A 72,089-nucleotide genomic window follows, 5' to 3' on the forward strand; every position below is an offset into this window, starting at 1 on the left:
CATTCAAATGATCTTCACCATCCCACACATCAAGTTCATTTTATCTCCAAAATGTGATTCTGTTCCTCCTACGTCTTTCCGTATATTTTGATGTAACTGTAACCCATATACTTTTATGTGTTTCCTGGATTATGTCAACAGTCTCTTAAAAGTCCCCTGTCTTGTTTTGTTTTTCAAATTTTGTCTCCTTTAATCCATTTAAAAAAATAAATGTTTTAATTTGTAATAATGTTAGATTTACAGCAAATTTGTGAGGATAGTCAGGAGATCCCAAATTGGGATCATTTGTCCCAATTATTGACATGTTATATTTAGTATGTTACATTTGTCAAAATTAGTGAACCAATATTGAAACATTGGTATTAACTGAAGTCCACATATTATTTGAATTTCCTTATTTTTCACCTAATAATCTTTTTCTATTCCCAGATCTTACACAGGATGTCATATTGCATTTAATGCAGGCTCTTCTTGGCTGTGACAGTTCCTCAGACGTGTTTTTGGTGACCTTGACAGTTGTGAGGAATATTGGTCAGGTATTTTGTAGAATTCCCTTCAATTAGGATTATCTAGCATTTTTCTCATATATATACACTGGGATTATATGTTTCGGATATGGGACCACAGAAGTACTGTGCCATTCTCATCACATGATGTCAAGGGTACATGCTTTCAAAATGACTAATTAATTTGCAATCTAGAATTTATCTTTTTATTTGTAAAACTGTCTTCATATCATCACATATATCATATGTAAAGAAAGTATAGCCTCAAATATGTTATAAATATGCTTATAAAGTATTTTGTACACAAGTTGAAGTCACTTGCTGAATTTTGAAATTTCTAATTGCTATATGTTTCTTTTTTTGCACATTGTTAACATGTAACTGTTCACCTAATTGAAAAGCACTTAAAGACTTTGATGATCTTAGGCTTTCCTTCAAGGAAAAGTTAATTTAATTCTTTACTTGGTCCTAAGGACACAGAGTTGGACACGACTGAAGCGACTTAGCAGCAGCAGCAGCAGTAGCAAGGAACAATGGACCAGCAATGGACCAAAAATCAATGAGTTTAGACTTTGTTTTCTAAGTTTACAGAATAAACATAAGAAAAAATATCATAATTGAAATGAAATTCAATTTCCATTCCTAATATTTGCACATACGTAAAGTATCTGGCATGCTGCGATTCATGGGGTCTCAAAGAGTTGGACACAACTGAGCAACTGAACTGAACTGAAAGTATCTAAATTTGTATCAGAAGCAAGCACAATAAAAATCCTGTGTATGTTGTGGCTGGGACACACAACAACAACAAAAATCTGTCCTAAACTTTTATGATTTTTAACTTTGTTTTATGTAGGAAAGAGTATATGAGGAAACTGATGCTTCTTTCTTCCTTCACTCTCATTTCCTTGTTTTGTCCTTCCTACCTGCTTGTCTACCTTACTGCCTCTCTTCTGTCAAGAAAACCATTGATACTGCACATTTTGGATGAGTTTTGAAGCCTAAATATTCAATTCTAACTTGATGCAAGTTGTTCTTTGTGTTTCATTGTATATATTTCTTTTTTCTGTCTCTCTCTTTTTATTTGTTTGGAGAAGTGATATTGAGTATAAAAATGTTTTTAAAAATTGAAGAAAGTAGTTGACGGAATTTATCTGATTCTCTGGCCTTCCTCTGAGTACCACATTAAGAAAATTTTAAAATGTCAAAACTAAAAAGACTTCCTATGAATTCAGCACAAATGTAGAATTCCCTTGACTTATTGAAAATGGATCATTTCTTTATTAAAGAAAACATTAGAATCCTTTCCCAATCAAGATAAGTGTTTGAGGCTATGGCCTTCGGTATCTAAATTCAAGAGGCTTATAAGTATGTGTCTATGTGAAATTTAAGCATATTGAAACTTGAAATACAGAGTTATTAATTATGCCTAAGAGAAAATAGAAAACACTGTGAAAAATTGTGCATAAAGCATCAGTCAGCAATTTATACAGCATCAAAATAAAAAAAAAAAAACTTCTCACAACCTCAGACTTAGGGTTATTTTGCTAGTGTCCACATAACTCACAATATTTCAGAATACTAGATTCCAACTGTCTCTTTCTTAACCTCTGCTTACAATAAATATCATAAAATTACACATGTACATATATTATTTCAAAGTAATTGAATCCTTCTCTTTCTACTCCTCTCTCTCTCTTGCTCTGTGTATTCATTGAGCATTCTTCATATTTTTAATGTTTTTATGACCTATTTTTTTATTTTCATTTAAATTTGAAAAGCTAGGCTATAACTTGGCCAGGGAATCAGGGAGCAAAGGCATCAATGTCAGAAGAATACTATAGGATATGGCAAAGACATGATGTGAAACAGAGTGAATCCAATAGAACTTCTGTAATAATGTAGACTTTCAGTCTACATAGGCTTTTGACTTCAGGGTATGGAAGTAGCCAAAGCAATGATGCAGGAACATCACCTGCTGTTCAGCTGTGGGTTGAAGAGCAAACATAAAATGATCTCTTTAGGTTATATAAAGAGAAATGCCTTAATGATGCTTGAAGAACACTTATCTACATCTTAAAGCCAAGGGTATTTTTGTTATAATTTATAATTTGAAGTGATATGTCATTTCTAATAATTTTTAACAATAAAAATGATGCTGAAAAATTCATCAAGAGTTTTATTTAACATATAATGTGCTATACTCAGTTGCTCAGTTGTGTCCGACTCTTTGCGACCCATGGACTGTAGCCCACCAGGCTCCTCTGTCTGAGGAATTTTCCAGGCAAGAATACTGGAGTGGGTTGCCATTTGCTGCTCCAGGGGATCTTCCCAATCCGGAGATCGAACCTACATCTCTGTTGTCTCCTGCATCTCCTGCATTGGCATGCAGATTCTTTACCTCTAGCACCACCTGGCAAGCCCATATGACATATAACATTTAGTAATAAATCTTCATTGAGTCTTGAGGAAAATAAGCCACACTGTGCATGCTTGTGATACTATGCATATTTTCTAACAATCTCTTGCCCTGCACTGTTACTATTACCTCACTTCATCTTCAGAATACTGTATTTTAATGTCATCATTTCAAGAATATTTTGCAGATGAAAGATCTTTATATAACTCAAAGGGTTAAAGAACAGCAAAAGACCACACAATTAGAAAGTGATTAAGCTAGTGTGCAAAACAATTCTCATTAAAATGCAACTGTGGAATTGGTGATTATTAATTTAATATACACTAAAAACATCTAAATTTTAATGGGACATTTTATTAAAGCAATTTTTCAGCAATAGATTAACAGGTAATGCCTGCTAAAGGGTACAAAATAATTCTGACTTTTAAAGTGATGACATAGTATGCCATTTTCATAGTGAAAAGTAGGAAATAAATTTAAAATATATTTTGTAGGCATGCATCCACCTTTAGGGATACATTTTTAATTTTCAAGTTTTAGCCAAGACTGACATTTAAGTAGTGTGATTTCCTATATTTTAGATAAGCTAGGCTGTAGCACAATAAACAGTAGTTTAGAAGGAAAATTGACAATCTTAAATCCATATTCTATCCAGAGATTAGGTGTCAACTGTCCTTGCAAATATTGGAACAGAGTGAAATAAAATCAAGCAACAATGAAAACAAAAAAAAAAAGATAATGTTGTCATCCATCTGAAGAATACTGTTGACCAAGTAATTGAAAAAGATGTATGGAAAGTTTAAAAAAAAAGAAGTAGAAAGGTACAAAGCTAGGCAATATTGCAGAAAAACAGATGGTAGCTCTTGCTGATTTTTGAATTACAAAATTACACCAGACATCACTTCTACACAGACCTTGACTTCCATTTGGCATGAGCTCTGCATCCTCATCTTTTGCAGGCAGAAGATAGAAGTATACAGAAGTACATCTTTTTTACAAAATGCTTTCATGCAATTGTACTGTGAATGGTAGAATTCACAGGTTCAGAAAATTGACCAAGCACTGTTACAGCTTATTACAATCCAGAATTTAATGGAGGCATTCTTGCCTCTTGGTATCTACTTAAGCTTCACTGACCTGAAGAGTTCTTTAAGCTACTGTGGGAGTGAAAACCCAGATTTATGCAAACACATCCAGTACATGGGCTGATATTTTCATTGCCTCCTGGGTCTCCTGAGTTGCTGGTTCCATCCACCATTATACAAGTCATTGACCTGAACTTTAAATCTCCGCTCCATTTCCAATTTCAACAAAAAATAAAAATCACTCAAAGAAAGAATTTGGCTATTATAAACAGTGCCGCGATGAACATTGGGGTACATGTGTCTCTTTCCCTTCTGGTTTCCTTAGTGTATATGCCCAGCAGTGGGATTGCTGGATCATAAAGCAGTTCTATTTCCAGTTTTTTAGGGAATCTCCACACTGTTCTCCATAGTGGCTGTACTAGTTTGCATTCCCACCAACAGTGTAAGAGGGTTCCCTTTTCTCCACACCCTCTCCAGCATTTATTGCTTGTAGACTTTTGTATCGCAGTCATTCTGACTGGCGTGAAATAGCCAGGACAGGGAAGCAACCTAGATGCCCATCAGCAGATGAATGGATAAGAAAGCTGTGGTACATATACACAATGGAGTATTACTCAGACATTAAAAAGAATACATTTGAATCAGTTCTAATGAGGTGGATGAAACTGGAGCCTATTATACAGAGTGAAGTAAGCCAGAAAGAAAAACACCAATACAGTATACTAACACATATATATGGAATTTAGAAAGATGGTAACAATAACCCTGTGTACGAGACAGCAAAAGAGACACTGATGTATAGATCAGTCTTATGGACTCTGTGGGAGAGGGAGAGGGTGGGAAGATTTGGGAGAATGGCATTGAAACATGTACAATACCATGTATGAAACAAGTTGCCAGTCCAGGTTCGATGCACGATACTGGATGCTTGGAGCTGGTGCGCTGGGACGACCCAGAGGGATGGAATGGGGAGGGAGGAGGGCGGAGGGTTCAGGGTGGGGAACACAGATATACCTGTGGCGGATTCATTTCGATATTTGGCAAAACTAATACAATATTGTAAAGTTTAAAAATAAAATAAAATTTAAAAAAAAGAAAGAATTTGTACATTTAGGAGATTTTAGTAGTTGGCCGAAGAGCTCTGACTTTCCCCCATCAGTATTATTCAGAGCAATTTAGCTCTCCTTATCTTCTTTCAGACTTCCTAGGTGGAACAGTGGTAAAGGAACAAGCCTGCCATTGCAGGAGACACAAGAGACACAGTTTCAATCCCTGGGTTGGGGAAATTCCCTGGAGTTGGAAATGACAACCCACTCCAGTATTCTTCCTTGGAAAATCCCATAGGCCAAGGATGCTGGTGGGCTACAGTCATGAGATTGCAAATAATCAGACACAACTGAGCACGGACACAGACAGACCTTCAGCTCAAAGAAGAAGAGGGTTATCTGTTTAAGAGGAAATATCTTCTGAAGAAGACTACTTTGATGATAGATGCTTATTCATTCGAGTTTGCTGAGGATAGTCTTATTGATTCCCAGGTACAAAGGCTTATGTAACAGCAGGGAAATATAGGTAGGTAGAGTATGCTAGGGTCCAACACACAAAGGTCAAATGTCAAAGGTTATCACCTTTCAGATTCTAGCATGTCTGTATCTGGCACATCCAGGAAAGAGCCAGACCATGATACTACCAGGATACAATTATTTCAGGTATAGTGCTGTTCAGCTTACTTCTTGTGCTTAGAATACCAGTATTACATCTTGCAAATTTTAATAAAAATATCAGACCCCTGCTTGGGACTAATTAACTGCTAATAGGAGAGTTGGACATGACTTAGTGACTGAATAACAACAACATACAAATTATTTTATTGCCTTCAGAAATATATTGGGGAGGAAATGCAAAGTTATTATTAAAGGAATTATTTATTGAAGATATACAGTGAATTGTAAGTAAATGTGAATATTGTAAGTGGATAGACAGTATTTTTAAGAGGAGGAGAAAATTGGAAAAATTAATGGCTTTTAAAGTTAATCTTTATATTATTTAGAAATGTTTATTCACAAATGTATATTTTACAAATAGTAAGATACTGAATAAATAATTTTAAATGTAACTATTATTGTATGACACAACTGATGGTAAGTGGTGCAAAATACAAAGAACCTGCCTTGACCTCTGGTTTCCTAGGTGATGGTATGTTGACTAGAAAGCCACCAAAAGCCAATGAAAATCTCTTTAATGTTTTAATGATTCACAACAGATTATTTAGAATGCTTTAATCATGTACGGATGTGAGTTGGACCATAAAGAAGGCTGAGCACTGAAGAATTGCTGCTTTTGAATTGTGATGCTGGATAAGACTCTGAGAGCCCTCGGACAGCGAGGAGGTCAAATTAGTCAATTCTAGATGAAATCAATCCTGACTATTCATTGGAAGGACTGATGCTGAAGCTGAAGCTCCAATGCTTTGGCCACCTGATGCAAAAAGTCAATTCATTGGAAAAGACCGTGATGATGGGAAAGATTGAGGGCAGGGGGAGAAGGAGACAACAGAGTGTGGTGGAATGTCACCATCAGCACAATGGATGTGAATTTGAGCAAACTCTGGGAGATAGTGAAGGAGAGGGAAGCTTGGTGTGCTGCAGTCCATGGGGTCGCAAAGAGTTGGATAGGACTTAGTGACTCGACAACAACAGTGAACACAAATGTATTTTGTGTTTAAAGTTGTTATTGACAGAGTACAGGGACTCCAAGTTATGGTCAGGTTTCATAAGTACTTAAACATCAAGTCAGAAAGTGTTAGAGTATCAAGGGTCATGACTACTTCTTCATGCTCTGTTCCACAAATAGTTTGTATACATCATGGCCCAGATAAAGATTTATTTATTTTTGCATGAAATACTCCTTGAATAACCTTAATCAGAATTTATTAACCTCTCCTCCACAATTCACTCTTTAGATACTGTGTGTTTTTATTGTGCTGAATTATCCATCATAAAATTTCAGCATTTTACACAGGTCAAAACTGCCTCTAGATGGCTTAACATTAGACTGGAGTTATTTTGTGCATGTGTCCAACAGCTTACTTTTTTCTTCAAATTATAAATAAATCTAAAGAGATTAAGAGCGTGGGTTTAATTATTTTAAGAAGACTGTCTCACCTGCTTCATTATCTGATCCTCTGGTTTCAGAGATAAAAAACTTATCTGTTGGTACACAGATATGAATAAATGATCTACGTGTGCTGATTCTCAGACAGAAATAAGATAATGGCTATGCCTACAACGGTCTCTACTAGATCTTCTTTTTCAAGTCTAAGTACTCTAGACAGATTTAGAAATTCTGGCTACAGGATTTTCGGAACTGGGTCACCTATTGCATCAGATTTTAGATAAAACCTGTTCAATGGAAATATTTAGAAGCCTGGTACAAGGGATGCAGCTTCCTGAATTGTACCAGCTGTGCAAAATCAAAGGTCATAGTTACATAGGATGGTAAAGCTTTTTCAATGTAGTTCCTATAAGCCTCGAATTTGGCATGTATACAATAAATTCTTTTTATTTATTTATTTATATATTTTTTATTCTCAATATATATATTTGATTTACAAAATTATTATCCTATACCTGTAGATTGCAGGGTGAAGCTGTAAAAGTTGCTATTGACAGAATACAGGGACTCCAAGTTATGGTCAGGTTTAATAAGTACTTGACATCAAGTCAGAAAGTGTGAGAGTATCAAGGGTCATGACTACTTCTTCATGGTCTGTTCCACACATAGTTTTTATACACCATGAACAAAGGTTTATTTATTTATCTTTGCATGAAATACTCCTTGAATAACCTTAATAATTTGTTAACCTCTCCTCTACAACTCACTCTTTAGATACTGTGTATTTATACTGCACCCATAGTTCTTATACTGGTACAAATTATTTGATATAGTGTTCTCCTGTAACTGAGCAAGACCCTGTGAGGCCTTCCTAAAATATATCCCCACTCATGTCCTCTGCCTGTCTTTAGTCTGTAGAAAAACTTTAGTCAAAGAATAAATTTAATCTGACAAGTGATAAAATGCAGAAGTAAAATAGTTAAGCAAGACAAAATAATAATACTTTAGCCATTAACCAAAGGCAAAGACTTTTTGTTCTTCCTATATTCTGAGCCACGTCCTTTGAACAGTTTTTCACTGAAACCCCCACAAGGTGGAAGAAGTTAACTATATGCTCCCCACAAGCACATAGCCCACAGACCAGTTGGAACTGGAAGGCTGATGTTGCTGAATCCCAATTACCTTACCTCCAACCAATTGAAAGAATGCCATAAACTGATCATATATCCCACAACCATCCCCATCTCCACTCATCCTATCTTTACAAACCTGTCCTTGAAAACCTTCAGGGAGTTCTGGTCTTTTATGCACTAGCTTCCCTGGGCTCCTTACTTGTTGCTTGCAATAAATGTAGTACTTTCCTTCACCACAACCCAGTGTCAGTGGACTGGCTTTAAAGGGAATGGGCAACTGGACTTAAGTTAGGTTTGGTAATACTATTTTTGCCCTCTCATTAGGCACCTAACAGGGATTTATTGAGTAATCAACAACCACAAAACTGTTACTTTCCAAGTTACAGTAATGCAATCTGGTTTCCAAACTTCCCAGTTCTAATAATATTGCCATCTGGTTTCAAACTGTTTCTAATTTAAAAGGCCAAATTTATTGTTTGCATGTAATTCACATCTGAAAATAAAATTTAGTGGTTATAACTCTCTTGTAAAATGTGAACATGCCACAGTTTCTACAGAGAAATATTATATATTTAGGAGATGCTATTAAACAAAAATGTCAGTAATCTTCAGGGTACATGTTAATACAGATTACTCTTGTTTGGGGGATTATTTGTCTTTAGAGATAAATAATAGAAATGCTCAAATCCTAATTGATACACATTAAATAAATTTTAAAGAAAAAAATAGACTTCCAAAAGTAATATCATGTCCAGGCATTACATAGATTTCTTCATAAACAATAAAATGTGTAGACAATAAAAAGAATGCAATTATCTATATTCAGACTATAGAGAAGATTCAAGCTTCACCTAACATTGTTTAAGTGAGGAGAGGGAGAAAGAAGAAGAAACAAAGGAAATACACTCATTTCCAAATGTTGTATAACTGCCATTTATATAACCTAAAAAAATGAGGATATCCTGTGGTTTTACATGGAGTAAATTAAGATAGCATACTTATAAATCACACTTGCCTTACAGTCAAAGAACATGCTGCAATGTATATAAACTTTGCTGTACATTTGAAACTAACACAACACTGTTACTCAACTATACTCTGACATAATAAGTTTAAAAATGATGTTGAAGTGTAAGTCATGTCTGTTCTGAGTGAGGAGCCCTGTGAACAATACTGAAGGGTAAGAAAACAGCACGTTCAAAATCATTTTTAGACCATGTTAAATTGTAAGGTAGGTAAATAGAACTATTACTTCTAAAACTATAGAGATTGAACGTTTAAAAATGCAGTATAAAGAATTTCAGTCTGGAAAAATGCAAAGTGATGCATCTATGAAAACTGGTCATTTAATAGAAAAAAATCTGGAACATAGTGATTCTGGGGGTGATAATGAGCAGCAAACTCATGAAAAGTCTGCACTGTTACATACAATGCTACTTTGGGCTGCATGTACCACCTTCTTTGAAAAGCTCCATGTGTGTTTTCTATTTTATCATTACACTCCGTAACACTTTTCTGCATTTTTTTAAGTAGGTGTGAAAAAACATATGTAAATAATGATTTTCATAAAAACTGCATTAAAATTATAAATATATTTTATAAAATTTCCCATTTTTAATCAATGATTCAATTCCCAGCAATGTGGGAGACGTGGGTTTAATCCCTGGGTTGGGAAAATCCCCTGGAGGAGAGCATAGCAACCCACTCCAGCATTCTTGCCTGGAGAACCCCCATGGACAGAGGAGCCTGTCTAGCTACAATGAGTTGGACACAACTGAGCGACTAAGCATATATGTCATAATATTAAAATGTTTATTAAATGTGTTGCTAAATTTATTATTTTCTGCATGTTTTAAGTTTATTGATATGAGTCTAAGTTTGACTGTCACCATGTTTGTACACAGAAGGTAATATGTAAGGATAATGAGTAAACAGACAAATGTCACAACTACTTTGTATTGTTACTCTAAAATAAGATTAGTTTTTGCAGTTGGTGTCAAAATTTAATCCAATGGGAAATATAACAAATATAAAGGAAAAACAAAAATAAAAGGTTATCTAGATGTTCATAGACGGATATGAAAAATAAAGAAAAAGATCTTACCAAAAGTAAACCCTTGCAAATTCCTACTGTGTGAGTGAATGAACATTCCTTTTTGTTTTATACCTTAGTGTTGTATATCTATTTTGGATTGTCTATTGTATCTGTGTACTTATGCTATGATTCATAGTAACTTCTCATGCTCTGGAATTGATTTGCATTAAACATGAATTATATTACAAAAAAAAAAAAACAACTACAGAGCTAACACAATCATTGATAAATAATACATTTTATTCAGACAGAAATTGAGAGTCCTAAACTCATAATACCATTTCCTGCATTTATTTGCCTGCTATCATATAATTGAATCTCAAATTACTCTAATACCTCCACTACAAGTTATAACATTGTGTTGTGTGATAAGGGTGGGCCTTCTTTTCAGGGAATATGGCAGACAAAAGTAGAAAACACTTGCTAAAGAGGACTTGCGTGTGAAGTGTGACATGTATAAATATCATTTTAATTGCACCACTGAACCTGAAAAATCATAAGTAAAATCAGTAGGCACCATAATAATATTTTTTAAATGGAAGTACGGTATGCTTTTGGAAAGTTTGTCAAACTGGATATTGGTGAGGACAGGGGTTTTAACTGACATGCAGTGAAATAATGCCAGTTAGAATGCTGGACTTCTGAAATTGGCATGAAGATGGAATTCTCAAAGCAATAAACCATCAGTAAAGGTAGGGACTAGAAAAAAATATATATAAAACTGTTTCCTAGGGCCAGACAACTGGGGCAATCAGCCAAGTATTCTCAATTAATGATTACTAATCTGTGGCCTGGCTTCAGATGGAAAAGGGAATGCAAATTTTCTTTGTTGGATGGGTCTAGTAAATGTTAGGCCACTCAATTATTATTAAAAAAAAAAAAAAATTGTCCCTGAGTGGTCATGCCTTGTGGCACCAGGAAGGTACAAACAGAAATACCTCTAAAGCAGCTAAAACCTTAACTAAAAACTCAGGTTTTTCCCCAAAGAAATCCTTACACAAAAAAATGAGTTGAAAACCCCAAATTCCAGCACATGATTAAAAAGCCACCATGGGCTATCATGATCAGAAAAAATGAGTGTCTCAACCATGTGCATGGCCCAACAGGAAGTCTTAAATGTTTATTTAGTTGGAATTAACAGAAAATATATTTGAAGTCTTAAATGTTTATTTTGTTGGAATTAACAGAAAATATATTTGAAGTCTTAAATGTTTATTTAGTTGGAATTAACAGAAAATATATTTGAAGATACTAAGTTCAAAATTTCCCTAATTTCATAAGCTCAAGCCTAGAAATCTCTGGCACACAAATCTAAACACACACACATACCTGGGCAACTCATAGGTAAAGAGTCATAACCAAAGATAGAGAAGATACATGTTCAAGGCCATGCTATTTAAAATAAGGAAATGTATTAAAATTAACCAGAAGCAGTTGGTTAGCTGAGAAAATGTATTGCCAGTAGACCTGCACTATAAGAAAAGCTAAAGGAAGTTCTTCAGGTTGAAGAAGATACCAGATAAAAGCTTAGATCTACATAAGGGAGGGCCAGTATAATAGAAGTGGTAAATATATGGGTTAGTATAAAAGACTATTTTTGTGTTTTCTCCCAATTTCCTTCAACATAACTCTGTCAGCAAAAATTAAAATGTAGCTTATAACTATGTAGAAGTAATATATAATAGGAATATTACAATACTTAAATACTATAAGATATGGAAAGATAATTATACTGTTGTAAATTATAACATTTTATATAAAGTGGAACAATATCCATCTAGGTAGACTATAATAGCATAATGGCACATATATAACCACCAGAATTATCATTAAATAGCAAATCATAAAACTAAGTGTCAATATACAACAGAGGAAGTTCAGTTCAGTTCAGTTCACTCAGTCATGTCCAACTCTTTGTGACCCCATGGGTGGGAGCATGCCAGGCTACCCTGTCCAGCACCAGCACCTGGAGCTTGCTCAAACTCATGTTCATTGAGTCAGTGATGCCATCCAACAATCTCATCCTCTGTTGTCCCCTTCCCCTCCTGCCTTCAGTCTTTCCCAGCATCAGGGTCTTTTCTAATGAGTCAGCTCATCTCATCAGGAGGCCAAAGTATTGGAGCTTCAGCATCAGTCCCTCCAATGAATATTCAAGATTAATTTCCTTTAGGATGGACTGGTTTGATCTCCTTGAAGTCCAAGGGACTCTCAAGAGTCTTCTCCAAAACCACAGTTCAAAGGCATCAATTTTTTGGCGCTCAGCTTTCTTTATAGTCTAACTCTCACATCCATACATGACTACTGGAAAAACCATAGCTTTGATCAGACTGACCTTTGTCAGCAAAGTAATGCCTCTGCTTTTTAATATGCTGTCTAGGTTAGTCATAACTTTTCTTCCAAGGAACTAGCGTCTTTTAATTTCATGGCTGCAGTCACCTTCTATAGTGATTCTAGAGTCCAAGAAAATAAAGTCTGTAATGTTTCCATTGTTTTCACAATTGCCATGAAGTGATGGGACCAGATGCCATGATCTTCATTTTTGAATGTTGAGTTTTAAGTCAGCTTTTTCACTCTCTCCTTTCACTTTCATCAAGAGGCTCTTCAGTTTCTTTTCACTTTCTGCCATAAGGGTGGTAGCATCTGCGTATCTGAGGTTTTTGATATTTTTCCCAGCAGTCTTGATTCCAGCTTGTGCTTCATTGAACCCGACATTTCGCATGATGTACTTGGCATGTAAGTTAAATAAGCACGGTGACAATATACGACCTTGATGTACTTCTTTACCAATTTGGAACCAGTTATATGTCCAGTTCTACCTGTTGCTTCTTGAGCTGTATACAGAATTCTCAGGAGGCAGGTCAGGTGGTCTGGTATTCCCATCTCTTTAAGAATTTTCCACAGTTTGTTGTGATCCAAACAGTCAAAGGCTTTGGCATGGTCATTAGAGCAGAAATAGATGTCTTTCTGGAACTCTCTTGCTTTTTGATGATGCAATGGATGTTGGCAATTTGATCTCTGGTTCCTCTGCCTTTTCTAAATCCAGCTTGAACTTCTGGAAATTCATGGTTTGCATACTGTTGAAGCCTTGCTTGGAGAACTTTGTGCATTGCTTTGCTGGCATGTGAGATGAGTACAATTGTGTGGTAGTTTGAACATTCTTTGGCATTGCCTTCCTTTGTGACTGGAATGAAAACTGACCTTTTCCAGTCCTTTGCCCACTGCTGAGTTTTCCAAATTTGCTGGCATATTAAGCGTATCACTTTCATAGCATCATCTGTTAGGATTTGAAATAGCTCAACTGGAATTCCATCACCTCCACTAATTTTGTTCGTAGTGATGCTTTCAAAGGCCCATTTGAATTCACGTTGCAGGATGTCTGGCTCTAGGTGAGTAATCACAGCATAGTGCTTATCTGGCTCATTAAGATCTTTTTTCCTTCTGTGTATGCTTGCCATCTTTTCTTAATATCTTCTGCTTCTTCTGGGTCCATATCTTTTCTGTTGTTTATTGTGCCCATCTTTGCATAAAATATTCCCTTGAGATCTCTAATTTTCTAGAAGTGGTCTCCAGCCTTTTCCATTCTATTGTTTTGCTCTGTTCTTTTGCAAGATCTAGGCATTTCAGTGCATCTGTAGCAATTGCTCTGGCATCTGAGATTTGAGCAATAGAGAAAACAAAATATTAAATCTATTTTATGAGTTTTCCAAAAATGATTGAAAAGAAAAAAAATAGGAACAAAAAAAGAGGTGATAAAATAAATGGCTTGATAGTTTGCCTAAACCCAATTGCTTTAGTAAATATACTATTTTTGATTAGGTATAAAATATTCTAATATGTTCATACTTTTTAATTTTTTTCCAAATGTATTTTATTTATTTATTTTTACTTTAGAGTATTGTATTGGTTTTGCCGTACATCAACATGCATCCGCCACAGGTGTACACATGTTCCCCATCCTGAACCCCCCTCCCACCTCCCTTCCCATACCATCCCTCTGGGTCATCCCATACTTTTTATTTCACACATATATAACCTATATTCTATTTAATAATATTAAAAGTGAAACAGTTGGTGCATGTGATAATATTGCAGAGAAAAGTAAAGACAATAAAACTATAGCTAAAGTAGTAATTAAACTTTTAAAATACAAGGGAAATTAAAAGTATGAAAATTATATTTCTTATAAATTAAAATTACATATGATAAACATTGTGAATTCTGAGAATTAAATACTTTCTGGAAATTAATCATAATATTTTCTAAAAGCTGATGATTAAATATTAGTGATCTTTAAACCAGTACTATATAGTTTTAGGGAACCTTTGATCTGGAATTATTGTCACAACTTAGCGATTGAAAAACTTCAACCTTTAGCTGTGTGATTCTGTTCAGCTTTGCGCAGCTTTTCTGATTCCTTAACGCTGCTTTCAGTATGATACTCATATCAGGTTCACCTCTCTGACCTTCTTTTCTAGGTTTTTTAACATCACATATCATAATTGGCTTGGTAGCAACCTAAAGCTTTCTATCATATTTTTAACTTCTACTTATCCTTTGATTCTGTATGTTCACAAGACAACAGCACCTTATCTCCAATTTAAGAAGCAGAACCTAAACTGAATTTTTTTGGAAAAAGGAAAATATAGAAGGGGATTCAATTCAGTTTAATTTGTAAGCAAGAGGAAGGAGGTTTTCCTTGGAAATGTTAAAGTCCAATTATTCCATTTCACTGATAATTATAGAGCTTCAAAATTTTTAAATGATTTTAAAATTTTAAATAATGTTTATGGTGGATCAATTTTGGGCAGATTCATTGAGGGTTAAAGTACTATTCATTTCAAGCAAAAATTATATTTTATGTATTTAAAAAATGTATTAGCATATGCTTTGCTTGATAATCAGAGATGTTCGTTTCAGGTATACTCAGTTTCATAGCTGACCAAAATGAAAAACATGACAAAACACTACAAAAGAAGTAATCAAAATATCAGCTACCTTGGAGAGTTAGTAAAATCGATTTTCAAAGGAAATAATTACATATAATAGATGTAACTACTTCTTAGATAATATTTCTATTATAAATACAATGATGTGATGGCAAATTATGCTAGTTTTTTAAACTAAAAATTGTCCACAAAATACTCAACATCCATGGTTTTGACTCATTGCAAATTATTCATCACTCTCTTTATAGTTTCAACTCCTTGTCAGGGTAAGTTAAAAACAACAGTAATTATTATGACAACAACAAGAACATGTAAATAGAGTTTTCTTGTATCAACAAACTGGTTTTTATTTTGCTGTCTACAAATTAGAACTGGAAAGGAACAAATAAATTAATGTTCAGTTAATTATTTATTTATCATTCTTTGCTGATGAAACATTCAAGAGATTTTGCAAGGCAAATAAATGCAAAGATATTCTTAACTGATACCTGCTATAAAATTGTAGTGCTTATCATCTTCAACTTACCAGAAATTCATTACTAAAAATGGAGAAGGAAACTCATTCATCAAATTAAAGCTGACTTTTCCAGTCAGAAGAGTTAAAAATTGGCAGTTCATTAAAAAGAATACATTTGAATCAGTTCTAATGAGGTGGATGAAACTGGAGCCTATTATACAGAGTGAAGTCAGCCAGAAAGAAAAACACCAATACAGTATACTAACGCATATATATGGAATTTAGAAAGATGGTAACAATAATCCTGTGTACAAGACAGCAAAAGAGACACTGATGTATAGAACAGTCTTATGGACTCTGTGGGAGAGGGAGAGGGTGGGAAGATTTGGGAGAATGGCACTGAAACATGTATAATATCATGTATGAAACGAGTTGCCAGTCCAGGTTCGATGCACGATACTGGATGCTTGGGGCTGGTGCACTGGGATGACCCAGAGGGATGGAATGGGGAGGGAGGAGGGAGGAGGGTTCAGGATGGGGAACACATGTATACTTGTGGTGGATTCATTTTGATATTTGGCAAAACTAATACAATTATGTAAAGTTTAAAAATAAAAAAAAAATTAAAAAAAATTGGCAGTTCAGAATCTTCAGATCCATTTCATCTGATTCTAGAGCCCAGCTTTCCTTTTGCCATTGAGTACTGCCCCAGAGACCATATCTAATATTAATCTCTGCTTTTTAAAAAATCATTCATTTTGATATTTGGCAAATCTAATACAGTTATGTAAAGTTTAAAAATAAAATAAAATTAAAAAAAAAAAAAAAAAAAAAAAAAAAATCATCTTCCTGAAAAAGATTATTTTGTTTTTAACTCATTCCTATTGATCTTATATAGTTTTCTCTTTTTTATACAATTTAATTTTCAGAATTTTATTCCTTCTAATTTTTAGCTTTATTTTCAATGTTTTCATTTTATTTTTTCTTTTAATATTGATTTTTGATGTTAACGTTTTACTTGGCAAGCAAGTGACCAAATTTAGGAAGAGTAAGTATGACTATATTTCATATTTTATGAAAGGGTGAATGATGGCTTTTCCATTCAAAGCCACTCTTGATAAACATCCATGTGTTGACAGGTGTTGGATGCTTCAGAAATTCAAAAAGGGGGCATGGGTTCAAAATCTCTACTATACAATAAGAACAGTGCTTTGTTCACATCTCCTATAACCCAAATTTTCTGTCAGATACTACATGTCTTAAAATGCATAGTATTTAATATATACCCTTCTCCTCCCAAATCAAGTGGCCCACTTGAGAAATCTATATAACAAGACATTTAGGTAAGCATAATCATAAATTCAGGATAGTTTCCAAACATAGTACCTTATGTCTAATTTATAAACAAATGAATAGTACTTATAAATGTTTATAACCATAACTTTTATATACTTATAATAAGTATATAATATATTACAACATATAATAATATATATTATAAGTCAGAATGATATTTATTTATGACTAATCACTTAATCTCCAACTTTGGGGAGCTCATAGTCCAGTGGTGAGTACAGACATATAATTAATATACAATGGTACACGATACAGAGATTTCAATTCATAAAATATCATTTTATTTTTAACAATCCAATAGAGTTTCAACATTTCAATGGTATATCAGACTGATATTAAAATTTACACTGGATACGGCTAGTTAAATCAGCTTATTCCAAAGAAAGTGAAATGAAAGTGAAGTCGCTCAGTTGTGTCTGACTCTTTGTGACCCCATGGACTATAGCCTACGAGACTCCTCCATCCATGGAATTTTCCAGGCAAGATAACTGGAGTGGGTTGCCATTGCCTTCTCCAGGGGATCTTCCCTACCCAGGGATGGAACCCATGTCTCCTGCATTGCAAGCAGACACTTTCATCACCTGAGCCACTTATTCCAAAGGTTCTGTTAATCTGATTTTCATAAACACACACATTACACTGACATGATCCATATAAGTCAGAAATATATCTGTATCAAGACTTGCTAGGGAATTTACAAAGACAAAAAATAAAATTGAGAAATATGAAAAAGTAAAATAATAAACTAAACGAACACACACACACATAAAACAAAACAAACCTAACTAGATATTACTAGCATCAACAACAATAACAAAAGCATTAAAAAAAAAATCTGTGTTTGAGACTTAAACACTACTAATAGTCCAAGCATAAAATATTCCAGTGTTAATGGCAACTTCAATTTTCTTCAATATATTATCTGAAATTCTGGCTTTCCTTGTGTAATTCTGTAAAATCTTTTCAATTCTGTCATAATTCTTAATGTACATTCCATCTAATATAATAAGGCATTTATTTTGTCCTTTCTGAGTGATGGAGATTTTAGAATTCTAGGAAATGTCACCCTCTGCTTGAGATCCAGGTTTGGAAACAATTTTCCCCTTGCAGAGCTCCAGGTCCACTAAGAATCAAAAGCTCTCTGGTTGCCACAGTATATGTGAGCCACTGTAGAAAAATTTAATAATCTCACTTAAACTCAGAGTACTAATGTTCTATATGATTAATTTGGAAGATCCTTCTAGTGAGTAGTAAAACACTCAGCGTTTGTCTTGCTTTGTTAGTATCTACTGTCCGAAGATTTATTTGGATGGCACATTCTTGGTCTCCAAAGAAGAATATTTGAAGAGACGAGTTGTAGTATAGGATCTTTGCTGTTGAGTAAGCAGGAGACCCAGATTCAATCCCTGAGTTGGGAAGATCCCCAGGAGAAGGAATTGGCAATCCCCTCCAGTATCCCTGCCTGGGAAATCCCATAGACAGAGTAGCCAGGCAGGCTGTGGTCCATGGGGTCACAGAGAGTTGGATACAACTGAGCACCCATACAGATGATATATACATACATAATTAATACATACATATATATTCACATATACACATATTATACTGAGACATAAAGGAAATATAGATGTATTTTCCAGAAAAGTTATGTGTTCAGTACAGTTCAGGTCAGTCGCTCAGTTGTCGCCGACTCTTTGCAACCCTATGAATCGCAGCACGCCAGGCCTCCCTGTCCATCACCAACTCCCGGAGTTCACTCAAACTCACGTCCATCGAGTCAGTGATTCCATCCAGCCATTTCATTCTCTGTCATCCCCTTCTCCTCCTGCCCCCAATCCCTCCCAGTATCAGAGTCTTTTCCAATGAGTCAACTCTTCGCATGAAGTGGCCAAAGTACTGGAGTTTCACTTTAGCATCATTCCTTCCAAAGAAATCCCAGGGCTGATCTCCTTCAGAATGGACTGGTTGGATCTCCTTGCAGTCCAAGGGACTCTCAAGAGTCTTCTCCAACACCACACTTCAAAAGCATCAATTCTTTGGCACTCAGCTTTCTTCACAGTCCAACTCTCACATCCATAGATGACCACTAGAAAAACAAGTCCGCCTTGACTAGATGGACCTTTGTTGGCAAAGTAATGTCTCTGCTTTTGAATATGCTATCTAGGTTGGTCATAATTTACCTTCCAAGGAGTAAGTGCCTTTAATTTCATGGCTGCAGTCACCATCTGCAGTGATTTTGGAGCCCAAAAAAAATAAAGCCTGACACTGTTTCCATTGTTTCCCCATCTATTTCCCATGAAGTGATGGGACCGGATGCCATGATCTTCGTTTTCTGAATGTTGAGCTTTAAGCCAACTTCTTCACTCTCCTCTTTCACTGTCATCAAGAGGCTTTTTAGTTCCTCTTCACTTTCTGCCATAAGGGTGGAGTCATCTGCATATCTGAGGTTATTGATATTTCTCCTGGCAATCTTGATTCCAGCTTGTGCTTTTGCCAGCCCAGCGTTTCTCATGAGGTACTCTGCATAGACGGTAAATAAACAGGGTGACAATATACAGCCTTGACATACTCCTTTTCCTATTTGGAACTAGTCTGTTGTTCCATGTCCAGTTCTAACTGTTGCTTCCTGACCTGCATATAGCCTTCTCAAGAGGCAAGTCTTAAATAACACTTAACCTTCAGAGCTGTGATGAGAACAGTGCTTCTACATTTACTAAATATGTAACTTTATGAAAGTCCTATCAATACTTCAAGCTAAAATTTCTATACATGCAAGATGAAAGCCATAAATTTCTTCCCTAATTTTGAGCATCAAATAAATGAATGCTCATATATTATTTAGCACACGTTGCTAATTTTAAGTATTCTGTGAAAGTGAAAGTGTTACTTGCTTAGTCGTCCGACTCTTTATGACTCCATAGTCTGTCCATGAAATTTTTCAGGCAAGAATACTGGAGTGGGTAGCCATTCTCTTTTCCAGGGGATATTCCTGACCCAGGGATCAAACCTGGGTCTCCTGCATTGTAAGCAGGTTCTTTACCATCTGAGCTAACAAGGAAGTCCAAGTATTCCATACATGATCATTAATAATAATAATAATAATAATGAAAACATAGAAATTCCCTGGAGTCTAGGCCATATTATCATCTTAGGTATCCAGCGAAGTTGTAAATTAAAATAATTTGAATGTTACTTTAACTAGAAAATTACATACTAGATTCAAATATTTTTCTAATTTACTTTCTCAGTTATCAGACATGGCAAGTCTCCACAGTCATTCCTACTTGATCCTTTCTTCCTTTTATTTTTCTCAAGGATAAAGTAATCCACAAAGCAGCCACTTATGGAAACTCAACTGACCTTCTTTTATATTAACAACTTTTAATGAAACAGATGGGTTAGCTTTCCTTCAAATCATTTACAATGACTCTTAAGCCTCATTGAATTTTGATGGGCTTTTTTTATTTTACCAATGAAAACTATCATTTCATTCCTCACCTCATTTTACTTGATCCTCTTTCTGCCTGGCCTATTGACTTTCTGAAGGAATTTGTTTTCAAAGTGGCATAGAAAGGCCTTTTGGTTTAAACATGTGTGACTATGGCAGGATAGTGTATAGAACTCTTTGAAAAAATTCTTAGCCAAATAATTCACTATTGATAGAAAACTTGAGTATAAAGCACAAGGCATTCACTATTCTGTACTGCTGTGCCAAAGGCGTTTCCTTTGAGAAATATGGAACTGTTAAGACTGAGCTGTATAAGTACTGTATATGATCCTTTTCCTGTACCAATAGTTCTAATATTTTCTCAGTGACCTGGTTTTCCTTTAGTACTGTAATTCTTCCTACCCAAATCACATAGCTAAAATGCATCTAGTACTTCTTTATTTTGAAGATCCCTTTTATTGGACATTCAAATTTTGGCATTATTATTAAGGTACAATCTTCTATTATTATACTTTCTGTACTTGCCCTATTACCTTGAATTCTGTGATGCCAATTATGCTCAATTACTCTCTCAATATTAGTAAGTCTATTTAAACAGGCTGAATGACTTCTCCATATTTTGCTTTGATTTAATCTAGTGACTAATTTGCATTCTTATTTTTGCCTGGATTTTGTATAATTATATATTTGAGTACTCTGAAGATACATTAAAATACAAATGCAAATATCTTAGAAACAGCAGTACAAACATTTCATTAAATATATGTTCATGCTATCCAGTTTTGTTTCCTCTCCTGCAAAGTTTCTTTTAGTACACTTTATCTTTATTTAAAAAATATACTTTTTTCTGTTTTTAACTATCAATAACATATAGCATTTTAACTATAATAACATATAGCATTTACACAGTAGGAGCCATTTATTAAAATTGTTCTAAGCATATTTTTCAAAATGTCTTATTAATGATCTTATGAATATGTACAACCTTGTTTTACAAATAAGGTGAGGCTGAACTAGAGTAGGAAGTTAAGCAACTGTTTAAAAACTCCTTAAAAATGAAAATAAGATTCAAGTTTATAAAATATGAAGCCTGAATACATATTTTAAAGCACTATACTTAGAATTTCCTTGATAATACTATTGTGGAATATGCACTCTAAGTCTAGAATGATGTAAGTAAAATACATGTCTCAGGACTGAAATATATAGTTATTGTTATTTAGTTACTCAGTCATGTCTGACTCTTTGTGACCTCATGACCTTTAACCTGCTGGGCTTCTCTGGTCATGGGATTCTCCAGGCAAGAATACTGGAGTGGGTTGCCGTGTCCTGGATCTTACCAACCCTGGGATCAAACCTGTATCTCTTTCATCTCCTGCATTGACAGGAAGGTTCTTTTCTACTGAGCCACCTGGGAAGCCCTTTATTAGAATATGGGTCTTTAAATAGCATGTTTGTTATCTATTTTTTCCAAAATTTACAGTGGTGTCACAAATCTCCATCATGAAAATTAAAAATATTTAACTCATTATTGTAAATAAATGATATCAATACAAAATTTTCATGATGAACTAATTATCACTATTTTAAATAGAAACTATTGTTTATCTCTTCTTTTGCCTCAGGCTCTAATATGGCTCTACATAGAATGGTATACTTATCCCATCTTTATTTAAAAAGTGTGTATTTGCTCATCATGGATTTTTGCATTAATTTTGAGGTTTTTTGAAAATATTATTTTAAAAAAATATTATTAGTGAATTTTCGGTGCCTCCCCACATTTTGCACTTGAGGTGATTGTCTTACTCTCCTCACCTGAGTCCTGGCCCTGAGTGTGAGGCTGGACTGCTCATTCTCAATGATGGCCATCAGGGCACAGATGAATTTCTCCCACTTGAGAACATGTGGGAGGGTTGTAAGTTTCTGCTTCATTGAGGTTTCTCTTGTCCACATGACTTGCTTCAGCCAATAAAATGGGAACAAGATTACCATATGTCATCTTTTGTTGGAAGAGTTTACAAGTCAGTGCACAATTTGCCATGTTTCCATATTTTTGTGTTCCAGATTATAGAGGCGTTGTCAGGCTGTGTTCTGATGAGACTGAGGCAAAAAAGAGCTGCAGGTCATTCTGCAATAGGTATCAAATGAGACCTTAATCTTTCTGGTTTAACCCTGTGAGATTTGGTTCCTTATTGTTACTGAAGAATAGTCTAACCTATTTTAACTAATATACCTTTTCAGCAATTTCAAGTCTTTGATAAATGTCATTTTCTCAGTGACATTCATCCTGACTCCATGTCAGAAATTGCAACCTACACAAACATATAGACCTCTATACTTGTGACTTTTCATTACTCCGCTCAATCTTTTCAAAAGCGTGTATCTGGTTTTGAAATGCTGTATTAGTTACATATGTATTATATTTTATGGCTATATACCATTCGGTACTATGCTTATAAATTCTTATTCTTATGGACTGTATTGCAAAACTGTAATCTCCAAAGTCAGTTGATACAACAGCTAAGAACTGCAGTTACCATTTTGGATTCACTGAGCAGAGCAAATAAGAAAGAACACAGAGCACTGTTTATTCAGTATCTTCTTGCTCAAGTATAAACCTGGGTTTCAGTATTCATTAATGATATGCCTAGAATCTTGGGTGACAAGATATTTTCCAAAGTGGATGATTTATTATAAAATTTCAAAACATTTGTTGGTGATATCATTTTAAGGTTAGACATTGATTGAATATTTGGCTTTATATCAGCATAAATACAACCAAGGGCCCCTCATGTGGATGTTTCTTACATTTTCCTGAATTATAAAATTGCTAAAGTCATGCTAACTTTTGCTTTGAAACTTGAAGCTTTGGAAATTTAAGTTAGCAGAAATACTATTAACTCATATAACTGATTTATTGGATTAAATTATTCAGACTAAAGAACACAATATATTGAAATTATGCATCTAGATGGTTATAAGATTCTGGGGTCATAAGATTACCAAATCCATGCTAACTTTTGCTTTGAAACTCACTTGAAGTTTTGGAAGCTTAAGAGAGCACAACTCTTTAGCTAACACTAATAATACAGATTTTTTGGATTAAATTATTTAGAGTAAAGAATATAGTATATCGAAATTATACATCTAGGTGGTAACTCTTGAAACTAACCGCAAACCCATTGCTTCTTCATCAAGAGTCAGTTGAAAGAGGCATGGATATATTTTCTTGTTGTATCTGTTACTTAGTTAAATTAATTATATTATCTGAGTATATAAAATAATGAAATATACAAAAAATAAATTGTTTTATTTATATTTTATCTATGTTAACAGGACTGATATAAACAAGAAGACTCAAAATGCTTTTCAATTAATTATTGGAAATACATTTGATAAATATTAGAGGAAATATAAAATCAGAAAGGATTCTTCAGTGAAATTACTTCATTAGTGTCTTAAAATAGTGCTTATATGATAAAATTATGTATTAAAATATGATTGCCATTATAGCAATAATTAGCACCTCTATCAACAGGGTCTTTAAATTGTCTTTTAACTTTAATTCCAAAAGTGTGGGTGTGGTTTATGAAATAAAGAAAATAAGGCAGCCCACACTCAAAAGTTCTTTGAAACACACAAGAATTTTGAAGTAAAATACATGCATTTGGTTTAAAACAAACTGTATAAGTTGTGAATGTATCATTTTTATACATCATTTTAAAGAAACTTTTCAATTAACTTCTGCACTACATGCCCTAATGGCATCAGATAAGAGGTTTTCTAGTGTATAATTCATCTGAATTGCAGGCAATTTTAGAGATCATCTATTCCTACTGTCCTCACTTCTGAATTTTATATTTTTTTAAGCTCAAGATGTATATTACCTAAACATTTAAATGGCTTTGAAAAAATTGCATAAAAAGTTAGGACAAAAAACCCTAACCCAATATTTCTTAAGATTTTTAGTTTAGATAAAATTTTGTTACATAGTATAGCTGAAACCCCCACACACAACTTCACCTTTAGTATATAAACCGTACTTCCTTAATTTAGGTTCTCCCAAAAGCAATCATAAGACAAAGATTTCTGTGCAGGTAGTTTGTTTAGGAAACTAACCTTGAATATTCATTGGAAGGACTGAAGCTCCAATATTTTGGTTACCTGATGCAAATAACCGATTCATTGGAAAGGATCCTGATGCTGGGAAAGACTGAGGGCAGAAGGAGAAGGTGGGGACCAAGAATGAAGTTGGATGGCATCACCAAATCAGCAGAGGTGAATTTCACCAAAGTCCAGGTGAAGGACAGGGAAAGCTGGCATGCTGCAGTCCATGGTGGTAGCAAAGAGTTGGACACAATGTAGCACTCAACAACAAAGTTTGCTTTCAGGAAGAACAGGAGAAGGAGGGAGCAGCTGAGCAAGAAACTCTCTCCATTACCAGTAAAGTGTGTCAATGAATGAATTACTATTGAGAGTACCTGGGCACAGTCCTGTTTGGGTTATCCTGAAAATCATGTCGGTCACACTTCAGAATAGTCTCTTTAAGATGAGAGGATTGGAAGATGTATCCTCTTATCTTTCACTGGTTAAGAGTTGCCCCTGAACATCACTTTCCGGACACTTTATTGAAGTTACACTTGCTGACCTACAAGCTGCTCTGTGGCCAAAGTGAACTCGCAAAAAGAAAATCAGAGGAGTGTGGTAATGAAATTTGTGCTATCTGCCTTCCAGAATGGGTATGACACCTGCAGGTGAATGTAAGAGGTAGAATGAAATGATACAGATCATTCCATCAGCAATATCTGATACAGTCATTTTAGACCTATACATAAGGAGATCTACTTGCTAAAGGATAGTATCTAAGACTCTTCCTATTATATTATTTATGACAATAAACTTGCAAATATAATTAACTCATTTCCCCCAATGTGACATCCATATTCTTAAAATCGACTGAACCATTTCAGTTCCAATATGAAATTTTGTTTAAAATTGTTATTAAATTATACAAACAATCATCTTTAAGATAAATGTTACAAGGATAAATTGTATAGGGAATATAGGCAATATTTTATAACTTTAAATGGAGTGCAACCTAAAAAAATATTGAATCATGTTGTATATCTGAACCTAATATAATATTGTAAACAATACTGCAATAAATATATAATCTCCCAAATAATTGACTCATTAACCTTTTTAGACAATTTAATCTAACAGTCAATGTTTTACAAGTTATGTGTCCATCCCAGGTACTCACACAGTTTGTTAAAGTAGTTAATAAGCATCTGTCATAGACATAAAATGCACTTGGATTTTTCTCAAGCATACTTTAAGTCTTATCATTCTACCTTTAAGCCATTGTTAATATTATTCATTTATAGATTACTGTGTATAAAACAAACTCATGATTGATCACTAGTTTTAGTGATCAGCTCTTTTATGTGTAGTTTCATATATCAAAATTTTCATCTTTTCTTGTTTATTTTTGGAGAGTCTATCACCATTGTGACTTAAATCTTTTAGAAACCATTCTTGACCTGTATCAAACTAACACTGATAAGAGTAAGCAGAGAAAACAAACAAGTAGCAAACTTTCAAGAAGACACACAGCTAATATTTAAAACAAAAGTCTATAAATTGGAAAGTCAAAAATATCTATAATGCATCTGAAATTGCTATAATATTCTTGTTGTTGCTGTTGCTTGTTTATCTTTCTCCTTCCCTCTCAGGCTTAAATTTCATCTAAAGCTGTGGTATTTCAGAATAATCAATACATAATAGACATTCTCTTTTAAATAGTCTCCAATTTATCAAAGTTGAAGTGGATGTTTCATCTTGAGGCATCAAATCAAAATAAATGCTGTTCTCAAATTAAAAACTAGTCTAAAATTTTGGACTAAAACTAGTCCATGGACTCTGTTGGAGAGGGAGAGGGTGGGAAGATTTGGGAGAATGGCATTGAAACATGTATAATATCATGTATGAAACGAGTTGCCAGTCCAGGTTCTATGCACAATACTGGATGCTTGGGGCTGGTGCACTGGGACGACCCAGAGGGATGGTATGGGGAGGGAGGAGGGAGGAGGGTTCAGGATGGGGAACACATGTATACCTGTGGCGGATTCATTTCGATATTTGGCAAAACTAATACAATATTGTAAAAAAAAAATAAATATAATTAAAAAAAAAAAAAAAACAACAGTGTTACTCAGAGCTTGATATCCAAAGTCACAGTAGTTGACAGATGAATGACTTCTAGCTTTCCTTTTTCCTTTCCTTTTTCAGAGGTAGGAACTTTCAGGAGTTATTGGGTTTTTTGATTGATAGTTTATATCTTACAAATCTTAATGGTTTTTTTTTTCATTACTGTTGAGTATACATTAGTAGTTATTTTATGGAAGCATTGAGGCTTCTCTTTTATTACTTTCAGTACCAGCTATAATCCTAATTTAATTCAGAAAGCAGGAAGTCATCATGGCAATGATAAGCTTGGTATGTAATATTCCTTCATTTTAGACAATATTATAGACAATATGAAACTCCAAATGCTGTAATTTGTCCCCAGACAACATCTCAGCACAGTAGCAGTTGTCAGAATACAAAACAAAATTCTGAGTTTGGTAAACTTAGTTTATCCAAAGTTAATGCACTATATGGATATTACACTATCACTTATGTAACTAATTATAGATGATACAAATAGTCATCAAAAGGATAATTTATTTTCTTCTTTTTTATAGTAAGTGGCTCACTTCATTTTATAACATATTTTGCAAAGTTGAATTGAAGCATTAAATGTTCAATTTCATCACAGTAAACATCTGAATTATAAGTGAATATAAAATACAATATCAAGCAAGTTGCTGAGGAGGCAGAAAGCATCACATGATTTGCCTCATGGTGTAAAATTTTATAGTTAGACAGAAGTCTCTCATATTACAGATAAAAAAATTTTGGCTCAGATCTATTAAGTTACTTATTCAAGGACACAGAAAGATTGTTCAGCTGGGCCTAGGATTCTTGTTTCAGCAAAGGAACTCACTGTTCATTTTAATATTTTCAAAAATAAAATGGATAACTAGATGCCTATAAATATAGTATAACTGGCTATAAAAATGCTTTGAGTAAAGGACTGAAGCAAATTATATCCACAAATATATAAATCATCTTTTACTTCAAACTCCTACAGACAAATATGGAAATAATGGGCCAGTAGAACTGAAGCTTATCATTAATAACAGGAGAAAGTTAACTTCAGAAGATCTTAGCCAGTATCCTGGGTTCCAATTTTTACATGTTCAATGGAAAAGCTTTACATGTCTTACAGTTATATAAGGGATTACTCTAATGAATATCATTATAACTTATTTCACTTTAAAATTATGACTTTATTAAATCCACATAATTTCACATTTGATCCATCTTTACTTACCCAATAATGTTGTAGAACTGAAATGGATTTATTTTCATCTGGTTATTATAATGATGCGGTAAGGAATGGATTCACAATGGACTGCCTCAAACTTAAGTATTAAAATATATGAATATGTTTTGCAGACAGTTATATTAGTATGTTTCTGTTTGTGTGTAATAGAGAAAAATAAGGGGAAGAGAGAGAGTGTAAAGAGCTTAAAACCACATAAGCATGTGATTAATGCAGGTTTTTCTGATCATTTTGTTTAATGGAATGTTTGCATTAGAAAACATCTAAACTATAGGAATGGGATATTTATTGGAGAAAAGTGTATATACACCTAATTCCATTAATACAAAATAATTTAGTATTTAATATACAAATCTTAAAAATTTTCCTTCCCAAATATTTTTAAAACTGTGATATGCAGTAGCTATTTAGATGTGCTTAAATAAATATTAAGATTTGTGGCAGTGGGGATTTTTTTGGTCATAGTCTGAAGCATGTGAGAATTTTAGTTCCCTGATCAGAGATAGAACCTGTGCCCTCTGTAGTGGAAGTGTGGAGTCTTAACCACTAGACTGTCAGGGAAGTCTCAATTCTGAGTTTTAATTTTAATTAATAATTTTAATATTTATTTCCAAAATTACCATTGTTTATTTTTCTACTCTTTTATTCATATTTTATACATCAAAAATTTTTTGGATGTAACGATCACACATACTTGTCATAAGCTATAATCTAATTTTCTCCAAGTTATAGGTCACATATTTAAAAACTTTATCAAATTTTTATCATTTTGAGTGACAAATTATAATGACAATTCTTAAAGCTTGATTTTATTTTTATTGACATAGAACTATTTGCAATATTATATGAGTTTCAGGTGTACCACATAATTATTCAATATTTTTATATATAAAAAGGATCACCAACACAATACAATGTCTAATTACCATCTTTCACCTAAGTTATTACTATATTATTGACTATATTTCCTATGCTGTACATTACCTTGCTTTGACTTATTTATTTTATAATTGGAAATTTTTACCTTTTAATCTCCTTAGAATATTTTGACTATCCTCCCATGCCCCTTTCATCTGTCAATTCCCAGCTCATAATCTGCTTTTACCAGGCTGCTTCTGTTCTGTTTCCTTTGTTCATTTGCTTTGTTTTTCAGATTTCTTGTGTAAGTGAAATCATATATTTACCTTTCTGTTTGACTTATTTCATGTAGCATAATACACTCTAGGCATCCATGTTATTGAAAATGGCAAGATTTCATTCTGTTTTTATGGCTGAGCAATAGTCCATTATAGATTTAAAATATTTTCTTTATCCTTTTATCTATCAGTGGACTCAAGTTGCTTCCATATATTGCTATTTAAACAATGCTGCAATTAATATAAGGTGCATATATCTTTTCAAATTAGTGTTTTTGTTCTCTTTAGGTAAATACTCAGGAGAATTGCTTGATTATATGGTAGCTCTATTTTTAAATGATTGAGAAACCTCCATATTGTTTTCCATAATGGCTTCATCAATTTAAGTTTCCACCAATAGTGTACAAGTGTTCTCTTTTCTCTACATTTTGCCAACACTTGTTATTTGTGTTGTTTTTGATGACAGACATTCTAAACAGGTGTGAGGTGTTATCTCATTGTGATTTTTATTTGAATTTCCCTAATCATTAGTTATGTTGAGCATCTTTCATGTGCCAGTTGGCCATTGGTATGTCTCCTGTTCAGGTCTTCTACCAAATTTTTAATTAGATTGTTAGATTTTGTTGTTGTTGTTTGTTTGTTTTCTGATATTGAGTTATATGTGACGTTCATATATTTTGGATATTAACCTGTTATAAGACATATAATTTGCAAATAACTTTCCTATTCAGTAGGTTGCCTTTTTTGTTTATTGCTGGATTCCTTTGCTGTGCAAAAGCTTTTGAGTTTGATGTAACCTCATCTGTTTTTTTAGTTTTTTTCCCCCCTTACCTAAGAAGGCAGATACAAAGAAATATTGCTAAGAACAATGTCAAAGAGTATATTTCCCATGTTTTCTTCTAAGAGATATCTGAATAAAGTCTCGTGTTTAAAGTCTTTAATACATTATGAGTTTATTTTGTTTGTGGTTTAAGAAAGTGGTTCAGTTTGATTATATTGCACATAGCTATCCAGCTTCCCCAACACCATTTATTGAAGATTCTGTTTTTCCTCATTGTATACTCTTGCTTCCTTGTTATAGATTAATTTCCATATGTACATTTTTTCTGGATTGCCCATTCTCTTTCATTTATGTATGACTGATTTTTAATAATGCCACATTATTTTGATCACTATAGCCTTGTACTATAGTTTGAAATCAGGGCATTTATCTTCATTTCATTAAGGTTTTTTTCTTGGAGTTTTATCTTGTTCATTCATTTGGAGCATATTTCTCTTTTTCCTCATTTTTAAAAATTTTCTGTGTGTGTTACTATGAATTAGGCAAAACTACTTCTCCTGGTCTTGAAGGCATAGCTTTATGGAGGATTGTCCTTGATGTAGACTCATGTGCTGGTTGCCTCTGGCAGCCTTACTGAAACTAGAGAAGTAATGGACCAGGAGTCCCTTAGCTCTGTCCCTGGCCCACAGTGGCAGAATGGCTGGAGCTGATGTGGGCCAGGGACCTGGGGTGTGCTAGAATAGTCCTGATAGACCTCTAAGACTGCCTAGACATTTTTTTTTTTTTCTGTCCCTTCTATCAAGGTAGGGGGCAGGCAAAAAAAATAGTACTCTCCCATGCCTCCAACTCTGGAGTGAGTCCCAGCAGTTTCCTGCTCATTTAGCAGACATTTTTAGGCTTAATAAGTAGATTTCCTCACATATAGTGTAGATGCCTTTTAAATTGCTGTTATTTTTACTGTACCTATGGCAGGTGAGTCTGTGTGCAAGCTGCTCAGTGATATTCCTCCCTACTGCAGGTCCTGAGATGGTCTCTGTCTCTCCTATCCATCTCTCTGGTTCTGCCAGCATTTGTTGTGCAGAAGCAGTTCAATCAATCCTAAGTTCTCCCTCAGGAGAAATTGTTTATTTAAAAGATAGATTCCTTCACGAATTTGCGTGTCATCCTTGCGCAGGGGCCATGCTAATCTTCTCTGTATCGTTCCAATTTTAGTATGACATGCAAATTCATGAAGCGTTCCATATTTTTTACCTCCCAGAATATTGGAAATAAAAGCAAAAATAAACAAATGGGACCTAATTAACCTTAAAAGCTTCTGCACATCAAAGGAAACTATTAGCAAGGTGAAAAGACAGCCTTCAGAATAAGAGAAGATGATAGCAAATGAAGCAACTGACAAACAACTAATCTCGAGAATATACAAGCAACTCCAACAGCTCAACTCCAGAAAAATAAATGACCCAATCAAAAAATGGGCCAAAGAAATAAATAGACATTTCTCCAAAGAAGACATACAGATGGCTAACAAACACATCAAAAGATGCTCAACATCACTCATTATCAGAGAAATGCAAATCAAAACCACTATGAGGTACCATTTCACACCAGTCAGAATGGCTGCGATCCAAAAGTCTACAAGCAATAAATGCTGGAGAGGGTGTGGAGAAAAGGGAACCCTCTTGCACTGTTGGTGGGAATGCAAACTAGTACGGCCACTATGGAGAACAGTGTGGAGATTCCTTAAAAAACTGGAAATAGAACTGCCTTATGATCCAGCAATCCCACTGCTGGGCATACACACTGAGGAAACCAGAAGGGAAAGAGACACGTGTACCCCAATGTTCATCGCAGCACTGTTTATAATAGCCAGGACATGTAAGCAACCTAGATGTCCATCAGCAGATGAATGGATAAGAAAGCAGTGGTACATATACACAATGGAGTATTACTCAGCCATTAAAAAGAATACATTTGAATCAGTTCTAATGAGGTGGATGAAACTGGAGCCTATTATACAGAGTGAAGTAAGCCAGAAAGAAAAACACCAATACAGTATACTAACGCATATATATGGAATTTAGAAAGATGGTAACAATAACCCTGTGTACGAGACAGCAAAAGAGACACTGATGTATAGAAGTCTTATGGACTCTGTGGGAGAGGGAGAGGGTGGGAAGATTTGGGAGAATGGCATTGAAACATGTAAAATATCATGTATGAAACGAGTTGCCAGTCCAGGTTCGATGCACGATACTGGATGCTTGGGGCTGGTGCACTGGGACGACCCAGAGGGATGGAATGGGGAGGGAGGAGGGAGGAGGGTTCAGGATGGGGAACACATGTATACCTGTGGTGGATTCATTTTGATATTTGGCAAAACTAATACAATTATGTAAAGTTTAAAAATAAAATAAAAAAAAAAAAAGATAGATTCCCCATGTTCCCAGGAGGAAGTGAGTTCAGGCTATTCTTATACTACCATCTTGTACCCAGCCCTCAAAAAAAAAAATCCTCTGCTTCATGAGAGAATGTATCATTTATGTCTAGCAGTAAAGCTATGAGCAAGTCTTATTAATGCAAAGATAGCATGAACTGATTTGAGTCTTGTTGCTAACTTTTTGTGTACCTATGTAAGTGGCTCTCAAAACCAACTAAATTTGTTTTTACCAGGGTCCCTTTATTTTTGCAGCCCAGAAATTCAATTTTTGTACTTAGCTCAGAAAAACTTAATTTCTCAAATTCTCCTCCAAGTTTAGATATGGTGATTTTGTTAAGGAGAATGTAGGCACCAAATGTTGGCCTGCCATTTCTAGACTTTCCTTTTCTCTGGTATTTTAGCCTTTCAAACCTTCTGATGTTTTTAAGCAGATTAAAAAATATATGTAATTTTTTTTCCTCTGCATTGTCTAGGTTTTCTGAAGGAAGCTTGGTTTGACCAAATGGTCTACAATTACAAAAGACAAAATGTCTTAAAGAGTTTTAATTGTTTGATAGTTTCAACATGAGTGCATATTTTCTTGAAGCCTAGGATTAACCTCCAAATTTCTTTTTAGTTTTTGAAACATATGAGTGCTAGGTATAAAAAGTTATCAGCTTATATCTGTTTGAATTATACCTTAACTTTCCATAGAGATGTTCATTTTAGATGCATATTTCATAGCAGTTCACTGTGTCAGATTATGTTGAGATATAAACATTAAAATACAGTTCTCGGTAAAACTAAGCATCATTTTTTGGAAATGTACTATACACCATGTGCATATGTAAACAGAAATTATGTAAAGTGAAATAGAGATAGTAGTCTTGCAAATAAAGCCATAACAGTTTTTTGATGTACAGCAAAATGTCAATTCATATTAGATGAGTAATGATCAGTTTAAAATAGCAGGAATCATGAAAAAAATTTCACTCTTTAGTATAGCTGCCTATTACCACAGTGAAAATTGAACATTCATTGATATGCAAAAATCTACATCATTTAAAAAAAACAACATCCACACTCAAATGCTTATATTTAATAGAACTACAGAACTAACTAGATGTAGAATAGACACAATTGCTCTAGTGCAATGTAAATAGAGCTTAATACAAACCTAAATAACATACCTCCCTTGTAGGGTTATTTGAAGGTCTTGCAATTATCCTTCTTAAGGATTCTCATAATTTAGTTCTATTGCAGTATTTTGTTCTCTGGAAGGGGTAATCTTTTGCAAGTTATTATTGTTGGAAGAATACTTATCTAATCAACAACATTGCTATTCATTTTTATGTGGTAATAGAAAAAAAAGTTTCTACCATTTTTCAAATGCTTGCTTTGTGTCAAAATTGATATACATTGTGCCACAGACTAGACACATACACATGCCCACTAGATATAACTGTCTGTGTGTTTATATTCAGTTTTCTCTGAGATTAAATCTTTTCAGGTTTACATTACTTTTTAGTTATATATATATATATATATACACACATAATGTTATATATTATAATGTTTTTTATATATAATGTTATATATATATAACATTATATGTATATAATGCGTATATATAATGTTATATATATATTTATATAATGGTAAGAAACATATGCTATAACAGAGGAGGAAATGGCAGAGTAGAATCCATATCAAGTTTTGATTGGTGTTTTGCATAGTTCAGTGTGTCTCAAATTAAGCCATCCACCACCAGTTGGCAGAAGGCAACACTTCAGATGGAGATATCTATGAGTCAAGTGAATTTTTTCAATTATTTTCATTTCAGTGTAATACAAAAGCAATAGAATTATTCTAGCGTATCTGTGTCACAACCTGTAACCTGTAACAACAGGTTACAACCTGTTGTAACCAATTATATAGGTATTTTATACTAAGTTGTACTACATTACATGAGTTAATGGGAAAAGAAAACCAGAATATTCTTAATAAATAAATTATAATAAATATAACTAAAAATTTTGGAAATGTGTCATTGATATAGTCTGTATATGAATGCCAGACTCAATGAACTTTCTGCATAAATCAATAGTGCATTGATATTGAGAAACAATTAATCTCAGAAATTTTCAGAAATCATTTCTATACATGAAATTGATATTAATTGGAATTATATTGGTTTGCAATTTCTTTGCAATTAAATGTCTTTTAAAATATTTTGTTGGTACAATCTCCCAAGACTGAACCAAGAAGAAATAGAAAATATGAACAGATGGATCACAAGCATTGTAATTGAGACTGTGATTTAAAAACTCCCAGCAAATGAAAGTCCAGGATCTGATGACTTATGGGTGAATTTTGTCAAACATTTTATCTTTCTGAAGCTGTTCCAAAAAATTGCAGAGTAAGAAAAACTCCCAAACTCATTATTTGAGGGCACCATCACCCTGGTTCTCAAACCACACAAAGATACCACAAAAAAAGAAAATCATAGGCTAATTTCACTGGTGAATGTGTACAAAAATCCTCAACAACGTACTAGGCATTGAAATCTAACAATACATTAAAAGCATCATATGCCATGATCAAGTGGGGTTTATCCCAGGGATGCAAGGATTCTTCAATATATGTAAATCAATCAATGAGATACACCACATCCATGAATTGAAGAATAAATAGCTAATGTGTCTTAATATCATCAAAACAAACAACTCAATGAAAAAATGGGCAGAATACCTAAATAGACATTTCTCCAAGGAAAACATACAGATGGCCAAGAGGCACATGAAAAGATGTTCAACATCATTAACTATTAGAGAAATATAAATCAAAACTATAATATGATAGCACCTCTTACCAGTCAAAAGAGTTATCATTCAAAAATCCACAGACAATAAATGCCAGAGAGGCTGTGAAGAACAGGGAACCCTCCTATATTGTTGGTGAGAATGTAAATTGGTACAGCCACTATGTAGAACAGTATGAAGGTTCCTTAGAATCTAAAAACAGAGCTACCATATGAACCTGGAATCCCACTCAGGCATATATCTGGAGAAAATCATGATCTGAAAGGTTACATGCATCCCAGTATTCATTGCAGCACTGTTTACAATAGCCAGACATGGAAGCAACCAAAATGCCCATCAACAGAGGAACGGATTAGGAAGATATGGCACATATAAAAAATGGAATATTCCTAACCCATTAAAAAGAATGAAATAATGCCATCTGCAGTAAAATAGACAGACTGAGAGATTGTCATACTGAGTGAAATAAGTCAGACAGAGAAAGAGAAATATCATATCACTTATAAGTGAAATCCAAAGAGAAACTATACAGATGAATTACTTACAAGACAGAAACAGACTCACAGACTTAGAAAATGAACTTACAGTTAGCATGAGGGATGGGTGAGGGTAGGGATATTTAGGGAGTTTGGGATTGACATTCACACACTGCTGCATTTAAAATGCATAACCAAAAAGGACTTACAGTATAACACAGGGAACTGTGCTTAATATTATATAGCAATCTAAATGGGAAAATAATTTGAAAAAGAATAGATACAAGTGTAACTGAATTACTTTCCTGTACATTTGAAATCATTACAGTATTGTTAATCAACAATAGTGCAATATAACCTAAGATGTTTTAAAAGTTTGTAGGAATATCACCATAGTTTACATTTAGTTTTAAATTTGTATAGATTCAATATTATTGAAATGAAAATCATTTAAGCCAGTTTCAGGGCCAATAAAATTATTTTCTTATAAGATGAATCTATATATTACTTTTGGTTTAGAAACAGTGGCATGGGAATAGTTAAGTTTTGATGAAGTTAGGAACAAGAAGTATAAGGCACTCAGTTGAGAAATCAGTTGTGAGAAGGTATGTTTTTTACACATTTATCATAAGAGGCCTTAGGATAATTCAGGCTCAAATATGAAGGTTGGGAAACATAGTATATGAAGTTACCACCTTATTTTTTCCTTAAGGTCCAATCTGAGCTACAGACTCCTCCATAGTATGATAATAAGGCAGAATAACCCCAAATTCTATTCATCTTTAAAGCTGTTTTATGCAACATTATATATTACGGAAACTCATGCTGAATTTTTAAATCACTTTCTTATAAAAGTAGTGAGAAAATTGACCTACAAGTATACTTTAATCTGAAAAATATAAATACATATTCATAAAAATAGAAAATATACTGCAATCAAATAAAAGTAAATATAGTTGCCAAGAAAATATGTTCATTTTTCTATTCAGCACAAATTACTATAAATTTAAAATATTGAATTCTAAAGAAGTACCAAAGAGGTCACTTTGCAAGTCATTTTGCATTTATGGTACATAGAAATAAAATTTTAGTGTTTGAAATATATCATCTTCTTTTTAACTGTCTTCTAAGTGGCAATCCCTTCATCATTTTAAGTAGGCATTCAACTTGAAATATAAAATTCACATGTTATTGATCAAGATAATCAAGTAAAACTACCTTTTAGTTATTGTATTTGAGAAATTAACATTAAACTACTAATATTTCTGCCAGTTTAATGAAAAAAAAAAAAACACATTTCTTTTTTTAGCATCATGCTGACAAGGATTTTCCTTCATAGGGATCTGTACTTCAAAAGATTAGATAAACTTTGTCTTAACCTATGAATAGAAAATTCTCCTGTTGAGGTCGTGGTGAAATTGACTTGCAAGGAAACTGCCTGCTTAACTGTAGTCAGATGACCTGGCACTTCCGAGGAAGGTGGATCAGAAAGTGTTTTGCTAATTGAATGACTTGAATTTTATTAACCTACCAAAACTAAAAATAAATACCTGGCTATATATATGTTACTCAAAATATTTCTGTAATTGATATTTGATGCAATAAACAGTACCTGTTTCCTGAAGTAACATAAATAATGTAAAATTTGTGAACAAGTAAAGAAATAGCATTAGAACAAAACAGTTTTACTTACCTCATAAAATGAGGGAAAAAAATAGAGTCAGAAGTTTTGCATCCTTGATAAAAGAGAGAATTTAGTAAATATAATCATTATATCAATAAATATAATCATTGTGAGTAAGCTAAAGCCAGCATTAAAAAGGGACTCAGATTTATTCTAAACACTGAAAAAATAAAATTGAATTCTAAAAATTCTAAATTTATTCTAAAAATTGAAAAAGTAAATACAACTTTAGAAATTCTATGCTTTGAGTGTGCGTATGGCAAACATCTAAAACAATATGATCTTATAAAACACATCTGTATTAAACTTATTTAATTATACTGCCCTCTGAGATAGGTGATATATGATCCATACTTTAAAGATGAAAAATCGATATACAAAAAGTCATTTGGCCAAGCCACTTTGCTAATTAGTGAAGCTGAAATTCAAGTCTATGTATTTTTATCTTCAGAATTCATGCTTTTTAATGGTTATGCTACAGACAATTTTGAAAAAAAAATAGCTAAAAATAGAAAATTAAGTAATGAGAAAGATATATGAGTAACATCTAACAAAAAGAAACACGTTTAACAATGAGACTAGTTTAAATATAACAGTGAAAACAGAAAAAGGGAAAATTTTATGTGGCTCAATTATATAAAATAATGTTATTGTGTAAATTTTAATTCTTATAAACTTCAAAGGATATAGGATAAAATTTTGTAATCCTGATATTGGATTCCTTTAACATTAATTTCTTAGAAATAATCTTGTCTTAAAACTAAAAATGACTTAAATAATTTGATTAATATGCTCAGATATAATAAATATTATTCATTGTTATGTAATTTCCTGATGCAATTGAAACTGATAACTAAGAGCCAAGTTTTCCATTTCTGTACAAATTATTTATAACTCTTGAAGGTATGCTGAAGAATGACCTTGGATTCAAAGATACCCATGCCCTAAATCCTCAATACCTGTGATTATGTTACCCAAAGGGATTTTCTAGATCACACTAAGATTAGTACTTTAAAACAGGGAGATTATCCTGGTTTATCTGGATAAGTCAATCTAATTATATCAACCCTTAGAAGCAGAGTACATTCTTCACCTGGAGACATAAGAGATTCAGGAGAAGTGGGAATCAAGGGGCTTCAAAGAGTGAGAAAAACTCCACCCAGCTTTGCTGGGTTTGAAGATAAAGGGTGTGACAAGGAATTTAGGTGACCTTAGGAAGCTAAGAGGCTTCTGCTGACCATCTGTAAGGAAACAAGATATTCAGTATTGCAACTACAAGCAACTTCATACAATCTACAGCTTTAATAAACTCTAATACAGATTCTCCTAGCAAACTTTAAGAAACTCAACCTTGCCGACAACTCCTTCCCAGCTTTGCAAAACTCTAAGCAGAGGACTTACATTTCTCACTTAAAGGATTTTGAGAAAATAAATGTGTTCTGTTTTCAGCCAGTTGCCTTTGTAGCTCTGTATTAAGTTAGCACTGGAAAACTAAAACAATTATTTAATATTTTAAAAACTAAAACAATTAATATTTTTAAAAATAAAAGAAAATGATATGTTTAAATGAAGCCAAAGTAAAATACTTCATATATTCAATTCTCATCCAGGCTAAATGCTGGGAAAGATTGAATTCAGGACAGAAGTGGAGGACAGGGGACAAGATGGTTGGATGGCATCACTGACTCAATGGACATGAGTTTAAGCAAACTCCTGGAGATGGTGAAGGACAGGGAAGCCTGGTGTGATGCAGTCTATGGGGTCACAAAGAATCAGACATCACTGAGAAACTGAACAAAAAAAATAATTCATATATCAAAAATTCATCATTTATACAGCTTTTGAGTTTTAGTGTATTCACAAAGTTATGAAACTATCACTGCTACTCTAATTCCAGAATATTTTCACCACCTCCAAAGAAAGCACCTCCTCCTCTTGGTCCTCTCAGGCTCTGGCAACCACCAACAAACTTTCTGTCTCTATGGATATTACTGCTGGGCACATTTCATACAAATATGTAATCATTGCTTCCGGCTTCTTTCACTTAGCATCACGCTTCCAAGTTTCATTTATGTTGTGGAATGCATCAGGTAGAAAAATAGATGGGTCATATACTAATTTTACAGCTTAAGGCCTTGTTCAATTGTTTTGTTTCCATGTAGATCTTCTGCCTAGTCTATTTAGTATTCAATTCAGTTCAGTTCAGTCGCTCAGTCATGTCCGACTCTTTGCGACCCCATGAATTGCAGCACGCCAGGCCTCCCTGTCCATCACCAACTCCCGGAGTTCACTCAGACTTACGTCCATCGAGTCAGTGATGCCATCCAGCCATCTCATCCTCTGTCGTCCCCTTTTCCTCCTGCCCCCAATCCCTCCCAGCATCAGAGTCTTTTCCAATGAGTCAACTCTTCGCATGAGGTGGCCAAAGTACTGGAGTTTCAGATGCATCATTCCTTCCAAAGAAATCCCAGGGCTGATCTCCTTCAGAATGGACTGGTTGGATCTCCTTGCAGTCCAAGGGACTCTCAAGAGTCTTCTCCAACACCACAGTTCAAAAGCATCAATTCTTTGGTGATCAGCTTTCTTCACAGTCCAACTCTCACATCCATACATGACCACTGTAAAAACCATAGCACTGACTAGACAGACCTTTGTTGGCAAAGTAATGTCTCTGCTTTTGAATATGCTATCTAGATTGGTCAAAACTTTTCTTCCAAGGAGTAAGCGTCTTTTAATTTCATGGCTGCAGTCACCATCTGCAGTGATTTTGGAGCCCCCCAAAATAAAGTCTGACACTGTTTCCACTGTTTCCCCATCTATTTCCCATGAAGTGATGAGACCAGATGCCATGATCTTAGTGTTCTGAATGTTGAGCTTTAAGCCAACTTTTTCACTGTCTTCTTTCACTCCCATCAAGAGGCTTTTTAGCTCCTCTTCACTTTCTGCCATAAGGGTGGTGTCATCTGCATATCTGAGGTTATTGATATTTCTCCTGGCAATCTTGATTCCAGCTTGTGCTTCTTGTAGCCCAGTGTTTCTCATGATGTACTCTGCATAGAAGTTAAATAAGCAGGGTGACAATATACAGCCTTGACATACTCCTTTTCCTATTTGGAACTATCCTGTTGTTTCATGTCTAGTTCTAACTGTTGCTTCCTGACCTGCATATAGGTTTCTCAAGAGGCAGGTCATTTGGTCTGGTATGCGTATCTCTTTCAGAATGTTCCACTGTTTATTGTGATCCACACTGTCAAAGGCATTGGCATAGTCAATAAAACAGAAATAGATGTTTTTCTGGAACTCTCTTGCTTTTTCAATAATCCAGGAGATGTTGGCAATTTGATCTCTGGTTCCTCTGCCTTTTCTAAAACCAGCTTGAATATCTGGAAGTTCACGGTTCATGTATTGCTGAAGCCTGGCTTGGAGAATTTTAGCATGTGAGATGAGTGCAATTGTGTGGTAGTTTGAGCATTCTTTGGCATTGCCTTTCTTTGGGATTGGAATGAAAAGTGACCTTTTCCAGTCCTGTGGCCACTGCTGAGCTTCCCAAATTTGCTGGCATATTGAATGCAGCACTTTCACAGCATCATCTTTCAGGATTTGAAATAGCTCCACTGGAATTTCATCACCTCCACTATTTTTGTTCATAGTGATGCTTTCTAAGGCTCACTTGACTTCACATTCCAGGATGTCTGGCTCTAGGTGAGTGATCACACCATTGTGATTATCTGGGTCATGAAGATCTTTTTTGTACAGTTCTTCTGTGTATTCTTGCCACCTCTTCTTAATATCTTCTGCTTCTGTTAGGTACATACAATTTCTGTCCTTTATTGAGCCTGTCTTTGCATGAAATGTTCCCTTGGTATCTCTAATTTTCTTGAAGAGATCTCTAGTCTTTCCCATTCTATTACTTTCCTCTATTTCTTTGCACTGATTGCTGAGGAAGGCTTTCTTATCTCTCCTTGCTATTCTTTGTGTAGGATATTAAAGTCTCCAATTATTATTGTGAAATTATCTATTTCTTTTATCAATTTTTACTTCTTGTTAGGTACATATATTTTTATAATATGTCTGTTTTGTCTTTAGTAAAAATTTGTCTGAAACTATGTCTTATCTAATGTTACTTTAGTCATTCCAGTATTCTTTCATTACTATTTTCATGGTGTAATTTTTTATCCTTCCTACACTTTTTTGGTACAATTTTTCTATTTTCAGCCTATGTTTGTATTTAAATTCAAGTTCAAATCAAACATTTGTCTGTTGTACCTAGTGTACAATTGGCTAAATTTAAAAGTTAAATTCATCCTTGCAATGTTTGTCATCCAATTGGCGTGTTCAATATGTTGACATTTAATCACTAATGAGGTAGGATTTATATTGGCCATTTTGCTTTTTTTCTGGCATATATTGTCATTCTTTTCTTCCTTCATTATTGTCCCCTTTTATGTTCAATAGTATGTTTTGTACACAACTTGGGGTGTGAACAAAAATAACATGAAAGTGAAAGTGGCTCAGCCATGTCTGACTTTTTGTGACCCCATGGACTATACAGCCCGTGGAATTCTCCAGGCCAGAATACTGGAGTCGGTAGCCTTTCCCTTCTCCAGGGGAACTCCCCAACCCAGGGATACCAACCCAGATCTCCCTCATTGCAGGCAGATTCTTTACCAGCTGAGCCATCTTCCGGACCCAGGAACTGAACCAGGGTCTCCCGAATTGCAGGTGGATTCTTTATCAACTGAGCTATCACAGAAGCCCATATGTTTATATATTTTAAAATAAGAAATATTTTTTAGAAAAATTCAGTGACTTCCTTGGGGTTTACAATTAACATGTTTTTAAAAATCTATAATAGTAGAATTTTTTTTTTTTTTAATGTGAATGCAGAATGCTGTCAAATCTCCATTATCTGGTAGGGTGGCAAGCTGAGTACTAGCTTTTCCTCGATGAAAGTGTTTTAAAATATCCACTTTTTGTCATCACCACTTTCACACACATAACACTCACCCTATATGGTATATGGTTAGAGAGAAAGTACAGATTCTTTATAAACCAACTTCAAAGAAAAACTGATACCAATTAGTTTCTGACCTTTGCATAAAAATTTGTGCTTTTTTTTTTTATATCCTGTCATTATTCAAAAACACAGCAAGTGACAGGATAATGATGAAATTGATTAAAGTCTAAGTAAATTGTCCCTCAGGATAATAGCCAATTGCATTTAATTTTGAGATTAAATTCTTAACAAATTTAATGTCAGCAATATTTAGAATACAATTATTAACTTACATTAAAGTATAGCCTATAGCTTCCACATTTTAAATGTCAAGTACTTTTTGTGTCTCTCAGTGACTCAAAAAAGAAAAAAAATAAAGCAACTCAGAGGAGTTATCATTTAATAATTTCACAGTTCTTTTGTGAACTCTATTTTAATTACAAACTCTCCTGTGCTTCATAAAATTCTATAATATTGACCAAAAACAAGAGCGCTGTCAGATACTTCTGCTGCAAAAATGGGTTTAGTTGAAATCAGCCGAGAATTGCAATTCAAATTCTGCAACAGAAATTTTATATAAAAATAAAGGAAGTCAAGAGAGCCATAGTATCAGAAAAGTCCATGGTTTTTCATTGGATGATTCCTTGCCAGGAAGGAAGAGGAGTCTCTTTTCTTTCTGTTGGATTCTACTATTGCTACAGAGTGAGGAGCTGCCACTTTGGGTCTGAACTTAACTGAATTCTATTTAATTGATGTTTCTGTTTATTTTATATTTCCCGCTTTTGATCAAGATCTTTATCTGAAAACATCAGTGATAGGGGCTCGGTGAAAACTTAGAGGTGTGGGGTGGGGAAGGAGATGGGAAGGGACAAATGTATACCTATGGCTGATTCATCTTGATGTTTGGCAGAAGCCACATAATTCTATTAAGCAATTATCCTTCAACTAAAAAATAAATAATTATAAAAAAGAGTCTGGTTTTCTACTTTCAGAGGATTTTTATTCCTCAGTTCCAGGAAGAATGTTTCCTGAATGTAGTGTCTCATGTTGGAAAGAAAGTGCACAGATTGGAAACTTATTAAGATCACATTAAAGTAACAGGGAGAAGTAGGAGAGAGAATATTTAAGTACTTTTTATCTGAAATCTATATGTTATCTACACCACTGGCATTGGAGGTCATCTGAATTTTGATGTCATCATCAAATTTGGCAATAAATTTCTAACAGGTCTGGTCTGGATATCTTGGGAAAGCTGTTTCAAAAGATTTCCTGGAATCAAAGATTTTACAACATTCCAAAATCATTCACTATTCTGAAAGCATATCTAATATCAGTGTAAATACTGACAATTTTGCCCTCAGCCCTGGGATTTCTTTGGAAGGAATGATGCTAAAGCTGAAACTCCAGTACTTTGGCCACCTCACGCGAAGAGTTGACTCATTGGAAAATACTCTGATGCTGGGAGGGATTGGGGGCAACAGGAGAAGGGGACCACAGAGGATGAGATGGCTGGATGGCATCACTGACTCGATAGACGTGAGTCTGAGTGAACTCCGGGAGTTGGTGATGGACAGGGAGGCCAGGCGTGCTGCGATTCATGGGGTCGCAAAGAGTCGGACACGACTGAGCAACTGATCTGATCTGATCTGATCTGAAAGCACAAACTTATATAAGAGCATATAATTCATCCTGTTGAACGAAGTAGTTATAGGCGAAGATGCTGTCTCAACAACACCAAATGAAATTGTAATAGAACACTCAACACAATATTTGCTGCCATCACCTTTTAAATACAAATGGACGGAGGAGCCTGGTAGGCTGCAGTCCATGGGATCACTAAGAGTCAGACATGACTGAGCGACTTCACTTGCGTTTTTTCTCTTTCATGCATTGGAGAAGGAAATAGCAACCCACTCCAGTGTTCTTGCCTGGAGAATCCCAGGGACAGGGGAGCCTGGTGGGTTGCCGTCTATGGGGTCACACAGAGTTGGACACGACTGAAGTGACTTAGCAGTAGCAGCAACATTCATAAATTATGAGAAGTCAGCGTTGCTGCTGCTATTCAATCGCTGTCATGTCCAACCCAATGACCCCATGAACTGTGGCATGCCAGGCTTCCCTATCCTTCACTATCTCCTGGAGTTTGCTCAGATTTGTGTCCACTGAGTCAGTGATGCTATCTAATCATATCCTCTTGCCACCACTTCTCCTTTTGCCTTCAATCTTTCCTAGCATCAGGTTCTTTTCTAATGAGTCATCTCTTTGCATCAGGTGGCCAAAGTATTGGACTTCAGCTTCAGCATGAGTCCTTACAATAAGTATTCTGGGTTGATTTCCTTTAAGATTGAGTAGTTCGATCACCAAGAAATTCTCAAAAGTCTTCTCTAGCACCCAAACTGCAAAACATCAGTTCTTCTGCACCCAGCCTTCTTTAGGGTCCAACTCTCACATCCATATATGACTACTGGAAAAACCATAGTTTTGACTATATGGACCTTTGCTGGAAAAGGTCTCTGCTTTTTAATGTGCTGTCTAGGTTTGACATAGCTTTTCTTCCAAGGAGCAAGAATTTTTAATTTCATGGCAGCACTCACTATCTGTAGTGATTTTAGAGCCCCAGAAAAGAAAAGCTGGCACAGTTTCTACTTTTCCCCATCTATCTGCCATGAAGTGATGGGACCAGATGCTATCTTTGTTTGTATTTTGAATGTTGAGTTTTAAGCCAGCTTCTTCCCCCAGCCTCCCCTGGAATTCTCTCTCTCTCTCTTTTTTCCCCCTTATAATCTAATCAATGTTGGCAGTTTGATTTCTTTTTCCCCTGGTTTTTCAAAATCCAGCTTGTACATCTGGAAGTTCTCAGTTCACATAGTACTGAGCATATCTGGAAGGATTTTTAGCTTTACCTTGGTAGCATGTGAAATGAATATAGTTGCATTGTAGTTTGAACATTCTTTGGCATTGCCTTTCTTTGGCATTGGAAGGAAAACCAACCTTTTCCAGCCCTGTGGCCACTGCTGAATTTTCCAAATTTACTGACATTACTCAATGGAATTTCCTGTGGAATATAAAGCAGAGTCAGGAAGTAATCAGTCAGTATTAAGTAGTTGTGAGGGGCTTTTTCCATGACAGAGGAGAGAAGAATTGTTGAGTTACGGTTCAGTTCAGTTCAGTCGCTCAGTTGTGTCTGACTCTTTGCGACCCCATGAATCGCAGCACGCCAGGCCTTCCTGTCCATCACCAACTCCCGGAGTTCACTCAGAACTCAAGTCCACAGAGTCAGTGATGCCATCCAGCCATCTCATCCTCTGTCGTCCCCTTCTCCTCCTGCCCCCAATCCCTCCCAGCATCAGGGTTTTTTCAAATGAGTCAACTCTTCGCATGAGGTGGCCAAAGCATTGGAGTTTCAGCTTCAGCATCAGTCCTTCCAGTGAACACCCAGGACTGATCTTCTTTAGGAATTAATGTTATTGCAACATAAAAAGTTATGTGAGAAGAAAACAGTAACAAAAGGACTACACAGGTGGTGAGAAAGCTGAAAAGAAATGTTGAGTGTGGTGAAATTTCAGGAAATCTTCCATTGTACGTGATAAAAAAATTATTAAAGGAGATCTCACAATAATTTTCTTAATAGCCTTAACCAAAATAAGTGTCCATAATAACTCTAAGAAAGGAGGGTATATTCCTGTGTCACAGGATCTAGTTCCTAGCTCTAACACCCTATGAGTCCATGGTGGGCCCAGGTTATTTAAGGAACTACTTCAAGGGCATTTAATTGCTTTTCATATTCAAAAAGGAAAAAGGGAATCCATAACTGGGATGTCCAAGGAAGGTGAGTACTTCAAGCTTTCCTTTCAGACCTTGAAGGCTATGTCATCCAGACCTTTGCAAATTTGGACTGGAGTTGCTATTGTTTAGTTTAAGATATAGAGATCTGACAATAAGAGAGAAATGTTAAATCCAATTTTGGCAATAACAAACTAGCCTGAGAGTACGTGATAGTGACATTTATGTGTGTGTTCTGAATCTAGGTGCAGCTCTTATCTTGATATTAGATGCCCTAAAGGTTGAACCTGAGTTTGGGCAAGCTGCAGTTTTTCCCTGATGACTTTATGTCCCTTTAAGGCTAATGTCTCTTCACAACTGTTTTCTCATGAAGAGGTTTGAGAAGAACAAAGCAGATGATCCACATATTGCAACAACACAGGGCCTCTGGGGAAATTTATATCATTCATATCAGCCTTCAAGATTTGTTAGAAATAAGGACTTGCAGCAAAACCCTGAAGCAATGCTAAGTGAAGACAAAAGGCACTGGCTAGCTTCATCAACTGGATTACTAAAGAATGCAATGCATAAATCAATTACACTTGGAGAACTTACTTTAGTGGGAATAGATGTTAGAACATCTGCTATAACATAGATGTTAGTAACTAATGTAGGATTAGTAACAACAGAATGTCAAGAGAGATATTGTTATTTATTGCTTGGAAATCCTGGACAAACCTCCTCCTTTGACTCTGGTTTTCTCCTGGCTAAAGGATAGTATTATGGGGGTTAGTGTAAGCGAAAATGAAGCCTTGAGCCTTGTAATATTTTATTAAGAGATTTATACTTTGAAGGATATTCAAAATGTAATACTTAGAGGATATCAGTTCATTCTAGGGTGAGGTCTTAGTGGACCTATTTGAATCTTGAAGGGAGTTGCACTATGAATTTTGCCAATATCTGTTGGAGATTTTGCCCATGAGAAATGTGATAGCTGACTCAATATGGACAAAGAATTAGTGTTTTCAGAATCAGCTTTAGTACTGTCATTGATGGAACAATAAAGGGCATCAAAAGTCATTTAATTCACCTGGTTGGTGACTTGGATGACTACCATCAAATTCTAGAACTTTTTTGCTTTATTTGGGAGTAAGTATTTCTATCAAAACACTGCTATAAGAAGTCTTAGCAAATTAAGTGGTTGGGGCAGAGGAATTAAGGAGCCAAGAGTGTGTATCTCTCAAAGAGCGTAAATAAAAGAGTATTGTTTCTGAGAAACCTCTTTAGTTCATTAGAGATCCTCACAACTTTGACTGTTTCAGTACTTTGAGGCAGGGGCTGTTTTATAATGGTGGGGTGAGCTTGAAGACTTTCTTGTTCTTAGCTTGTTTGTCTCAGTGAATTTTAAATTCATGTTTTACAGAAAGACAATCTTAGACTCCTCAAAATATCAATTGAAATAAGCACTTCACTCAGTTTTGGAAATTTTTGAGCTATTGTAATCCAGTTGAAAAGGAAATTAAATTGGGGGATTTCAAAAGTTCCTCATGATGGCCATTGATAGTCTAAATTGCTTTTGGTCAGATTGGTTAGTTACAAATACCTATGAGGAAGGATGGTGGTTTTTAAATATTAAACTGATCAGACACTCTGTAGAGGGACATGCTAAATATATTTAGAATATTGCAATCTCATTTCTCAGAGGTTTTTCTCTAGAGGAAAGCACCATTTTCTAATAGATGAAACAATTTTCAGCACAAACAGCTCTGTTCAAACAGGTTGCAAACCTGAGTACCAGAAAGTTAAAAAAACAAAACAAAACAAAAAACAGCTTGGTCCTAGAGGAGAAAGGTTGAAGGCATTTTCAGCCATTTTTCTGAGAATGCACCCTTCAAAGGATTAGGTCAAAGTCTGTAACAACACAGTTTCATTTAAAGCAGTCCCTTCAAGAGTTATTGGACCAAAGGCACTTCCAGACAGCTTCAGTTGAAACAGTTTGACCTCAAGATTGGACCACATCACCAAATGAGAACTTATATACAAAATAAGGCCTTAACCAGAAAGATAAAAGTTTTAAACAGATCCCAAAGAAAGCCTGCATGCGTTCTGTCTTCCAACTTTTTGTGACCCCAGGGACTGTAGACGGCCGGGCTCTTCTGTCCATGGGATTCTCCAGGTAAGAATACTGGATTGGATAGCCATTCCCTTCTCCAGGGGATCTCTCCAGTCCAGGGATCGAACATGGGTCTTCCACATTGCAGGCATATTCTTTCTCATCTGAGCCACCAGGGAAATGAAGCCTGGAGAGGTTCAAATGCAAAAAGTCTATGAGCTCAGATCCAGGAGAAAGAAGAACCTTAACCCCCAAGATTGACAAAAAATTAGTGAATGACAGTGGGGTCTATTATGAGCATCAGACCCTTACTCACCAACTCTGGAGACTTAATGAGTATTCTCTGCTCTCTGTACAGGCCACCATATGCTGAACTCAAACAAATAGACTGTAAGATATTTCTCCAGAAAAGATGATTTATTGGGGATCAGCAGAGAATTGCAGCTTGGGGTCTGCAAACATGAGAAGCCATGTGCAAGTTCTCACATGCCAAATGAAGGACACATTTGTGGAGGGGAAATAAAGTTGGGAGGGCTATAGCAAATAGAGAGTCCATGGCTTTTCACTGGATGAGTTCAACCAGAAAAGAAGGGGAATTGTCTTCCTGTTGTGCTGTTTTGGCTCAGCGTGTGAGGGCTTGCCCTTCTAGTCTCCCAGCTCAATTTGCTTGAGCTTTCTGTTTACAAACTGTACAAAGTGATATTTATTTATTTATTTATTTATTTATTTATTTTGGTAGCAATATGGAAGATTTACTTTTCCCAATGTACAAGGAACCTAATTATTTTATTCACTTTTTTTAAAATTTTATTTTATTTTTAAACTTTACATAATTGTATTAGTTTTGCCTAATATCAAAATGAATCCGCCACAGGTATACATGTGTTCCCCATCCTGAACCCTCCTCCCTCCTCCCTCCCCATTCCATCCCTCTGGGTCGTCCCAGTGCACCAGCCCCAAGCATCCAGTATCGTGCATCGAACCTGGACTGGCAACTCGTTTCATACATGATATTTTACATGTTTCAATGCCATTCTCCCAAATCTTCCCACCCTCTCCCTCTCCCACAGAGTCCATAAGACTGTTCTATACATCAGTGTCTCTTTTGCTGTCTCGTACACAGGGTTATTGTTACCATCTTTCTAAATTCCATATATATGCATTAGTATACTGTATTGGTGTTTTTCTTTCTGGCTTACTTCACTCTGTATAATAGGCTCCAGTTTCATCCACCTCATTAGAACTGATTCAATGTATTATTTTTAATGGCTGAGTAATACTCCATTGTGTATATGTACCACTGCTTTCTTATCCATTCATCTGCTGATGGACATCTAGGTTGCTTACATGTCCTGGCTATTATAAACAGTGCTGCGATGAACATTGGGGTACACGTGTCTCTTTCCCTTCTGGTTTCCTCAGTGTGTATGCCCAGCAGTGGGATTGCTGGATCATAAGGCAGTTCTATTTCCAGTTTTTTAGGGAATCTCCACACTGTTCTCCATAGTGGCTGTACTAGTTTGCATTCCCACCAACAGTGTAAGAGGGTTCCCTTTTCTCGACACCCTCTCCAGCATTTATTACTTGTAGACTTTTGGATCGCAGCCATTCTGACTGGTGTGAAATGGTACCTCATAGTGGTTTTTATTTGCATTTCTCTGATAATGAGTGATGTTGAGCATCTTTTCATGTGAAACACATTATTCTATTTACTCCATTATGGAAAGGAATAAATACCTGAATCCAAAAGAATGAGGAAATCCAATTATTTTATTTTATATTATAGGCAGCATAAATATGAACTAACCTCCATTGATATGTGGTTAGTTAATATAAAAAATATACAGAGAAATAACTTTCCAAGTGGAAGAAATCAGCTCTCTGCTTTATATTTATGAATCAAAAACTAGACTATCAAAAAGTTTTTTCTAGCTATTAGAATATCTATTGATATTAGCATTTCTGTATTCTGATGCAAGAATATCTTACTAAATTGCTTCTATTCATGGTCACTTGAACATTATGAGTTCACAGGTAAATTTAGAATTTATCTATACTATAAATATAAGCCATTAAAACATCAGTTATAGATTTTTTCCAGAAACTTTATATTCATCTGTAGAATATTTATAGTCTGGTCAGCAAGAAGACTAACTTATCTAAAATATTTCAGTAAAATTAAGAAAAAAAAAATGCCCAGCCTTATCAGGAGAGCATTTTGTTCTGAGTTTGGTACTTTATCACTCCATTCAAATGAAAAGCCCTAGGTCCTTCATCATAAGTCTTATCACAACTGTTATTTCAATTGTTATACAATGATCTTAAACTCCTTAGTATTGCCTGAGCATTGTTTTCCATATTTGCTTCTAAGTCTCATTGGCATCAGATCAGATCAGATCAGATCAGTCATTCATTCGTGTCCGACTCTTTGCGACCCCATGAATCGCAGCACGCCAGGCCTCCTTGTCCATCACCAACTCCCGGAGTTCACTCAGACTCATGTCCATCGAGTCAGTGATGCCATCCAGCCATCTCATCCTCTGTCATCCCCTTCTCCTCCTGCCCCCAGTCCCTCCCAGCATCAGAGTCTTTTCCAATGAGTCAACTCTTCACATGAGGTAGCCAAAGTACTGGAGTTTCAGCTTTAGCATCAGTCCTTCCAAAGAACACCCAGGGCTGATCTCCTTCAGAATGGACTGGTTGGATCTCCTCGCAGTCCAAGGGACTCTCAAGAGTCTTCTCCAACAACACAGTTCAAAAGCATCAATTCTTCGGTACTCAGCCTTCTTCACAGTCCAACTCTCACGTCCATACATGACCACAGGAAAAACCATAGCCTTGACTAGACGAATCTTTGTTGGCAAACTAATGTCTCTGCTTTTGAATATGCTATCTAGGTTGGTCATAACTTTCCTTCCAAGGAGTAAGCATCTTTTAATTTCATGGCTGCAGTCACCAATTCTACAAATACACATTTTTTAAATTGTTGTTGCTGTTTTTGTTACTAAGTGTAAGACCTACACTTGTTCCTCAATGTGTCATTCAACAAACCTAAGGCCTCATTGACTCTGAATTCTGTTAACCTGTGATACCAAAACTCTAGAATCAGAATCCTGTCAAAAGCTTCTAGATTATTGTACCTGCCCCCAGAGTTTAAAATTCATTATGAGCCCAAGAATTCGTGTGTCTAAGAAGGTCCCATCTGACTCTATTCCTGCTAGTCTGGAAATATGTATTAAAATGTTCAAAAAGTTGAAGTAAAAGCTACCCAAATGTTTAATAGTTTGGTTCAGTTGGTGAATTTGTTTCTAATCCACATAGATGTTCTTGTATCTAAGCAACATAACCTATTCCAATATAACATGAATACATTTCATATGATTTCTTGAAAGTCTGAATAGAATGCCTTATCGAAACCTTTTTTTAACTGTGCACATTTAACTATTTCTGATTGGTAAATATAGAAATATCATTATTACTTACTTATTGCATTATTTTACAAATTTAAAGTATCAACATTTTGATGTTTCTAATTCAGACATGAAATGAGTTTAAAGATACTTTCTGTCATGTCCATATTCACTAAGAAATGTGTAAAAATGAACAGAAGTAAAATCATGTTCAAATTACAACTTTTTAGCATTTTTATATTTGTCCGGTTATAAAAAGCAGGAATAAAAGTATGTGTTGAAATAACATGGCCTAGCTTTAACTTCATGTAACAATTTCAGTATCTGTGCCCAAACCATTACCTAACTATATCCTTTCCTATGATTTCTAGTGGTCAGCTATGATAAATATAATTGGTCTTCAAGTCTTACATTACATTGTAATTTATCCCAAGTATAAAACCTTCGTTGACTTTAGTTTTCCCAAATATGCCAAAGTTAGTTTTGCTGTGGAAGTAAAAATGTACATTATTCAATATTAAATTTAACTTCCTTTACCTACTACACAATTATCTTGGGTGAAACTAGCTGTCACAAATCAAAGGAACATTTGTTTAAGGTTAAATCTTTCTCCTGGAGAAATGTTACTTACATTTGAGTGAAAAAAATGAGTATATTTTTCCTAATCCCAAAAGTCAGATCTCACTGTACTATTGTTTGACATAAATTATGTGTGTGTGTATGTGTGTGTGTGTCTGCTTTAGAGTGTGACATTTTATATGGTGAATGTTAAATTCAGATGTTCATTGTCTTATTCAATTAAGGCAGCTGTTGAGTGAATTTTCAAAAAGGTTGTTGCTATGCCAATATCAGTTCCTACATTTAGAATGCAATGCTAATTTTATCATGCAGTGATATCAATTTTAAACAGACATCGTTCCACCATTTGCTCCTCCATTTATTAGATGTGTATTCAATACTCAGCCTATGACAGGTACTGTGTTAGGAATGCATGGATGAACAAAAGGTTCTTTCTGGCATAATCTATAGATTTGGGGAAAAAATGTTATTTTTCAAAAATGTATCCAAGAAATTGGTGAATCCTTACTATAACTAATTATAAATCTTCAGAGGCTTTTTATTTATCTGAATAAAGCTGCAACACTTAAAATAATTTTGTAAAGTATTTTCTGAAAATGTCTTCAGAGCTGTGATACTTTATTCTGGATATTCTGAAAATTTAGAAAAAAAAAATCTCAGTTTATGTGGATATTTAGATTTATAGTAGACTTTTCTTTTTAGTGAACACCCTTTCTCATTCATACCACCTACTTATCAATGAATATCTCAGCACACTTGAATTTGATTTTATTAGACTGGATACTCAACCGAAGTAAATAAATCAAAGCTTCTTCCCCTAAAATTCTGACTCAAGAAGCTGCTGAGAAATAGAAAATAATGATCACCTGAATTATAAGTGTAAAGGTACATAACATCAGAGATGATATTACTTAGGGGAGTAATAGAGGACAACTGGTTTTTCTTACCAAATGAAGAAGGGAATATACAGATGCACATGAAACAGGAAGTAACTCCCTAGGGAATTAGGAAATCCTAGGATATGATTTGGAGAAGGAAATGGCAGTCCACTCCAGTGTTCTTGCCTGAAGAATCCCAGAGATGGCAGAGCCTGGTGGGCTGCCATCTATGGGCTCGCACAGAGTCGGACACGACTGAAGCGACTTACCAGCAGCAGCAGAAGCAGGATATGATACTGATATTCCAATTCTAGAAACCCTCTCTTGACTTGAGCCAGTTTATGTTTTACTTGAAATTACAAGCTTATTGAATACAACAGAAAATATTTTGTCTTCTGAAAACAATTGCAGATAATATGAAGCAAGTCTGCTGAAGAAAAATTCAGTAATTAAACTGTTTATGGTCCAAATAATCTATGAAGTTATAAATAAAGGGATATCTTATACTCCCAGGTACAATATTTTGAAAGTTAGTTAGATTATAAAGTATTTTGACAATTCTTTTTAAAATTTCTAAGCAGAAAGAGCAGTTGCACCACAGTTTGGGAAATGCCTTTACTATTAAATAGTAATTTCCCTCAAAGTGAGAATAGCACATTCTCATATTTTGCAATGCTTTTTAAATGAAACAAAACTTATTGGTTTAAATATTTTTTTATATGCAGCCTCACAAACTTTAGTATTATCAATTTTCAGTTCTAATTATGGATATCCAAAATTAAGAAGAGATGCATTATGCTCTAGAGTGTATAGATAAAACTCGATTTTGAATCAAACATTATTCACCATGAAGTTTTTCATGGAAAGAAATGTTTATAATCTTTTTCAAAAGAATATATTAAAAGTTGCTGAGTTCCCACCACCTGTTCCTGACAGCTATTGCAGCGTAAGTAATACATCACAGGGGTGATGGCAATCTGATGATGTATTGGAACTATACATCATTGTGGTGACGGCAGTTTAATGACAGATGAGTAATACATCTTCAGGTAAAGCTCTCAAATTTAGGCCTGCCTGGAAAATAGAGTTTCTGGAAGGAGAAAACATCTTATCAACTTTATAAAAGAATGCAGGTAATAAAACATAGTTTGCTAAATCAGAGGGCTATAAGTTTGGGTGCAGAAATTGGTGTATTTTAATATCCATATGTTTTTTCTTTCAGCAAGTCCAAATACATTTTGTATTAAAAGGTGTTCCTATTTTTTTGGTCTTTATACTTCATTTATTCATCATTTCAACATGTATCATTGTGTATTTCTGATTCATTTTTTTCCTTGGAGCTGGAAGAAATTTCTTTTTAGATAAGAATATTTGGAACCAGAACCAGTCATACTCCTCTTGCTAATAAAATCTCCTTTACTCTGTAATGGTAGAGATTTTATTTGCCACTTTATTTCTCCTTTTTCTGCCTTTAATAAGCTGTTCAAAATGCATTTTGGAGGGTATAATTTCTTTAAGGGCTTAAGTTGTTTTTTATCCCTACATGGATATAAGGAACCATAAGCTTTGATTTCTTATACTTAGTAAGGGGAAAATAAAGAAAGAAATCTTTGACAAAGACTATTAATATTATATTTTTTAAGAAAGATTATTATTCTCTATCTACATTAAAAAGTACATTTACATTACACAATCTTTAACATTTTTAAACTGTTAGAGACTACTGAAGTATGTATTTAATTTTGAAATTTAGGGACAAAATCCTAAAAGATGCATTTCATTCATGGAGTTAAAAGTCATAATAGCAGAAGTCATTGACAACACTTAACGGGACTTGATAAAAGTAATAACGTGTTTTTTTAAACTAAAGCATTATAACAGATTGCCTACAAGAGGTAAAATAGCAGTTATGATGTCAGGCCCAGATTGTGACATTTTGAAAATGTTTATTGTCTTACATTAGGAATCTTATCCCAGGTTTGCCTCTGAGATTAATAACACAGAATATCTAAAATGAAAACTAAGATCAGATTATTCTATTAAACTATTATAAGAAAAATCTATAACCTAGGTCTGGAATTAAAAAATGAATTTACCATACTTTTTCCTTTATTATCTGTTAGATTAAATGAATATATATCTAATTTTCCTCTCTGTTTAGTAAATTGTTCCTGAAGAGGAGAAAATATAGCCAAGGAATATATGGAAACTGAAACACATTGCTAGTTAAGCTGTCTTCGAATTAAAACAGTGATAAATTGCCTGTGAGTGAATCTTAATGGATGATGTTAAATCAGAAATATGGTCTTTTGTGGCAGTCAGACCTGGATTTCAATTTCAACTCTGAGATATCTTAGCTGGGTAATTATGTATGAGACTTAACTATTTGAGTCTCAAACGGATATTCCATTACATTTGCAGATTAATTTAAGCTGATTATTTTTCAGGCACTAAAGACTCAAGAAAAATCTTAGGCCTTTCTCCTTAGGTACCCTAAAGAAGGTAGGTTAGAGGACCTGTTCCAGGAAGGATGCTGTCACCGCAAATACCCAAAATATGAACTAGATGCGGAAGACAGGAAGGAATCTAGCAAAATCTGCTAAAATCCCTTTCTGTGTCCAATTGTCTCTGTCTAGTCCAACAAACATTCGTCAAACACTTCATGTCCATGTGAATTACCTTTCTTCCCTTTGAAGACACAAAAACGTTATCCCTGATATTCTATTTTTCTTTAGCTGAAGATGACATTACAAGTGAGGGTTTTATCCATTTTGGGAAGTTATTCAGTTCTCCTGGGTCTCTCTCATGTATACCTGATACTGAAACCAAGCTGGTGGATCCTGAGGGACCCTTCTAGGTACAAAAGCCCCTTCAAGTTCCTCGTTTCTTGTTTATAGAAAAAGGTTTAGTCTCCCAGGCCTTCCCTGAGTCCCAAAGAGCAGGCACAGTCAGTTACTGATTTGAGAAGTGAAGCAGTGCAGAAACAAAGGAAAAGCAGTTAAACAAGAAAGACAATGACAATAGTTCAGCAATAAAACAGAGACCTAGTTCCTCCTCAAGGGGGATGCGTGATAATCTGTAGGATACCTCTGAGGTTTCTTTCAGAGGTAAGATTTTATTTGTTAAATTAATTAGGGTTATATAAGATGTTAGATTACATAGAAAGCATTGTCAAATAAGACAAAGTATGATAATACTAAGCCTTATTTACCATGTGTTTGTATCAATATATAAATATTCTAAAAATTGTGTAGAATTCCTAGAAATATGATATGTTTTAGTACAATGTTATCACCTGTAATTCTAGTTATTATTTTTAAATGTTTACATCATCCTCTGGGACCCCAATTAGAAATGGACAAAAAGTTAAATGATTTTCTGACTTTATTCTCTTTCCTTCTGCAGCTGCAGCCATCAAAATTGATGCTCATACTAAAAGGACTAAACCCGAGTATCAGAAAGCACCCTGGCTGACTTGCATGCAAAAGCAGTAGCAACAGAATTGAGAAGAATTGTGACACATGCACATGACGTTAATTCTACTTCTGCAAAAAACAAACAAACAAACAAACAAACAAAAAACCAACAAAACCCTTACTGCCAGATGTTTGCCATCTTGGTGTCCTTGCAACATTGAGAAAGTCTGATTCTGAATCAAATAATTTGATGTTGGTAAACAATAGCCACACATTAAATGAAGAACTGGGGCTTTGAGACATCCAAGACAACTGTTTTCAGTTTTTGTGTGTTTTTTTTTTGCATTTCTTCATTGGCCATAGTGTATTAAAAACAAAGACAAACAAAAACTACCTTTCTTTCTAGAGGCCTCAGATCTCCTCTCTCTGGACTCTTTGAACATCTGCAGTTGGAAATCATTCAACTTCCATTTAGTGTGGACATCTTATTGTATCTATGTTTTTTTTTTTTCTGGAAGGGTAGAAGTCTTTTCTTTCCACTGTTCTGATGCTTTCATAGTGGCAAAGACATTTAGAATATGTATTTTCCACTTCAGGAATACCATCAACAATCTCCAGTGATTGAGACACCCACTTCACTGGGCTACTCATACAAGTCTTTGTGAAAATCTTACAAACTTCTTGGAATTACCACTGCTCCTTTAACCCTCAAGCATCAGGCAAAATTGAGACAACCAATGGAAAAAAATGGATTCAAATAGAACAAGTATCAATTACATGGGACTATATGAACTGAGAAGGATGTTCTTTTTTTCCCCTAGACTTAAAGACTTTTTCACTTAAGCTATCTATGACTTACAGTAATTTGGTAAAGTACACCTTTGTCAACAAAGGTAGACTATTTATTTTTTATCTACACTTGATTCTTTCAGAATTCAGAAACTCTCAATATTCTTATTTTCATGACAGTATATTCATCTGCATAAGCTCAGTAATAATCTGTTCTCATTGTAACAGGGCATAAATAGAATTGGCTATACTACCAAGGTTTTGAACAGGAATGTCATATCTGAAAGAGATGTGCACGGGCTGAGATATGATCAGGCAGCTTTAAGAAACTGCTTGGAAAAAATAAACCTGGGAACTTGCCTACAAGGTTCTGGCAAAGCAAATCTGGCAAATTCTTTAAAAAGAATTTATACTCAATTACTATTCTTGCTGCATGTAAGAATATAAATATTCAGGTCAAGTTTAATATAAACATATTAGTTTTACTGTGATTATCTTTAGTAAAACATGGGGGGTAATTGTAAAGAGAAAAATTACATTTTTACCTCTGTAGGCTTCAGATTCTAGCCCTGTTAATTGTCTTTGAGGTTTTGTTATACACTTGCAAACTGGAACTGGATCAATAATTCTTCCAGTTTCCTCAAATGACTCACCAAACTAGTATTTCCAATTTTCCCCTACCCTTCTGATTTGGGAATCACTAAGAATGAAGACAGCCTTCCAAGTGCTACTCTAAAGGGATCTTACCAAGTGCTACTGACCGCTGACACTGTTGCGAAGCTAGAAGGTATTGAGCCTTGGATATACATCTCACAGCTAAGGAGGAATCTACGTGATACCTGGTTCTGTACAAATGTGAAGACCTCAACCTGACAAGAAAGAGAAGTAGCTGACAGCCAGGTAAACTGCTTCTGCCCAAGATGCTGGATCAAGACTTACTGCCTTAGCTAAATACATATCCCTCCCTTTTTTGTTTGTGTATTTGTTTTCTCATTGATCTAGAAATCTAGAAAGACACCACCATCATCTGTATCTCTCAGACCATTGCAAAGGGGGCTACCTTTTCAGATTGCTGTACTTGTCATAGGTTCAGACCTATCTATAATTATCTACATCACGTTTGCCCTCATTCTCTAAGAAATCTCACGAACAGCATCCATCTTTGAAAAGCATTTAGGATGACACTGTATTTCAGGTAGGAGATTCTGTTCCCATATGTGCTAAAGATCTGTTTAACTCCTTAATTGAAGGGGTAGACACAGTAATCCCTGTGATTAAATCTATTCCTTTTTTAGGAGTGAATACAAATTGCTAAAACATTAGCTTCCCAACAAAGATCCTTAAACTGCCTGGCCAAAGTTGTTCTTGAATATAGGAGAGTTCTGGATTATCTTTTAGCTGAATAAGAAGGTATTTGTTATGTGGCCTACACCAGCTGCTGTGCTTAGATTGACATTTGTGGGGAAGTTGAAACTTAGTTAAGTAAAATCATTAAGCAAGCCAGCCACTTGGCTTAAAAAGATGACTCCTTCAACAGGGTCTTTCTTTGATTGGCTTGGGTCTTGGAGACCATAACTTCAAAGTGTACTCCAAATATTGGGAATTACTCTGTTTACTACAATCATAATAATTCCCTTGGCACATTGTATCATCTCAGAAGTTTTAAATAGATGTTTGCAGTGGCTCACCCCAGACAAACAATCTCCCTAAGACTGGAACATCAGAAAAGAAGCAAAGAGAATCACAGATTTATGGGTTTTGAACCTGGAACCATGACTTTTGAATGTCATAGGGATTAAGCAAAAATATCATGTCATCCTAAGGATTAACAAGCTATAGAGCTGTAACTAGTCGGATGCGACTGAAGCGGACTTAGCGTGCACGCATGTGTTGGAGAAGGAAATGGCAATCCACTCCAGTATTCTTGCCTGGAGAATCCCAGGGACAGAGGAGGCTGTGGGCTGTCGTCTATGGGGTCACACAGAGTCGGACACGACTGAAGCAACTTAGCAGCAGCTGCAGCAGCAGAGCTGTAACTGAGAGTGAAGCTAAGACCTTAAATTTTGGTTATACCGCTCAGGCCAAAAATTTTGATCAAAAGGAGGGGAATTGTTAAGAAAATCACAGGCCTACCAAACTTAGACTTAATATTGAATATAACTGCAGTTTTGATCTTCTCCAGAAACATAATCTTACTCAACCATGTGGAATTTTCTGGTCAGTACCAAAGAGGTTATGTGTCATATGCGCCCTTTCTATACCACTCCAGAGAAAAAAAGATGCTATCTGCATGATAAAACCCATGCTGTTCTGCTGTTCTATTCTCCTGCAAAAGAAGATTTTCTGTCCTAAAAATAATCTTTTCTTTTCCTTTTGCTAATAGCTCTCTCACTTTATACTTCTGCTTATTAAAGCCTCCTGTTTTGTATAACCATTTAGAAAACCCTTCAGTTACTAGATGTGATGCTGGCCAACTCATAAATTGTCTATTAAAGTCAATTAGTTCTTTAAATATACTCTCTTGAATTTAGTTTAACACAGTCATGCCTCATGTTTTCTCAAAATGCCAGAATACATTTTAAAGCATAATGAATTTATACCATATATGCATGTGTGTATAAAATTAATGATCTTGCATTATTACATTAATGCAAAAATCTTTCACATATAAGCTATCATTTGGCAATATAAGATATAAAAACTGATAAAACATACTTAGCAGTTAGAGTTCAACTCAACAATGAGAATTTCTCATAAAATTTATTATCAAAATTTAATTTTTTTAAACTCTGCATACTACTAAGGGTCAAAATGCACTAAAAATACAAAAAGTGCTCTACCACCGTATTCTTCAAATTTTTCAAGTTAATGAATGACAAACAAATGTTTTGTTTTTTACTTCTTTACCATTAAACTGTTGATCAGTTGTTATGGAAGTCTGAGTAACAGCTCTGTATAAAACATCCACATACTAATCTATAGAAGCAGTGAATGCTCCATTATTTGGCAAAGATTTAGCAGATGTTAAGAATCTTGATATGAAGAGATTATGCTGGATATTATTTGGTGCACTCCAAATGTAATTACCAGTGTTCTTCTTATAAGAAGAAGGTGAAAGAATATGTCATATAAAAGAGTAGAAGGCAATATGATCAGGGAGGCAGAAATAGGGGTGTTGCAGACACAAAGTAAAGAATTCTCACAGACACCTGAAGCTGAAAGAAACAAGGAATAGATTCTCCCCTAGAATCTTCAAAAGGAGTGAGGCTCAGCTGGCACCTGTTTCTCTGTATCAGCCCTGTGATACTGTGTTCTGACTTTTGGACTCTTTATATATATACAGTTCACTTAAGGACATAGCACAGATGATTTATCTTATTCCACAAACTCCTCATCTTATTGCAAACTCCACAACAGGTAATCCACAGACCACATGCTTTAAAGCTAGTCTGAGTTTAGGTGGCAGCCTGTGCGAGAAGGAAATTTGGGGGAGAATGTGTGTGTGTACTCAGTCACGTCCAACTCTTTATGACCCCATGGACTGTAGCCCACCAGGCTCCTCTTGTCCACGAAAATTTTCAGGCGAGAATACTGGAGTGGGTAATCATTTTCCACCTCCAGAGGATCTTTCTGACCCAGGGATCAAACTTGCATCTCCTGCTTTGGCAGGTGAATTCTTTACCATTATCATTTCCCAGGTAGATTCAGTGTCACCTGGAAAGCCCTTGGGGGAGAATGGATACATGTATACACATGGCTGAATCCCTTTCCTGTTCACGTGAAGCTATCACAACAGTATTTGTTCATTGGCCATACTCAGGTGGTGCAAAGGTAAAGAATTGAGGTGCAGGACACATGAGGTTCATTCCCTGGGTTGGGAAGATCCCTGGACTAGGAAATGGCAACTCACTCCAGTATTCTTGTCTGGAAATTTCCATAGACAGAGGAGCCTGGCAGGTTATAGTCCATGAGGCTGCAAAGAATTGGACACAGCTGAGCAACAAAGCATGCACATACATACTTGAATATAAAATAAAAAGCTTAAAAATAAAAGCTATTCTATTACTTCTCTTAACATTAATCAAACCTCATTTTTTTTTTAATTTCCATCACTTTTCTTAATTCTCAAGTAAATGAATGTCATTTCAAATCCACAAATTTAAAAGCTCCGTGCTTTTTCCTTAAAACTACTCATGGAAAATCTTGAAAAACACTAGCAACAATTTCTTTCCTTATACTTTTGTATTCAAAGATACTTTTATTTAATCCTATATGCTACTGATTACTTTTATATAATCCCCCAAACCTAGGGGACAATTTCATTCCCATTCTTATGTTTACTCAGTTTTGGAAAAAGCCAATTTTGTTGGTCAGATGAAAGTCAACGTGTAAATGAAAAATGCATCTGTTTAGTAATCTTTCTGTTCTTCTGTATTCAATGGATTAACATATTTGGTAGCACTAATTTAAAGCAATTTTGTAAATAAATGTTTTATTTAATATAATAGAAACATCTCTACTAAACTAATATTCATAGAAACATGCATATGTTTTTGATGTTATTCAAAGTACTTAGTAATTAGATTCATACCTCTGACCTAGAATATTAACATTAAAATTGTAAATAACAAGATCTCTTTATTAATGGAATAAAAATGTTGCAGATAGTAGTAAATAAAAAGCCAATAAGTTTTGCTTTTTCATAACAATTGTATTGAAAGAAATGCGGTGCATTTTCCTTAAAGGGATGTTATGCATTTACATTCAAAAAGTGTGTTTATTTACTGCCAAAGATTATGTTTCCTTTACCAAATATTTATTTTAGATTCATTTGTATAAATATTGTCTTATCTGTAGCTACATATATGTGTATAACAAGTAGGAAGAATAGGTAGCCCTGAAATACACTGATGTAAAAAATATTTATTCAGAGTCAGTTGTAATTTATGCAGTCTGTTATGATTCCTAATAAAGTCATTGTGATTTTTCTTTTCTGTAAACTACCAATGGGATTATTATTTCCCTGCAATGAATCAATTTAAATAGTTATCAGGTACTTATTCAAATATTTCAAATCTGGTTTCCCCTTCCTATTTATAAGCACTTTTCTGTATCCAAAACAAATTGCTACTGGCATTTATCTTTTGTGAAAGAAGAAAAGATCTAACCTTTTTTTCTTACAGATAATGTATCTTAGAGACTACACTTACATGCACAAAACAATTGAATTATTTAGACTAACATAACTAGCTCTCAGGCAAATTATCAAATCTACAATATAGATAAACGTGGTCCACATGCAGGGATTGGGGAAAAAATTTATAAGTACTAACCTAGAGGGACTTGTAGAGTAGGAAGAAAATGCTCTAGAACAATTTCTACCTTATATAATCTTCCCTTGCTTTATGAATATTGCTTGAATCATTCTAATATTTTGCAAAAGAGTATCCCTCAGAAAATACAGCTAGAGGTACTACATAGACCTTCTAATCCACTAGCAGATTTATTAGATAAGGTATCTGCAGGAAGGAATCTGAGTTCTTTCCCCTTCAAGTGTTGGGCATTATCTTACGTGGTAAACGTATGACTTTTCTTTGCTTACTAGGTACAAACCAAAAAACAGAACATAGCATAATGCATTTCAATTTATATGTGCAATCAAGAAATTTTTCTTATATTATATATATTCAGTGTATGTTTGTTTTGTATATTCAATGTATATTTATGTTATGTGTTAATAGATTTAAATTTACCTCACTTGAAATTGCTTATCTGTTGTGTGATCTTGTCCTGTTCTAGATTATACTGACTATCTTCCATTGTTATAAACAGAAAATAATATTAATCAAGACACTCTCAGTAAAACTCAATGTTCGTACCTGTTCATCATCATAGCTACAGGCTCCATGTGGCTATTGAACACTTAAAATGTGACCAGTCATAATTGCAATGCACTGGAAGTGTAAAATACACACTGAATTGTTGTTATTGTTGTTTAGTCAGTCATTTCAGACTCTTTTGCAACCCCATGGACTGTAAGCCAGGCTCCTCTGTTTACGGGATTTTCAAGGCAAGAATACTGGAATGAGTTATTATTTCCTCCTCTAGGGAAGCTTACCAAGCCAGAAATGGCACCCCTATCTCTTGCATTTCCTGCATTAGCAGGCAGATTTTTTTTTTTTTTTTTTTTACTACTGGACCACCAGGGAAGCCCACACATGGATAGCAAATATTAAATACCAAAAAAAGTATATAAAACGTCTCAAGAATATTTTTTATATTGGTGATGTGTGGAAGAAGCATTTGAGATATTTTGGGGTTAAAAAAACAAAATTAATTTCACCTTGTTTCTTTTAAATTTTTAATTGGCCCCCAGAAAGTTAAAATTATATACGTCACACTCAATATATTTCTATTAAATGGAGCTATTTTATATCATTAAGTAGTTTATAAATTATATGCAAAGGGAATGTCTCATTTAATCATCATTAAATTAAAAAATCAAAACTCAATGGGGCTAATTGGCTTGGCTACCTTACCTAACTCATAAGTAAATGAATCTTCTGTCTCCAAATCCTTTTTTACTTTTTCCAAATTATTTGCAAGGTGCTTAGCTTGAACTTTGCTTAGGAAGATGGCAAGAGTTGAAGTCCTGAAAATTAAAGGTATTTTTTTTACTTCAATTTTAAAAACATTTCTACAAATGAGAATTTTGTGATCTGGTTTACTAATAAATCAAATTTAAAAAATTAAATTTAAATAAAGTGGACATAATAAGAATAATTATTATTTACTGATTTGACTACTGGTAGCATGGATTTTTTTTTTACTTTCTGAAATATTTTTGAGCTATTTATTTATGTTTTTTACTCTGATCTATATTTGTGTTGCATACTTTGGGAGTTTACTAAAAATATTAAGGTTATAGTTTCAGAATCTAAAAAACTATAAAATTTGCTATAAAGATATTCATTTGATGATGCCATAAACACTTTATTTACAGATAATTTGGTACACGTAAATCATTAATAGCTGGTAAACATGAAAAGGTCCCATTCTGGTACCAAGTAACTAAGCTTCTTGTGATGGTTTTAGGAAATTGTAATAAAAACATGATGTAAAAATATCTGCAAAATATCAGTTTGCAAAAGCATACAAAAGTTTATTTGGTAAAATTGGAAATGAATAACAAAAATAATAGTAAAAATATTTCAAATGATATAACATTAACTTTATTATTTTCTTACTAAATGTGAATCACATGTTTATTTAGCCTAAGTACATATTATAATGGCTTCCCAGATGGCACAATAGTAAAGAATCTGCCTGCAATGCAGGAGACACAGGAGACTCAGGTTTGATGCTTGGATTGGGAAGATCCCTGGAGAAGGAAATGGCTACTCAGTCCAGTATTCCAGCCTGGAAAATTCCATGGAAACAGGATCCTGGTGGGCACCTGTCCAAGGGGTTGCAAAAAAGTCAGTCACAACTGAGCGACTTAGCACACATATTATAATTTGTATTACCTTAGTCAGTCATGTCCAACTCTTTGTGACCCCATGGACTGTGGCTCACCAGGCTCCTCTGTTCATGGGGATTCCAGGCAAGGATTCCCCATGCAGTGGGTTGCCATGTCCTCCTCTAGGGGTTCTTCCCAACCCAGCTCTCCCACATTGCAGGCAGATTCTTTACTGTCTGAACCACCAGGGAATCCCAAGAATACTGGAGTGGGTGGTAGCCTGTCCATTTTCTAGGGGATCTTCCCAACCCAGGAATCGAACCGGGGTCTCCTGTACTGCAGGTGGATTCTTTACCAGTTGAGCTACCAGGGAAGCCCACTTTTATCTTATATTTGCATATGTTTGAAATTTCATTAAATTCTTTAGGAAAACAAGCTCAAATTTTAATGACTAATTAAAAATACCTATGGTTCTATTGATAGACTTTTATGTAATCATCTGCTGTCATCATTGTAAAATGTGTTGGAGTAATGTAAAATCATGGGTTTTGAAGCCAGTCTTAAAATAATCTGATTTCAGTCATACCTTGGCTCACTTATTGATTGATTGATTGATAGTCTGGAGAAAATCTTAAGTGGTGATATGTTTCATTGTGTCGGGATAAAGTCAGTAAAGGATAAATTATAAACCTAAAGCAGTTTGTCTTCCCTTTGTCATACTTAGTGTAGAGGTTTTATAATCCATCACAGTATAATCAGCATAACATTTTAAATACAGTATCCACTTCAAACTAACTTACTGTTTCTTTATCAGTATTCTCTATTAGAAAATGGAATTCATAATTTGACTTAAAAGGTTAGACTAACATATGTCAATTTTGATCTAAGTATTTATCAATAACTAAGTACAAAGGATGATAAATGATCTTGAATTTGAAGGAAATGGCAACCCACTCCAGTGTTCTTGCCTGGAGAATCCCAGGGGCGGGGGAGCCTGGTGGGCTTCCCTCTATGGGGTCGCACAGAGTCAGACACGACTGAAGCGACTTAGCAGCAGCAGCAGTAAAAATTTATTTTTAAAAATTTGTGTTCATTTGGTACATAATGTTAGGTAAATGAATTTTCACTCTCTTCTGAAGCTCCATTTTGCCAATGAAAGAAAAAGAAGGAAAAATGTATCTATATATAAAACTCATCCATTCTTCAGATTAGTATTTTAAAATGCTTCAGAAACATTCCTTAGTAAGCCAGACAAAAAACCATTAAAACTGGTATCATAAGAATTGGAGACAGAGATAACCATGACAGTTCCCAGGATGATACTTCTATTTAATACATTTGGGGAAGTAGGTGGCAAAAGCAGAGGCATGACTTTCGTTAAGAAAAAGGGAAAGAGCTGATTTCTGGAAGGCACAGGCAAGCCTCCTCCTCAAATATCAACAAGGGCAAACACCAGTGATTCTTTCAGGAATCATTTCAATAGAAAGTCAAATACTCCAGAAAAGGGACCTTTATACACTCGAAACCTATTTAAAACTGTATGGTCTTATGTATGTTAGTTTCGACTTTGTTTACTTTTCCTTAATGTCTTGAGAGTCCCTTAGACTGCAAGGAGATCCAACCAGTCAATCCTACAGAAAATCAGTCATGAATATTCATTGGAAGCTCTGATACTGAAGCTGAAACTCTAATACTTTGGCCACCTCATGCGAAGAACTGACACATTTGAAAAGACCCTGATGCTGGGAATGATTGAAGGTGGAGGAGAAGTGGATGACAGAGGATGAGATGGTTGGGTGGCATCAGTGATGTGATGGACATGAGTTTGAGTAGGCTCCAGGAGTTGGTGATGGACAGCGAGGCCTGGCGTGCTGCAGTCCATGGGGTCACAGAGAGTCGGACATGACTGAGGGACTGAATTGAACTGAATGTCTTGGGAGTTGGGCTTCCCTGGTGGCTCAGCTGGTAAAGAATCTGCCTGCAATTCAGGAGACCTGGGTTCAATCCCTGGGTTGGGAAGATCCTCTGGAGAAGGGAATGGCTACCACTGTGGTATTTTGGCCTGAAGAATTCCACGGACTGTGTAGTCCATGGGGTCACACAGAGTCGGACATGACTGAGCAGCTTTCACTTAAGGTCTTGGAGTTAAGTGAACTTAACAAGTTAACAGTAAAAAGGGAATGGTTTTTTCAGTTTTCCTAAGGGATTAGAAATGTTATGAGAAAGCATCTGCTTTACAGGCCACTGAGGTAGAATGGAGAAAACAAAGTAAATAAATGAACATAGACTATGCTGCTACTGCTGCTAAGTCATTTCAGTCGTGTCCGACTCTGTGCACTCCCATAGAGGCAGCCCACCAGGCTCCCCTGTCCCTGGGCTTCTCCAGGCAAGAACACTGGATTAGGTTGCCATTTCCTTCTCCAATGCATGAAAGTGAAAGGGAAGTTGCTCAGTCATGTCCGACTCTTCTCGACCCCATGGACTGCAGTCTACCAGGCTCCTCTGTCCATGGGATTTTCCAGGTGAGAGTACTGGAGTGGGTTGCCATTGCCTTCTCCGTTCAAATGATGGCACAATTTACTATTTAAAAAGGTAAAGTTTTTAAAAAATTAAAATTAATACAAATAGGATAATATCTCTAGGTCTGTTGTGTTGAGTTAATTCAGCATTTGAAGTACCTTTATAATGTCTGAACATTTTAGAAAGTGATTGCTTAATATTTGAAATTCTATTAGAAATGATCTACATGAAAGTGTTTGTTAATTCACATAACTGACTTTAGAGCTATCTTGTCATTGGTGAAATGAGTGGGACTCAAAATAGAAGGTTATTTAAGAAGTGTTCAGGTCCTGCTATTTGTCAATGAATAAGACAGATAACAGCAGATAAACTCAATATTTAGTAACACTGGGATAGCAATCAAGATTGTGAGCATCGTGAGTTATGCTACATACCATTTTAAAAAGGACTCTATTTTTCTAAATTATCAAAATACAGTTATACCTGTGTATATCAGGCGTGGTGAGCTAAGATTGTCAGGCCAGAGAATGGGGCTTCTCAGAACAACAGAAGAGTTTGATTGTCTCTCTGCCTGTTTATGTACAATCAATGTTTATAGCTTGGGCCAGAATTTGGATCTAAGAATTTCTTTGTCCTTACAACTTAACATTTTTTGATTAGGTAAATCAGTTGAAGTCATTTTCCAGCGTATTGTGCATTGGGTTATATGTGAATTAATGGGGGTAAAGACTTGTCCTTATTCTCAGGAAGTTTACTCTTCAGCCTAACTGCTGATACTTTTTTATTTTTTTCAAAATATCCCTCTATACACAGAATTCGGAAACTTGTACCCATTGTATATGCTAAGAATAAAACAAACAAACAAAAAACAAAGGGAGGAAAGAAGTAGGAAGGGAGGAAGAAAGAAGAGTTAAAGGCCTTTTGCTAGGATCTGCTATAGCTTAGTGCAGCTTTTGAGAAGCCTAATGGCCCAGTCTTCAGATTGTTATTATTTATTATTACTTTTGGAATTACTTACTTACTTTTGGAATTACTATTTTTTAATTTATTTTTTTAATTGGGGGATAATTGATTTGTAATGTTGTGTTGCTTTCTGCCACACAACATGGAAATCAGCCATAATTATATATATATATATATATATGAAGTATATATTATTTATATATATATATATATATAATCCCTCTTCAGCCTCTCTCCCCTACACTCTAGGTTACACAGAGTACCAGGCTGGGCTCCCTGTGTTATCTAGCTGCTTCTTACTAGCTATATATTTTACATAAGATAACATATATATATATATATGGGGGCTTCCCTGGTAACTCAACTGGTAAAGAATCCACATTCAATGTGGGAGACCCCAATTAGTTCAATTACTGGGTCAGGAAGATCCCATGGAGAAGGGATAGGTTACCCACACCAGTATTCTTGGGCATCCTGGTGGCTCAGAGGGTAAAGAATCTGTCTGCAATGAGGGAGACCTGGTTTGATCCTTGGGTTGGGAAAGCATTCCAGTATTCTTGCCTGGAGAATCCCATGGACAGAGGAGCCTGGCAGGTTACAGTCCATTCGGTCACAAGGTGTCGGACAAGACTGAGAGACTGAACACAGTACAGCACAGCATATATATGTCAATGCTATTTTCTTAACTTGTCCTCAGATTATTTATCACCTGCAACATATGATATAGTTGATCTTCCTAAACTCATACTTGCTTAAGATTATCGTATTTTTCATATATCAAAGGGTTAGTGGCAGTGTTGATATAGTTCTTCTTGATGATTCATTAATATCATACACTGATTTAAAAAATAGCTGGGCTTGCTCAATACATATCATGCATTCTCTGGTCTTTCTTAATAAAGGGGGAGTGACAGTGAGGGAAATGAAAGCAACCAGAATAACATACAGGGACTTCCCTTGTGTTCTAGTGGTTAAGATTCCACGCTTCCACTGCAGTGGGCATCGATTGGATCCCTGTTTGGGAAACTAAGATCTGGCATCCATGTAGTTCAAAAAAAAAAAAATAGCATACAATATCTGTGTAAGGTAATTATCAATATGTTAGTTACAATAGATGATTTTCAAATAGTTTCTGATGCATCATTCTACTGCAAATATAAAAAACAAAATTCCAGGAATTTTGTGATATGTAAAATGAAGTCTGAGGTCCTAAGTGCCCAGATAACATGCACAGCTGTCAAGAGACAAATCTAGAATTGGAGAACTGCTTACTGCTTCCAAAATGACTATGCCTTCAAAAGCTGACTTTTTGCATGTGTCCCAGACTCTTTGCTATAATTCACTCAAATTATGGCCATTAAAAAAAAAAGCCTTTTCACACAAACTACCTGAGATTCAGATAGACAGTACTCTTGCCTGGAAAATTCCATGGATGGAGAACCCTGGTGGGCTACAGTCCATGGGGTCGCAAAGAGTTGGACGCAACAGAGTGACTTCAATTTCACTTTCTTTTCATGTATATCACCAATATGACTAGGATAGAAATTTATAGCATTTCTTTTTATAGCCAAGGCAAATGTAGGATTGTCTCATTAGAATGCAGTTACATTTTAATTTTTTTCTGGGAGATAATGCAAGTGCCTCAGTGTTAACTTGGACAGTCCCTCTAGCAGGCCTTCATTAAACCATTCACATGACCATAATCTTCTGAAGAATAAATATTAAAGCTCCCGGTAATAAACCTTTTCTATTTCCTTTATGTGATCATCAAGTATCATTTAATATCTGCCATATACCTGTTATAAGCAGGTGCCACAGATATCCTTATAAATAGTCTGGAGAAAACGTGCATTTATTCTTTGTAAAGAATTCATACATTGAATTACTTTAGGGAACACACATCTGAATATTTCTCAGAACCAGGTACTCATGATAAAATCTCTTTCTTCAGAGGAAGCACTGTAGGTATTTAGTATTAATATTAGTAATTCATTACTTTAATATCAGAAACAATGAAAAAAAGTGCTAATTTCAGAAATATATATTGATCCTCTAAAGTAGGTATTGTACTTGATACTGAAACCCTGAATACTTACTACTTAAAAATTAAATATTAATAAGATACTTTAGGTTTTTTTTTCTATAAGAGCTTTCCCCCCTCCTAAATCAATTAAAGCATGTATATTAAATTCTAAAATGTGCATTATTTCTCGCTGTGAAATGGAAAATGACATGGGAAATACTTGCTTGCCAGAAGCTTTAGGCAACTAACTCTTTATCCAGAATATTTTCTTTTTAAAAGTGTACATATATTAAGAAGTGAGCATATAACAGATAATTTGTAAAGTATACTCCCCTTACTTGAGTTAGTTAGAAAAAAAAGATCAGTCTGAATCAGTGATGTGCCTAAAATGTAGGTTTATGACTCTCCAATTCACTCAAGAAGTCTACATAAATGGAAAAAATAGTGAAAGAAATGGCCTTAATAAATAAATATTTTAATTAACATATCAATAAATGGAGTATGAGAGAGAGGGATTTGAGGGCTCCGTGTGCTGGCAAAGAGTTTTCTGTCTTACATAATAGCATCTACTTTAACAGTCTTGTTTGTAAATATGTGTTTTTTGAGCAGCTTGACTTCACTTGATAACGATGCTGTATTTCCTTTTTGCTGTTTCACACTTATATATGGAAATCTGCCTAGTCTTGCATTAGTTTGCTTTCTGTTTCATATTTTTTTGTTTTTTACTTAATGCATCCTGAATAGTTTCTGACTGTAAAACAAACAAACAAAAAGATAACATTCCAGGGCAGGATGAGGTAAGAGAGGCTGTCAGCTTCAAAGAGAACTAGAGAATTCACCCATTAGCCCTTGCTCTGAATGTGTTTCCTCTCTATGCATACAGAAGTTCATAGAGTCAAATTGATACTCCTGGAAATGTCATCCTATTGTCTTAGTCACATTACACGCAGCAAGATTGGGGTTTTGACTGAAGAAACAGACAAGTACTGTTTCTGGTGACATTTCTAGAATTGCTTCCAATTGATTCTCAGAATGACTTTAAGAGATCTTAGGTTCATCCCAAAGATGGATGGAAGGAAATAAGGTTCTGCAAACACTCCACCCTGTGCTTGTGTTCCTACACATACACTGTTTTATTTATTGTGCTCTGGAGTTGCCTTGAAATATTTAAGAAAGTTATATGTAGAAACTTTATCAGAAATATTAGAATATGTGCACAGTTGTTTTTAACAAATTGTCACACTGAAAGAATGAACTCATGAAGAATTTACTAAAACCCATTGATGGAATGAATTAGCCCAAAGTAATAATAGCTGATGATAGAAAAATGTGGTTGAATTGCTTGATGTCAAGTCTGTCCCTAATAACCAGTAGGTAAAATTGTGAGAAAACACTGAAGTAACCAAAGTTTAAGCATCCCAGTCTATAAAATAAAAATAATAACAGTCTTTCTTCGAGTACTGTTGTAACAATTAAATGAGATTATCCATGTAAAAATTCTTACTCTGGTATAATGAATAATTTAAAATCAGTAAAAAGGAATCATAAAACCTTATATCCAGGTCTCATTTCTATCACAGTACCTTATGTGATTTAGTCAACATGCTTAATATGTTAATTGTTTCTTATTTATTCCTTAATTACTTAGCCACATTTCAATAGTTAATTAAGCTGTTTTTTTTGAGTGCTATCAGAATTCAATAAATAAACTGCAGTAGTGATTAATGCACACTATTTCCCCTAAATAATTAAGAAACAACTTCATATATGACACTTTCCCAGAATTTCATCATAGAATACCAAAGCATACTATAATTAATACTATAGGTTACATATGTTACTATGATTATCTAGAAG

The 72,089-nt window shown here is 34.9% G+C and overlaps 1 non-coding gene across 1 annotated transcript; it reads right to left on the reverse strand.

Moving 5' to 3' along the window:
* Window positions 1-31,055: 31,055 nt before the first annotated feature.
* On the reverse strand, window positions 31,056-31,157 carry LOC129633481 (U6 spliceosomal RNA). The gene has a single exon (XR_008705065.1). It is a non-coding gene; the product is annotated as a U6 spliceosomal RNA (small nuclear RNA).
* Between the last annotated feature and the right edge of the window lie 40,932 nt (window positions 31,158-72,089).

The sequence above is a fragment of the Bubalus kerabau genome, chromosome 18 (genome assembly GCF_029407905.1).
Source record: "Bubalus kerabau isolate K-KA32 ecotype Philippines breed swamp buffalo chromosome 18, PCC_UOA_SB_1v2, whole genome shotgun sequence".
NCBI lineage: Eukaryota > Metazoa > Chordata > Mammalia > Artiodactyla > Bovidae > Bubalus > Bubalus kerabau.